The 70,144-nt window shown below is 36.0% G+C and overlaps 7 protein-coding genes across 11 annotated transcripts; 2 read left to right on the forward strand and 5 right to left on the reverse strand.

The window, feature by feature from the left end:
- Positions 1-1,030: 1,030 nt before the first annotated feature.
- Positions 1,031-6,059, reverse strand: LOC110710714 (F-box protein SKIP31-like). Of its 2 annotated transcripts, none has more exons than XM_021889049.1 (9): positions 5,753-6,059; positions 5,040-5,273; positions 4,874-4,947; positions 3,484-3,559; positions 3,245-3,355; positions 2,510-2,623; positions 2,245-2,363; positions 1,534-1,600; positions 1,031-1,448 (listed from the first exon to the last, which is right to left on the reverse strand). In XM_021889049.1, exons 1-8 carry the CDS (start codon positions 5,828-5,830, stop codon positions 1,573-1,575), a joined length of 834 nt encoding a protein of 277 aa, XP_021744741.1. In that variant the 5' UTR covers positions 5,831-6,059; the 3' UTR covers positions 1,031-1,448; positions 1,534-1,572. The 2 variants fall into 2 exon arrangements, with proteins under 2 accessions (XP_021744741.1, XP_021744740.1); XM_021889048.1 differs by having other exon boundaries at positions 2,449-2,623; positions 5,753-6,056.
- Positions 6,060-9,511: 3,452 nt separating this feature from the next.
- On the forward strand, positions 9,512-12,096 carry LOC110710797. The gene is made up of 6 exons (XM_021889138.1): positions 9,512-9,607; positions 9,704-10,087; positions 10,188-10,241; positions 10,802-11,001; positions 11,370-11,685; positions 11,770-12,096. Exons 1-6 carry the CDS (start codon positions 9,512-9,514, stop codon positions 12,094-12,096), a joined length of 1,377 nt encoding a protein of 458 aa, XP_021744830.1.
- A 2,023-nt stretch (positions 12,097-14,119) lies between these two features.
- LOC110710684 (mediator of RNA polymerase II transcription subunit 22a-like) lies at positions 14,120-18,511 on the forward strand. Its single transcript, XM_021889016.1, has 4 exons — positions 14,120-14,259; positions 15,101-15,245; positions 16,201-16,266; positions 17,954-18,511. Exons 2-4 carry the CDS (start codon positions 15,102-15,104, stop codon positions 18,200-18,202), a joined length of 459 nt encoding a protein of 152 aa, XP_021744708.1. The 5' UTR covers positions 14,120-14,259; position 15,101; the 3' UTR covers positions 18,203-18,511.
- A 326-nt stretch (positions 18,512-18,837) lies between these two features.
- LOC110710683 (superoxide dismutase [Fe], chloroplastic-like) lies at positions 18,838-22,650 on the reverse strand. 2 transcript variants are annotated; one of them, XM_021889015.1, is made up of 9 exons: positions 22,365-22,650; positions 22,220-22,272; positions 21,243-21,314; positions 20,895-21,083; positions 20,642-20,813; positions 20,377-20,495; positions 20,200-20,250; positions 19,479-19,622; positions 18,838-19,146 (listed from the first exon to the last, which is right to left on the reverse strand). In XM_021889015.1, the coding sequence occupies exons 1-8, from the start codon at positions 22,423-22,425 to the stop codon at positions 19,497-19,499; spliced, it is 843 nt and encodes a 280-aa protein (XP_021744707.1). In that variant the 5' UTR covers positions 22,426-22,650; the 3' UTR covers positions 18,838-19,146; positions 19,479-19,496. The 2 variants fall into 2 exon arrangements, with proteins under 2 accessions (XP_021744707.1, XP_021744706.1); XM_021889014.1 differs by having other exon boundaries at positions 21,243-21,317; positions 22,365-22,555.
- A 3,967-nt stretch (positions 22,651-26,617) lies between these two features.
- On the reverse strand, positions 26,618-27,869 carry LOC110710781 (glucuronoxylan 4-O-methyltransferase 1-like). The gene has a single exon (XM_021889122.1). The coding sequence runs from the start codon at positions 27,684-27,686 to the stop codon at positions 26,844-26,846; it is 843 nt and encodes a 280-aa protein (XP_021744814.1). The 5' UTR covers positions 27,687-27,869; the 3' UTR covers positions 26,618-26,843.
- Positions 27,870-28,485: 616 nt separating this feature from the next.
- LOC110710717 lies at positions 28,486-33,251 on the reverse strand. The gene is made up of 4 exons (XM_021889051.1): positions 32,731-33,251; positions 31,960-32,013; positions 30,635-30,760; positions 28,486-29,037 (listed from the first exon to the last, which is right to left on the reverse strand). Exons 1-4 carry the CDS (start codon positions 33,127-33,129, stop codon positions 28,858-28,860), a joined length of 759 nt encoding a protein of 252 aa, XP_021744743.1. The 5' UTR covers positions 33,130-33,251; the 3' UTR covers positions 28,486-28,857.
- A 16,492-nt stretch (positions 33,252-49,743) lies between these two features.
- On the reverse strand, positions 49,744-55,556 carry LOC110710711. 3 transcript variants are annotated; one of them, XM_021889044.1, is made up of 9 exons: positions 55,064-55,556; positions 53,475-53,682; positions 52,789-52,866; positions 52,121-52,484; positions 51,800-51,912; positions 51,542-51,706; positions 51,252-51,391; positions 50,410-50,502; positions 49,744-50,097 (listed from the first exon to the last, which is right to left on the reverse strand). In XM_021889044.1, exons 1-9 carry the CDS (start codon positions 55,165-55,167, stop codon positions 49,938-49,940), a joined length of 1,425 nt encoding a protein of 474 aa, XP_021744736.1. In that variant the 5' UTR covers positions 55,168-55,556; the 3' UTR covers positions 49,744-49,937. The 3 variants fall into 3 exon arrangements, with proteins under 3 accessions (XP_021744736.1, XP_021744737.1, XP_021744738.1); XM_021889045.1 differs by lacking the exon at positions 53,475-53,682 and having other exon boundaries at positions 55,064-55,181; XM_021889046.1 differs by lacking the exon at positions 53,475-53,682 and having other exon boundaries at positions 52,742-52,866; positions 55,064-55,181.
- Between the last annotated feature and the right edge of the window lie 14,588 nt (positions 55,557-70,144).

Genomic DNA, 70,144 nt, shown 5'->3' on the forward strand with positions numbered 1-70,144 from the left:
GGGTTGGAAAATATTTGAACTTGATAGTCTTAGACTTTGTTATATATATTCGGGTGTACTGTACACCCAACTAACTCAAATACTTGGGTGTAACATACACTCGGATATATATAATGTCAAAAAGTAATTATAATAAATTGTTGCTAGTGATATTCCCTAATTTGTCAGATATACTTTTGGCTAATTAAGAATATTTAGACAAGAATAACTACCAATTTTATAAACTGACTTTGTATATTTGTTGAATGAGACAAACACAAAGTACTCCGTACTACTACGTATATAGATTACAAGTCCGAAGCATTGGAGGAGAAAGTCAAAGCAAGAGAAAATTAATGGCACAAGCTCTGTAATAACTTCTGATTTTATAATTGATTAAAATGACAGATTCAATGTCTTTGTTCTTAAGATTTTGTTGAATTATTTTACAAGTAAATACTTGAATAATGATCTTGATCATTGGTAAAGTCTAAACAAAGCTTAGGGAATTGGATTTTAGGCCTGTCCTTTTCAGCTCTAATCAATTCAGTTCAGTTCCTAATTTCCATCTATTATAAAATTCAATTCAGTTTAACTCCAATCAATTCAATTCAGTCAATGAGAACAGGCTCTAAGAACCTGGTCTCTTCAGCTTAATTTCAGTTTAGTTCAATTCAGCTTCAATCAGTTAAGTTCCTGAATTCCTTCTCTCATAAACAATTCATTTCAACTTTATTCAGTTCAGTTCAGTTCATTTTAGATCTAATCAGTTCAGTTCAGCTTAGTAAATCAGAACAGACCCTTATTAAAGGACAAATTTATCTCAAAAAAATTAATTTTATAAGGACATCCACAATTAATCAGTCATATTAATATCATAAGTATCACTTGATTTGCGTTCATGTCCAGGCTGCTAGGCAGATCAGCAAATAGCTAGGCCAAAAGTTCACTCAATACTCATCTAACATAAGAGAGCTATACTTTGGACAAACTTATAAGGTAGCAAAGCAGGATAATAAATTGGAAAAGAAAGAAAAGAAACTCACTATCGTTGCAGCTTTTGAAGCCAACAGCAAGCTAGTTGGGACTTGAGCAATCAAAGGTACTGATAATATTCATCTACATCAAGGTATTATTATTACAAGCTTTGAAGTTTTAAGAAAATACATCTCAAATCTAAAGAGGGGATCCTACAATAATACATACATTGATAAAGTAATAGCACCTTGTAACATACAGTTTTAATGATACAAGTATAACCTAACATCATCTCTACAACAGGGCTTCTGAACAACCACTTTGAAGCGTCTTCCAGCATCAAGGTAGAAAGCATAATCTCTCAGGTCTTTACATAATGTAGAAGATAATATAAAAGGTGAGAGTAGGGCATGGCTTAAATCAGCAAAACCTCAAGGCAGCTTCAAGTTCCTTCTCGTCATCACAGTTATATCCCAACAAATAAGCTCGTGCTGAGAAAAAGAAACGGCATAAGATTTGAAAAGAAACTTGCAAGAATGTAACAAGTAAAATTATAGTAAAGGTAAACATTCATACCAAAACGACCAGCTCCCATGAAAGGTTCAGCTTCATCAGCTACAACATCTTGCTGTTGCTCCTGGTCCTGTATTTTTTATAACACATCTTTGATATCAGAATACAACAGTAATGGACAAAGATAGATATATAGACAATGCAAGTCACATTCTGCTTATTCTACAACTAGGTATTTGTCCAATTCCATCGACAAAACTACAAAATAACACAGCAGGAAGAAAAAAGGGATCTGCAACAAAGTACATAAATGGGAAAAAAATGTTGTAGGGTATGTTAAATACACCTCATACAAGATTGCATGTCGAACAAGGTACATAAATGGGAAAAAAAAAATTTGTTGTAGGGGATGCTAGATACAAGACTGCATGTAAAATTATACTTCGTAGCAATTAATCACTCAACCTCATTTCCAGACTCAGCTGGACACAATTGGATAAGGGAGGGGAAGTGAGGTAATATATGGACTTATCTAGGATAACATATACTTCATATTTCTTCTTTTTTTTTCTCTTCTTTTTTTTTTTTTTTTTTTTGGGGGGGGGGGGAGGGGGGGTGGGGGTGGGGGGGGGGGGTTGCACTCTTGCACATGAAAATATAATGAAAATGTCATTTTTTTTTTATTTATTTTTTTTGTTATTCTGAGGTGAGCGGGGTGAAGAGACTCAACCACTACAAACATAAACATAAGAAATACAAAGTATATTTACGTACCCCATCTCCTTCCACTTCAGATGGTGAAAGAAGTCTGTCAAAGCAGCGTCCAGATATAGTACAAACCAAAAGCTCATTTGCAGGATCAGCAATAGCTTCCTTGCATGTATCATCACAGACTGCAATCACAAAAACATAAATTACAAAACTGCAATAAGCTTCTCATATATATGATGCCTTTGCAAAGCCAAACAGGAATATTACCATGAACATTTCCAGTCTTTTCACATATGAAAACATTCCCAATTTGAAAGAAAGAACAAACCTCCCCAGAGCAAGTATGGTCTGTGACCACCTTATCACCGAGGCCTCTACTGTTCTTCCACATAGATACTTGATCGGCAACCGTTTTGTCAAGAATAATAAGATCGTCATTTACCTTGCATTAAAAAAATATATTAGACTGATGCAGAACAGGCGCATAAAGGACTAGGTTTTCCTTGCTCCAAAAGTACACAATACACATGAAACAAATAGATATTAATTTTCACACCATGAATCCCAAACATGATGAGAAGCACAGAAATTGACAGATTTGGAAGTTCAAATATGGGAGCACAAAATCTAAACATTATTAAACTTCCAGAATGATTTGTTTTCATGCCCCTTAATGGAAACAGGACTATCTCAGACTTGGTGCAGCAAATTAACAATGATAATATTGGCTTACATGTTTGTTTGTAAACTTCTAAGGCAGTCAAATATTTGCAATCAGAGATATTTGTTGCTTGAGGTCTGATCCAGTGATCCTCAAGTATCCCACACTTGGCATAGCAAATTAGAAATCACACTCTGATTTATAAAAATATATACAAGTATTTTTTAGTTGAAATTGCTTAAGATCTTATGAAGCAGGAAAAGAGGTTCCGAGGTGATATAAGGCCTTTTTAATTCATTAAAATTGTATATTCTGGTATGGGAACTTCATTGAATATCCAGTTCTGCAAACACATGTGTTCAAGAGATAAAATAGAATGTTTACACCTTATCCAGACATTACCTGAGAAAGAAGTGGAGCTTGACTTCTCTTAGCTGCATACATTTGAAGATAATATTCTTTAAACTCGGGTTGGCAATTTGTCACAGATTGAACCATATCCTCCTCATCACGCTGCAAGAGCAAAAATGGTTAGAGGTGAAAGAGAAACCTTCAAACTTCACCCATCTAGGTAGGTAGAAACAGAAAATTCTCTGATTTACTTTAAAATGACACTATATAATGATGCAATTAAATATTACCTGTATATACAGCTTCTTCCAAGCACAGTCCCGTAAATTTCTTGTTGGTGGCAGCAACCCCCAACGCAAGCAGTACCTGCAGGCATTGTGTAATGTGGGCTATAAATAATCTGGCAACTTCATATGACAAGAAGCAATTCAAGGACAGTTAAACTTAAATGATAAAAAGTGAAAACAAAATCGGCATTGAGATTTAAATTCATGAGCAGGAACAGCTTTCCTTAAGTGTCACTTCTCCTTCCACATCCAAATTATCTTCCTTGTCCTCTCTCATAATGACAAAAAAAAAAAAACTTTCCCATAAGGATGACCTTGGTTGCGTGAGACAAGAATGAAGAGTCTGTCTCTCATGATAATCAACAAAGATCCTCTTTCCTCCACTCACTTCTATCTAGTGCTACATGCTCTCACAAACCAACTTTCTTCATGTCAACCTTAACTCCTCTTATCATAAGTCATCTTTCTATCTAGTGCTACAAGATCTTAAAAATGTCACTTTTGGAAGGTTAGGAGAAGTGCCAAATTTTAAAAAAAAGCTCAAGGCACACTAACGTGAGAGGGATTCTACTGTGCCTAGGCAAACACCTCTTTGAAGTTTATAAACATTTAAAGTTTACCGAAGTGCTGCAGCATGGGTGCTTCTGGTGCTCTACATGCGCCTCAGTGCGTCTCTTTGAATGGGCCTTGCCTAGAACAAAATAAGCCATCTACCCTAATCGCCTAAACTCCTAGGGGCATGTTAGGTGTGCTTTTAATATATTGCAGCTACACCTACTCCACACCCATTAAAAAAAATTATATAGCAAGGGGAAACAGTAGACAAGCAGATGTGAACAGGGGAAAGGGGACAAAGCAGACCGCATCCCATCGCCAGAGAAGAATACCAGCAGGTTTGTGGGTTAGCATCTCATCAAAAACCGCGTATGAAGTTTGTGGCAGGTGATATTGACCCGTGTTAATGGGTAAGGTTGAATAAACATTAACTGCAATAAATATTTACAAAAAGAGCGAAAGCTGTGAAATTCTGCCTGCACTTTAAAAACAACTCAATAATGTTACAAAAAACTTTAAAGAGGTTACAAAAAGGATAGACAAAACATCAAAAGGATCATAGACAGATGCACCTAGCAACATGATAACAAATAAACCAGAATGAAGCTTATGACAATGTCCTTCATATAAAGAGGCAAGTGCATAATTAATGACAATACAAGCAACAAGGGTTTTGATGTAAAGGCTCGATATTTACAATCATTCAGTCAAATTTAAGTAGCAATAACATGATACACCATGTATACCCACAAAACGATACCAGAAAACAAATCAACCAGAAGCAAAGGCCGGAACTTCAATGAATAGGAAAGAAGCAAACAAAATTAAAAATACTCACAAACGACGCCACAAGGATTCTTCTGATGCTGCATGATTCAAAAACTTGCACACTCGTGAGCATGAAATAAGATCCTGCATGTTGCATAAAAAAAGGTAAGTACAAGATATCCTACTTTATAACTAAGAAGAAACATTATTTCAATTAGAAAGTTAGATTCAAATACTTCAGAAGACAGGAACTTGAGAACATGCTGAAATAACTCAGGAGGTATCTTGCTTAATATCCCAGTTTCGATCCTCAAGCCGCCAATTATACCGGCACCAGTGCTACAACTCGAACTCTCAGCCTTCGACCCACTATCTCCATCGATATCACAAGCATCATTTTCAGTCTCTCTGATAATGTCCTCTGTACGAGGCCTCTTCATTGGTCTCTCCGTGTCATTTGTGTCTTCATCCTGTACATCAACACACCCACAATCCAATTCAATCTCATATATAGCATAAATTTCCACATATACATATATGCTTTGGCTTCTCTACCAAACTTTACAAGTAAATTTGTTAGAAGATTCAACATTCACATCCAAAAATTTTCACAATGAAACCGAAAATATATCATGCAACAAAAATATTCACAATCACAATGATTTAATAAAAGCTCTCATACAAATCTTAACTTAGCAAATGACAATTGACAAGTTCCCAGATAAAGAGAGTAGCCAAAAAAAACCCAAATTATGTAACTTTAATATACGATAATCATTAACTTCGAAGATTAAATAATGATAAATTGAAATGTAACGAATAAATAATGATTAAATTAAAATTAGGGTTCATCAGAACAAATTCAGGGGATAAATTTAGGAAAATCAGAACAATTTCAGAAATTTCTACAAATTGAAATCAAAAAACATAAGAGGGGAGAAAACAAAACCTGATCAGAAACTTCCGAGAGAACCTCAGATTCGAGAAATTGAGCAAGATTTTCCTCTTCCTCATCCAAATTCGACATCTTTCTTCAATTTCAAAATTGAAATTGGGATTTCCAAAAACACGAGAAGAAATAAATTAGGGTTTCTGCGGGAAAAAAAAATCCCGACTACAAACTCCGGCGACCGGAGAAACTTCGCCGGCGGTGGAAAAGCGTATATATATGTAACGGAGAAATTCCATTTGATGGTGTGTTTCAATGATGCGAGATATTCGCGTCGGTTGAGTCATTGGGCTGGCAGCCCACTGGACCAATTATTTGGGTTATTTGTGTAGCTTTGTACCAGACTATAATGGTTGTATTTTTTTTTTTTTTTTTTTTTTGGAATAATGGTTGTAATTAGAGGTGAGCAAAAATTTGGGTACCCGGAATTGGAACTAGAATCGGTTTGGAATCCGCGGGTTGGTATTCAGAATTGGACTCGGTGGTTTCAAGTCTGGGTAATAAATTTAGAAACCAGTTTTAATTCCAATTTTCAATTTGTTTGGACCCGGAACTAGTTGAATGCATCTAGTTAATAGTACCTAACATTAATAAAAATAACTTCACGCATATATAAATACAAGTTTTGAAAGTTAAAATTGAAAATGGATCAAAATAGGTATTATAATTTGTATTCAATTTTAACTATTATTTACGTAAGTGAGTACCCAGAATTAGAATTGGTACCCGGTTGTTCCAATCCCAATTTCTAAAGTTTAAGAGTGGTTGAAGTGAATCAAGTTCTCAAAAAAAAAAAAAGGTGGTTCAAATTCCAATCCCGAATTTTAGGACCTGATACTAACTAAATTCGGGTCCCATTCCTAAAATTTTGACCGAATACCTAGTTTGCTCACCCCTAGTTGTGATTTTGTAAACATTCACTTGATGGACAAATTCACCATCACATTTCTTCCAAAAAAAATAAAAAAAAAGCCACCATCACATAATGTAGCATCATGAATTTGACTAGTAGCACACTAGCACAAACTTCTACATCTTTCCACAAAAAAAAAAAAAAAAAAAAAAAAAAAAAAAAAAAGTAAAATAAAAAAACCTTCTACATGAAGTGTGCAACTTGACCCAAAACCCGAAGTTCTATCCAATTTCTGTCGACTCAAACTTAACTCAAAACTTAAAATGACTTGACACAACCTAAAGTCGACCCAAACCTAACTGGATTACATGTTAACCCGAACTTGACTTAACTTGAAAAGAACCCAACCTGTACCCAACTCGAACAAGCCTATTGACATGTCTACAAATGAAATTAGTCTCTTTATTATAGATTAATCTTGCAAATAATTATTCATAATTAATAAAAGTAATTATGTTACCCTTTACAAAAATAATATTAGAGCATGTTCCCTAGCTTTAACTTAATTTTAGTCTAGCTCATAAATGTGAACATACCCTTAATTTGACATTTTGATTCCAATTTAACGAACCAAACAACCTTTAGAATAAAAATTAAAGGAAAATTTGGATTTTGGTACCTCAAAAATGGGGCTAATCGAATTTTGGTACCCATCTAAAATTTTATTTTAAATTAGTACCTCCAAAAACTCAAAACTATAACTTTCAGTACCTCCGTCTACATTCTGTGACCTTTTCCATTAGTGGGTCCCATTTACTAAACTTCCCTCCCTTTTTCCTTTCTCTCTCTTCGATTCTAATTAAACTCCCTCTTTTTACCCTCTCTCTCTCTTTCCCCTGCTCCTCCATAATCAAAGCTCTCAACCATATGCAATTACTCCATTGTCCAAATTCAACCACAATTTCTTTATCTCTCCTCCGTCAATTGTAAGGCTGTATTTTTTTTTTTTTTACTGTACCATCTTCAATTGACTAAATCGTTAGTTCTTTTGACTGGAACCACACATCAGCAACTGAGAAAGGCTGGAGCTTGGACTCGTCATCTCCATTGACAGAAGCAGGAGATTCTTCTGACAATGGCCATGTATGATTCCTTCAACTTTTTGAAGTGGTCCATTAATGGTTTGTTGTGAATTTTTGATGAAATGTGTGGGAATATTTGGAAAATAATTAAGTAAACCCTAGATTAATGTGTATGGATTAAATTATCAATTTAATTGAAATTGATTTATAATTCCTTGTTAATTTGTTATAGAAGCATGTGGTAGGGTATTTGGGTTGTTGCAGTTACTGTATTGTGTGTTTTAGTGTCATGAATTGGTCTTGGTTGTGACATAATGCTTGTTACAGTGGTTGATATTGTTGTTAGTGGTATTGATTACATGATTTATTACTTAATTTGTAGATTACACAAAAGGATCAACTTGATAACACTATTGACAATAAGATAAGACTTTTTGGGGGTTTTGTGTTTAAGAAAAGAAAAAGAAAGGGGAGTGAGTATCAAGTATATGAGGCTGGTTTTGTGTATTGGAGGTTGGGTGTGCCTCTGTCCTTTATAACAGTGGGGTACTTGAGATGGTTATGTGCTAAAGGCTTTAGGGAAAAGGGGTGGGCTGTCCCTTACATTTATGTGTTATGGTACAAAGAGATGGGACAAACATAGATGAATGGGAAAAGGAGATTAGAGGATGATGAGGCTTTAAAGGGGTTTCTTGAGGCTAAACACAAAGATGGGTAATTGGAGTTGTTCTGTACTGTTTCTGAGCAAAACCCTGACCAAACAGATCCAATTCAGACTGAAATCCTAAGTCAAAATCCAACATTAAACCCACCCAAACCCATTGATAGTCTTTCCAAAGTCAACCCACCTCAATGTACAGAAAAAAAAAAAAAATTAACCAAACCCCAAGTTAGAGCAAAAGCCCTGGTAAACACACTCCCAAACAGCCTTGTACTTCTTTAGTACTTAGGAGGATCCCAAGGTGGCAACTGTCCAACCCAGAAAAAGAAACTGGTACTACAGTCAGTGAGCCATTAGTTAGGAGGAGTCCTAGGTTTACTTCAGGAAGTGATAAGAGGGTGGGAATTAATAAAGGTAAAGGGAAGGTCATTGAAGAGGTTGGGTTGGGAAACAGGAGAGCCAAATTAGAGGGGAAAGGAAAGGGTAAGTGTCAAAAGAAGTTGTTCATAGATGATGAGGAGAGTGATTCTGATTCTTCTAGTGAGGATTTGAGTGACATAGATATAAATTGGAATCTAGGAGAGGAGGAAGAGGGTGATCCTGAAGATGAGGGGTTGGATCAGGGTACTGCTAAGATTCTAGGTGAAGTGGAAAGGAGTTTGGCAACAGTGCAGCCTGGTGGTGTTTCAGGTCAGGGCAAAAAGCAGAAGTTGGATCAGCTTGTTAAAGATCTAAGGCAGCTAGAGGTAGAACTTAAGGAAGAAGACAGTGATGATGAGGAGTTCAGAAGTGAGCATGGTTCTGATGAGGAGGTAGATGATAGTCCTTGGTTTAGAGAGGATACAGATTTCAAGAAACATGTTGTGTTGGTGAAGAATCAGAAGTTCGGCAACACTTTGGTGCTTAGGAAAGCCCTAAGAACTCATGCCATTGAAAATAGATATGAGTTCTATTTCCTGCACAAAAACAAAGAGAAGTTAACCACTTTTTGTAGAAAGAGATGTGGTTGTGAATGGGATTCAAAGAGGAGTAAGCTGCCTATTTGACAGTGCAGTGAGGAAGTTAGGAGGTGCAAATATAAGGTAATTGCAAGACCTTTGTTCAAGAGTAGTGCTTGGCAAATACTAGATCTTAGGTTGGAATATAATTGTATGAGGAGCAACATGAATGCAAATGTTACTGCAGAGTACCTAGCTGAGAAATATGTTGAAGAGTGGAGAAGCAATCCTAATTGGAAGATAAACAATTTTAGGGATAAGGTTTTAAGTGACTTGGGCATTAAAATTGGAGACTACAAGGCATGATTAGCTAGGGCAAGGGCAAAATTCATGATTTATGGGTCTGCTTCTGAACAGTATTCTAGAGTATGGGATTATGGGAAGGCAGTGCAAAAATATAGCCCAGGGACTGTAGTGAATGTGGTGGTTGATCAGTTGGATAGGCCAGAGCCACCTTTGTTCTTGAGGATGTATGTGTGCCTTTCTCCATTGGTAAGGGGTTTCTTGAAAGGATGTAGACCACTAATAGGGGTGGATGGATGCCATTTGAAGGGCTCTTACCCTGGTCAGATCTTGGTGGTTGTGGGAAAGGATGGAAATAACAGTATCTATCCCTTTGCATGGGCTACTGTGGAGGTTGAGAACAAAGAAACCTGGTCCTGGTTCTTAGAATGCTTGAAGCAAAGCCTAGATGATTTAGAAATGGGAGGTGGCTTCACTTATATGTCAGATAGGCAGAAGGTTAGTTCAGCATCATTCTAGTTTTATTTTGTGCTAGTTGTTCTAATTTGTATGTGTTTTATTTGTCACTAACAATTATTTGTTTATTTTGTGTGTTAAGGGACTGCTTGAAGCATTTGAGGAGGTGGTCCCTTTTGCTGAGAAGAGGTTTTGTGTGAGGCATATATGGGCCAATTTCAAACTGTAGTTCACAAGGTCCACATTTAAAGAGTTGTTTTGGAATGCTGCTAGAGCCACAACTTGGGTATGAACTGCACTCTTTTTTTTTTGTTGGAAAATAAGGAATTTAATAATATGAACTGCACTTATCATACTCTTACTAATTGTGGTTATGTACTAAGTAGTTACTTTATGGTTTAGCTCCAATTTGTAGTTGTCCTTGTTTATTATCCTGTGACAGTATACATGCATATGTGTAAGTACAGTCATTGTATTCTCTTCAGTTTATGTGCTCAGTTTGTATAGTGTTTATATGCTCAGTTAGCATATAGTACTCAGTTTGTATAGTAATCAGTTTGTTTAGTACTCAGTTAGCATATTAATGAAATTTAGCAGATTAATGAATGCATATAAATGCATTTCATTTTATGTTTGTGTAAGCTTGTTGTCAGTGTATAAATGAATGACATATGGTAGTTTTATGTTCTGTCAGTGTAAGCTTGTTGTCCATGTTCTGTCAGTGAACTTATTTGTATTTGTATTCCAATATTGTAGGCTGATTTTGAAATTGCAATGGAATCCATAAGATTCCTTAGTGAGGATGCATATGAGTATCTAGACAACATCCCTGCCCAACATTGGTCTAGGCATGCCTTTTCCACTAATTGCAAATCTAATATGCTTCTTAACAATATGTGTGAAACCTTCAATGCTTGTATTAGAGAAGCTAGGGATAAACCAATCCTAACCCAAATGTAATGGTTAAGGAGATATGCAGTCAAAAGGCACAATGACAAGTGGGAGGGTGTGAAAAAGATGGAAGGAAAAGTGATGCCTTATGTGAGCAAGCTGTTTGAGATAATGGAGAGGGTGGCTAGGCACTGTATAGTGCAGGTTTCAAGGGATGATAATTATGAGGTCAATCTAAATGCAGACCAAGTGACAATTGATCTTCAAAATAGAACATGCACATGCTACCACTGACAATTAACTGGTCTCCCTTGTGTGCATGGGTTTGCTTGTATATTAGATAAGAGAAGTGACCCAGAAGAGTATGTGGATCACTATTACACAAGGGAGAGATATTTAGAGGCATATGATTTGCCTGTACAACCTATGCCAGTCCCAAGCACTGGGAAAAGATTCAGCTAAGGGAGCCACTGCCACCACCTGTGAGAGTGATGCCTGGCAGACCTAAGTCCAAAAAGAGAAAGAAGGAAAGGGGTAAGGGTGTAGCTGAGGCAGAGGGTACTTCACAAAAAAGGCAAAAGAGGTGCCAAAAATGTGCTCAATTTGGACACTATGCCAAAACTTTTTCCAATGTGCCTGCAGAAGTGAAACAGTCTTCATCCCATCTTAACACAAAGGGCAAGGCTATTGTAAACACAGCATGGGTGGTAAAACAGAGGAGAACCAAAGCAACCAGAGCTTTAAACAAGGTCAATTATGAATTTTTCCCTTTTTCATGTCAGTAAGCTATTTGGTTCTGTTTTTAATTGTTGTACATCACTTTATATGTGCAGACTACTCCTGGGGCTACAACAGGTCCTAACAGAATTGTAAATAAAAAGTTCCCACAAGAGGAGGCCAAGAAGAAAGCTGCAGCTGCTGCAGCAAAAACATCCTCAAAAGCAGTAGCCTCTCAAGGAGCGGAAGCAACATCCAAAGGGGGACTAGAACCATCTGAAGGAACAGGAAGAGCATCTCAGGGAGCAGAAGCATCTTCAGAAGGACCTAATACAAGGTCAAGGAAGTATGCAGGAGCAGAACCATACCTCTGTAGCCAAGCATCAACAACTACTACAGCAAAAAACACCACAGCAACCAGGGCAAGCAAGAAAAAAATATAGTGTTTGTTTATGAACTTTGTTGAACCTGTTCCTTTGACAATTACCAATATGTATTCAGTTTGTTGAACTTATTTAATTAGTAGTCACTTTTTGTACTAAGTCACCTTTACTTGAACATATATATGTATATATATCATGTGAATCTAATTTAGTAAACATATGAAGCATATATTTCAAGGGCCATATTTTGTAGTTTGAACATATGATTAGTCCTAGTACTTACTTTTTCTGCAAAGTCACCTTTTCATGAACATTTATGTACATAAATAACATGTCAATGTAATTCAGTTCACAAAGCAGTCAAGGTTTTCAAATGCAATATTGTTTGAAATTGATAATTTCATTGATTGAGACCAAGTTCACTTGAAAACAAAAGCAACTAACATTAAATACATTACATAACCATACTTGAACAAAATGTCTTGGATTCCCTTAAACTCCCCTAAATCAGTTCAGTTTAATTACTACATTAATTCCTAAAATCATAACAACTACACTAATTGCAACTAATACAACCAAGTAAAATCTATCACAAGTGCCATAGCTGTCTGTCATCTTCTTCCTGTCACTAGACAAGGCCTTGCATTTAGTCTTCAATGTGTCAACTTCATTAAGAAAACACCTCCTTTGCCCAACCAAATCATCAACCTCCCTTTGCAAAGAATTCATCTCAGATTTCATCCAACTTCTTGTCAAGCAGCAACTGGTTGATCACATCCCTTTGCCAATCAGTTTGTTCTGAGTCAACCCATTCGAAACATTTGCATCCCCTTGTCTCAGTGTTTGGATCCCAAAATTTGCAAGTCTTGAACTTGCGCCCTGGATTGTCCTTAGTCTAAGATGTAAGCCTTGAAAGTGGCAATCCACAGTTACACTTCTTCAGTTTAGAGGGAGATTCAATATTCCAGGACATTTTAACTCCTGCAAGTAGCAAAAAAAAAGAGGGGGGGGGGGGGCATTAGACATACCTGTTACCCACACCAAGCTCACACAAACCTTGTCAAACCGGTGGCTGAGCACCATTATAAGGATAGCCAGGGGGTGGCCAATTCCCATTTTGTTTCTGCCTAAACTTCCACATACAGTCTGCCAAGAACCCAGGATCATCAGTGGTGCCAACATGAATGGTGTAGATGTCCTTATTAGGTAGCCTCCTAATCATTTTGAAGACATCACCATCATCTTCTAAATCCCTAAATTTCCCTTTATATATATACTGAAATTTGGGAAACAAGATATCTATAGATCCTTCTACTGGATCATCCATTTCACGCAAACGGTCTTCCCACTCTAAGCATTTATCCATCAAGTTGTCTTTACCTATTTCTACTTCAATGTCAATGACTACCCTCAAGTACTTAAATCTGAATACCACCCTATTCTCAGCCATTCTGCAATAAAATTGAAACAAACATGCAAGAAAAACGCCCAATTTCAAATAAATTACTAACATGCAACATTAAATTCAAAGAAAAAACATTTCCCTAAATTATTCAAATCAAGAACCCTAATTTTTCCAAATCATAAAATTATTACAACAGAATTCAATTAAACACACAATTGGCTATACAAAACACAATTTAATAACATATGAACCACAACTATAACACAATTCAGCTCAATTCAACTTCAAATTTAACATTGTGCGCAAAATTACTGAAAGCTGACCTCTTTTTTTCGCCCACAACAGTGCTTCAAAAACCCCTCTTCAATCTTCGCAAATCCTTCGCAATTCAACAATGACCAAGAAGCCTAAGCTTAATTCAAATCCATTCCAAGATTTTCATTGTTTTCATTCCAAATTTTAAACACAATCAAAAGGGGGAAAAAATATCAACAGAGTCGTTATTTAAAAGGGGAGAATTAACCCACTAGCCGTTACAGTGGGACCCACTAACGGAAATTATGACATAATCTTAATAGAGGTATTGAAAGCTACAGTTTTGAGTTTTTGGAGGTACCAATTTAAAATAAAATTTTAGATGGGTACCAAAATTCAATTAGCCCCATTAGGTACCAAAATCCAAATTTTCCGAAATTAAATTACTGTATAGGATTTGAAAGACAATCCTTGTTTTAGTTGAGTGAGATCACAACACAATACACTTCCTCCATTGAAAGCTGCTTCTAAGCTTTCTCTCCTCCATTGTACCAGTTTCTGAGGTAAGAAATTTTCTCTTTTTATTAAATCACCGAATAGCAATTTCAAAATCTAGGGTTTATGTAAATTTAATTGTTAGTGTAATCCAATTTAGGTTTAGATTATTCAACTATTACTTATAATCACTCATATTCTGAAAGTTTGCTCGTTGCTTAAGGCGAAAAGAATTTGAATAGTTAATTGACTCATATTTGATTGCTAAAGTTGCAGGCTTTTCATCACTTAACCCTTTAATGTTAGAATGGAACTATGAAAATGAACAATTTAGGAGTGTTTAACTTGATTTGAATGTTATGTTATCATCTTTCAACTTAGTATTGGATTTGCTGTGATTGTTTGTGAAAAAAATAGAATTTATGCTCTCTTTTCTATGATTTTGTTAATTTCGTGTTTCGAAAAGAATTGTGCTTTTTTCCTTAGATAATGAGCAGCAATATAAGTATTTGGATTGTCTTTGGTGTATTTATGTTATAATTAATACATTTACCATTGATCAACTACTCCCTTCTTGTTCATTAGATTACAAATTGTGGAAATTAACACAATTATCTCAATTTTTACTTGAGAATTGTAAAGTGACAGAAGAAGTAATAGAAACAGGAGAGAACTTTGATGCAACTTTATGCCTCTTGGATTCTTAGTTGGAATGCTGTATACATTTGCCATATAATGCCAATGTGTTTAGGGAATTGTTGACACTTGCTTTCGGACATAACATTTCCACTTCCTTGCCACATAACAATGGTTTTGCTATCGAAGAAATGTTTTGTTTTTTTTTTGTTTTTTAATTATTCTGTCTAACCTAAGAGTCTAAGACTGTGCCTTGTATTTCCTATTGCCTAGAATGAATAAAGGAGGTGGCGGAGGTGGACCTACAGCCGCCGCTGCTGCTGCAGCCACGCAGAAGCAGAAGGCACTTTTGCAGAGAGTTGAAACTGATGTTTCCAATCTTGTTGACAATTTCACTGTTCTTGTCAATGTTTCCCGGGTTTGTCTTCACCTCCTTTTATGTAGTAAGTTGTGGATTTTATTTAACATATACTGTCGATTTGTTTCGTGATATGCATGCCTAGTTTCAGCTTGAGTAATCTTAGCTGTGTTTGCCTGATTTGGGTGACTGTCAATATTTTGTTTAATTTAAGACATTTTATTTCAAGTGTGAACCAAACATTAAATATAAAAAAATTCAGAGGTTGCTTTAAACACATGAAACTTTAGTATGTAAATTTCAATCTATGCTTCCCTATTTTGGGGTTTTCATTTGATTATGTTGCATTCCAGTTTGTGAACCATAAAGGTTCCCATTGAGGGAGTATTTGGTTCAAGTAACTCAGGTATAAGGGTATGGGTTTAGTATAGGTAAAACCTATACCTTGTGTTTGTTTAACAAAATACCAATCTCCAAACTCATACCTCAAACCCACAAGGTAAGGGTTTAGAAACCCGGGGGGGGGGGGGAGGTGGTATGGATCATAGCATACTTCAGGTATCATATAAAAAAATGTTCAATCCCGAACTAAACCAAACACGCGGTATTAAGTATCACGTTCCAATCCCATACCACTTTATGAATCAAACTGCTGCTGCTTCAGTACTGATTTTTTAGTAATGAATTGTGGTCATTTTTCAGGATGACTGCTTCTGCAGTGGCATAAGTTAGAACCTTTAACACTTTGTAATAGGATAACCCTTTTTTTTCCTCTCTTAATTAGCTTACATCATGCCTGCTGTGTAAAGTTAATCAGGCATAAGTTAGAACCTTTACCACTTTGTAATAGAAGTGCCATGCTTGTTAAAATCATCCAGCATTCACGGTTAAACATGAAAGCTATGCCTAAGTGTCACTTTCCTTTTGAAGTGCTAATGATGTGTCATTAGCTATGTCATGAGTAAGGCACTGTTATTAGTGTCTGTTGAAGTCTCTGAATTTCTTAATCCTGTAGGTAAATGATCCACCCGTCAGAAATCAACAAGAAGCTTTCATGATGGAAGTGCGTGCTGCCAGGATGGTGAGAGCATAATCTTATTATCTTTATTATATGCTCTACAGTATTAAGGCACAAGGCTTCAGCCTACTGTCTGACTCTAAACTCTTGTAAGTTGCATTATAGTCTAGAACTTGTAATTTTTCCATATTTTGCCAGCATTTTCCAAGCTGCATGGCTATTAGTGACTATGTTGCTTTAGATTGGTGTTGCTATGGAATAATGAAAATCTATCCAAGTTATACTTTGCCCCATAGTTCTTCTGTTCCATTTGGGGCCTTGTGGTTTTTTTTTTTTTGCTTTGTTGGGGGGGGGGGGGAAGCTCAAGAGTTAAGAAAGCGGGTATAAGGTGAGAAGACCACAAAACCATTTAAATTACCCAATGGAACTCAAGTCAGTTAGGAACTCAGGAAAATTTAGTAAGGGCGTGTTGGATATTTACATTATGAAAGGAGAGTATTTGTGAAACTTTCTAAAAATAACATCTCAGTAATTTTAGAATGAAGTATAAACTTGTATGATGGCAATCAGCAACTGATTGCTCAAGTTTTTACTTGTACTGAGTTTAACTTATTGTTAAGGTAGCAATTAATCTTCGTCCTCCTTGTTATTTTCTTGCCATTCAAATTTGCACTACTGTTCTGGGGAAAACTAGATTTTTTTCTCTGTTATGTGAAATAAAGGAGGGGATTGTGTGAGAAAAATGATGTCTGACTGAGCAGTCTTTAACCCTTAATTCCTATCTGAGAAAAATGGTTTTTATGCATTTTATATGCCTCAGTGAGTCATGACTTGCCTTTTTCTCCTCTATGTTGATCAATATATTCACCTAGCATAATTTTTATATGCGAATTTGTTGCATTTCTTTATACAATTGCAGTTTTGTTCTTGTTCCTGCTGCTTCAACTTGATGAGAGCGTGACTTTAACATAAGCTGACTTGCATTTGACAAAAAAAAAAAAAAAAAAAAAACTGACTATTTATTGCATAATCCATATTTTGTTAACAATTTGCACTTTTCTACTTAATAATGTGCATGATAATCTTCCTGTTTGAGGTATCGCTCTACTTTGGGGATTTGAGAATGACCTCTTGTTGTGCCTCCTTGTAATCTATATTTTTTACCTGGGAGACTCTGGGACTCAACCACTAGCACCTACTATAATTCATTAACTTTTGGCCTAAGGCATTTGAAAGACTAGTTACAAAGATAGCTGCTGGATGATGCTATTTGTTGCCATATTCGGAGTATATGTATTATTGTCATCATGATTCTAAATCTCAGATGGGGTTTGGGATCACAGAACCACATTCGCAGGCATGTCAGGCAATGCAGATGGTTTGCAGCTTAAAATCTCAGGGACCCAGTCACAGTAAGCACAAAAACCTTTACAATGGGGTCCTGATGCTGTAACGTGGTTGAGATTTAATACCATGATTGTCATTATGCTTTATATCAAATAACCTCGATCCCTAATCACATCTTTTTTTAGGCAAGTACTAGTTCTCTTGACTGGAATTCTCTGTTGTAAGAAACACGGCAAAGAAAGTTGGTCTCTTTCTTCCCCATTTTTTCTTGTCCCTTAACCTCATTGAATTGCCACTCAATTTCTTTCTCTGTATACATGTTTTTTCAGCTACAATGTCTCTGTAATTCTGTATACATGTCAATTCTCTTTATACCACTTGTATGTTTTTGGTTGATTAACAGGTCCAAGCAGCTGACTCATTGTTAAAGTTGGTGTCAGAATTGAAGCAGACTGCTATCTTTTCTGGATTTGCATCGCTCAATGACCATGTAGAACAACGTATTGGCGAATTCAATAAGCTGACAGATAAAACAGACGTTACTTTGGGTAGAGTTGGGGAAGAGGCAGCAGCTAGTCTCAAAGAACTTGAATCTCATTTCTATTCTTCTGCAGAGAAGGCCTGCGCAGCCAGCCAACCTTCATCACCTTGAGGTTGGCATGAAAGTTGCAGTCTAATATATCTGACTGTCAAAAGATGTCTAGAGATGTGTAGTACCTGACTTCTATTATTTGTGTATTTCGGGTGATTAAAGGTACAACACTCCACAGTTAAGGTCGTTTGGGTGGGGGCTATTTGTAATGTAGACTATGTAGCTGCGGATGTCAAGCTAGCAGATACTTAGAGCCCCTTGTTGTGTATATGCTATGACTGAGAACAAGTCTAGGTTTATTTGTAGAAGTGAATTATTTGTTATGTAGGATCTTGCAAAATTCATTCCAAGAGTTGTTTCAGAATACTATTTTGTCTTCGCATTGGAGATTGTGAAAATATAATTTTAGAAATAACCATTGGATTGAAGTATTGAATGACTGAGAGGAGTTTTCAACTACGGAGCAATTTTTTAAAAAAAAAATAAATACAAAATCAAAATATTCAAGGTAGACACTACTCAAATTACTGCTGAATACCCTTCACTCTTAAGAATAAGAAGGTTCCTTGAACAATTGACAAATAGCATTCAGGGTGTAACTGAGCCAATTAAGCATCATAAGCCCTCAATTTGATTCAAGCTAAAGCCAGGCAGCCTAACTTATTGGAGGTAGGCCCGTAGGCTTAGTTCACCTATCAGAAATCATGCAAAGTTTATATAATTAACAGCTTTAATAAAAATTTCTTGATAATAATGCTTAATATCTGGTTTAAGAGCCTCTCCAGAAACATGTTTTCACAGAGAGATGCTCTTTATTTTTACTATTGCTGGCATTACAATCAGAACGGTATAACAAGCTATAAAGCACCCTCATACAACCCGTAGAAGAAACACATAAGCTCAGCTACAACAGCTAGGACTGGTTCTACAAGGCTAAACTCCAGCTTCGATCTGCTGCACCAATGTCTAGCTAACAATCAGAACCACCATTATTCCATTAACACCTATCAAGACAGACAAGTAAACGAAATCAGAACACAATCTATGACAATATGGCCCATCCTCATATATGAGTTACATGACAAAATCTAACTGAAATTGCCAGAAAGTAGCCATATAAATTTATTATGACCACGCTAAGTGCACAATACTAGTTTTAAACCCCTTGCACTCAAAAACATGTCTAACAAGGCTCAGATACTATCATAACCTTTGTCTTATTGCTCAGATAATCAGGACTTGGTCCAAAAAGTGCCCTGAACTTGGTCACTTAAATTCTGAGGCTGAGACATTTGTATCAATATGAAAAATGGATGCCTGTGGTTACACTACTTACTTTCTAACCAAAATCTTCTTAATTCTGCACTGCTTCTTTCCCTCTCTCAGTAGCAAGAGACTTAGCAGCCTCATATCGTGCATTAACAGCATCCCAGGAAACAAGATTTTCCATGAAAATTGAGATGTAATCGGGCCTTCGATTCTGCAAAACAGAGAAATATGGGGTTGGCTTGTGAGTAGGGGTAAGCAAAAATTCAAGGTACCCTAACCAGGAACCGGAACCTGCTCGGAACCGCAGGTTTCAGAACTGGAACCTGTAGATTAGGTTCCGGTTCCTGGTAATAAAAATGGGAAACTGTTGCAACAGGTTCCGGTGCCGGGTAATAAAATTTTGGACCCGGAACCTGAAGGGTACCCTGTTAGTATAAGTTCCCTATAGGATACATGAAACCGGAACCTATCATTTAAGCCCAAGTATAAAAGCCCTATATCAAAATTGAATAAAAGCCGTCACCTACCTCTTTCCCTCCTCTTATTCATTTTTCATCTTACTCTTAATGGTTTAATTAATGGTATTAATATAAGTATTTGTAATTTTGAATTAAATATTCTAGAAAATCAAGTGACTATTAAGCTTACTTTGAAAGACAGGGTACCCTGTTTTGGAATCGGAACCTACAGGTTCCGGTTTTGGTTCCCAATTTTTAGGAACCTGCTGAACATGTTTCGTTTCAGGAAGCATTTGCAAGTATTCAGAGACTTTTGAAAGTTAGCCTAACCTGGAAATCCAAGTAATATGCATGCTCCCAAACGTCGATAGTAAGAAGTGGCTGCAACATAAGACATGCCATACATCAAAATTGAGACTCAAATAAACAAGCTCTTAGCATAGCATTCTTATAATTATCAGCTCACTACAACATTTCTAGGCATGAGCCTAAAGATAAATTACTCACATAATAATCCCAAACAAGAGGGTTCACAGCATTTGGGCTCTTCACAATCACAAGCTTCTTGTCATCTTCAGATGGTCTCGGGTTTACTGCATTTCCAACGTCCAATTTATTTGCTTTGTCTGCGTTCAAATAGAAATTAGTAGATTAGCATACATCAAATACCAGAAGCTGATTATTATTATTTTTCCCTTTTTCTTTATTAAGGTGAAAATGGGTAAGGCCATGCTGTGAAGAAACAAAAGATATTAGTATATGGGGTACTCACAAACAAGCCAAGCCCAGCCAGAACCAAATTGTGTGGCAGCAGCAGTCTTGAATTCATTAGTAAATGCTTCAAAGGAACCAAAATCCTTTTCAATTTGTGCCAAAAGCTCGCCAGAAGGCTTTCCCCCACCACCAGGCTTCATGGACTCCCAGAAGAACTCATGGTTCCAGGCCTAAGTAAAAAATGCAACTGTGAAGATACCGAGATTCTTAAAAATGGTAGTCTGCATTGAAAGAACGTTACAAACGCAGACCTGTGCTGCATTATTAAAGGAAGGAAGCATGTCTCCTTTGTTATATGTGATTCGTACAACTTCTTCAAGTGGCAATCCATCTAATTCTGTTCCAACTATTTGCTTGTTCAAGTTATCCACGTATGCTCTATGATGCTTACCCCAGTGATACTCAAACGTCTGTTTGCTCATGTGCGGCTCCAAGGCATCCTATCAAAAATTAACATAGAGGTGCCAAGAGATTAGCAAACTCGAGATTCAGAGGACACTGCTTTCCATTCATACATCAAGTAGCTTAAGTAACGTCAGGGAGACAAATATTAAGCAAGAATTATCATATAAAGAGCTTTCAAGTAATGTGAATCTTACAAATGGATAAGGTGGGGGCTTCAAGTCAAATTTGGCTGTAACAACACCAGCACCGGCTCTTCTTACTCTTGTCTGCTGCATCATTAAATTGTCAGGGAAAAAAAATGCAAGTATTCTTCACAAAATAGAATCAAATTAGAGGGGTTCAAAATCAAATTCTATACCATTGGTGTTTTAAGAAGATTGAGCTTCATGATGACAATTTACTCTAACCTCTTGAAAGTTTCAAACACCATAATCGATAAGAAGAGGTACATCATGAGTTATAATGACAAACTAGTGTTCCTGTTTAGCAATGCAATTTCACCTAGCAAGGCAAGCTCGCATTTGAAATTTACATGATTAAAGATAAGCTTTTCCGTCCTCTTATGGAAATTTTGTACATTTAGCTTCTGTTACTCATAATGGTTGGTCAGTTGGTCACTTTATCGAAATAATGTAATTCACTTGGCCTTTTATTTGTCAATTTGATCTATCAATCTGTTGCTTAGAGCGTTATTAATTCACTCCATTAAACAAAGTCCGGAAATTTCATATCTTAAGCAATATACAACGCATAAAAATTTCAAAGCTCTATCACTAGCCTCTTGATTGCATATGGCTTTTCGCCAGCTTATAAGATATAACTGGCTTCTTGCTTATTCATGTCATTAATCTCCTCATACAACCAAAAACATATGTTTGGTAAATGACTTTCCAAGCTGAGAATCCTCCCTTTAATTGTTCGGCCTCACAACTAATCTTACCAAACATCTTTATAATCTAATTATCGAATATCAAATTGATGTTATCTGTAATTAGTTAATTACACATAATTTCCAATCCTAGTAATTGCAATAAAAACATGAAAGAATACACTTTTTTTTTTTATCCCACATGTAAATTTATCAAGCAGCTTAAAACCCATTATCAATAAATATATCTCACATAAAATATAGAAAAATATTTAAAAATTAAAAAAAATTAAGAATACCCACTTCCTTAAGCTTCCAAGGTGAGAAGCGGATAGAGTTTAGTCCCCCTTTAAACCCTGCAAAAATCATCAAGTATATATTAAATTAAACAAAATCAATCTAATTTTATTCAAAAAACACAAAGATATGATTCAATGGTCAAACAAACCTTCATGAGTGAAAATTGAGGAAGATGGTGAAATTGAGGAAGTTGCAGCAACTGCAGACATTGTTTCTCTGAGCTACAAATATTCTAAGCAGTTCTAGAAATGTGCCAGACACACTCTTGTATAGCAACGTGGTATATAGATACTTGGGTGTTGTTTTTTTTTAGTTTTCTCTCTTTTTTAGATTTTTTTTTTTTGAAAAAGCTCTCTTTTTTAGATACTTGGATGTTTACTAAAGGACAAAGGGAAATTTCACAATTTGATGAATATTATTGGAGAAAATAAAAGCTAAAATTAATTATTAAAAGAAAAAATTAAAACATTTAAAAAAAGAAAAAATTAAAAAGAATAATTTCACCTTTCGCACTTCTACTCAAAATAGAAAATTATGTATTGAAATAAAAAGTATAAAACATTTAAAAAAAGGAAAAATTGAAAAGAATAATTATTTTCAATTCATGGTGTGAAAAATCTTCAAAATCCTTAAATTTCTTACACCTTTATTGGATAAAATTTAATATTTAGGCCTTGTTTGATTCACTTTAATTTTGCTGAACTGAAATTATTTTTACTGAACTGAACTTAATTTTACTGAACTGAAATTATTTTTTACTGATTTTCTATTATAATTCTTCTTTAAGAAAATTGAATTTTACTAAACTGAACTTATTTTTACTGAATTGAACTTATTTTTACTTAACTGAAATTATTTTTACTTAATATTATTTTTTAAGGTGAGGAAAACAGGGCCTTAGTAGGTAATTGCTTTGATCCTTGCGAAGTGTAACTCATAGGCTGCTTTCTTTTTTTAGGGAGCTTACTAACTACTTCATATATAACTTACTTAGATGGGAAAAGTAATTTTTTAACCGAAGTATAAAGGAAATGATTTTCATTTTAATACTTGTAGTATTCATGGAATCACATAATTTTGTTACAAGTGTAAACATATTGGAAAAATTGCTAAAAATAATACAACTTTTGGCCAATTCTTTTTTTAATAATACAACATTTGAATTATTTTGTAATAATACCACCTTTTGGGGTGTTCATTTTAAACAAGATAAAATCGAATTTTCGATAAACTTTGAGGTTATGAAAGTAGAGGATGAGTTTTTAGTGGTGGGGACGAGGAAGAGTGGAAAATCCCATCCCCTTCACCCACATCAGAATTCACCGAAAATCAATTTTATCTTGTTTAAAATGAATACCCCTAAAGGTTGTATTATTATAAAATTATATAAAAAAAAAATGGGCCGAAAGTTGTACTTGTATTATTTTTAGCAATTTTTCCAAACATATATACTTTAATCACATAATTTTGTTACGAGTGTAAAAATACTAGTAGTTGGTCAAGATATAGTTCTGTTACAAGTGCATACATGATACATAATAGTTGGGCAAGAAGTAATTTAAAGTAATTTTGACAATTATCACCTTCTGTTATGTCCATTTTAGCAATTACCACCTTCTATTTTTTATTTTTGAAAATTACCACTTCTATTTTCAAAAAATCAAAAGTTACCACTTTCTTGCCCCCAACTACCACGTGACGTCATTTTGGGCCCATTCTTTCCCTTCCTTCCATATTTCGCTCACATTTCTCATTCCTATGTGGATTCTCATCTCCCCTTTCACTTTTTTTCCCCCAAAACCACCAATAATTGTTTGTCAATTTTGATTTGGAGAAGTGAATTGAAGTGTTTTTGATTGTTTGGGGGAAAAAAGTGAAAGGGGGGATGAGAATTGAGTTAGGAATGAGAAATGTGAGGGAAATAGCGAGGAAAGGGAAAGAATGAGCCCAAAATGACGTCATGTGGTAGTTGGGAGGCAAGAAGGTGGTAACTTTTGATGTTTTTGAAAATAGAAGGTGGTAATTTTCAAAAAAAAATAGAAGGTGGTAATTGTTAAAATGGACATAACAGAAGGTGGTAATTGTCAAAATTTCTTAAAATTTATGAAAATCTAAGGTTAATACTTGTGAGCATATATACTTCAACACTTCATATACAATTCTATAGTGAACGTTTTCGATTTTTCTGTAAATTTTATATGGTGAAGGATACACCTAAACCTCATTCCCTCACTATGATTGAGACATTTATTTATTTCGGTGGAAATTTTTTGTGACAAGGATAATATGATAATCATCGAAAAAGCCAGAAAGATGGTGACATGATGAGCACATAGGAGGTGTTATATCTAGTACAAATGTAGACTGGAGCTGTGTTTCTTCTAGTACATTGTGTACTGCATATGAAATAAAAATCTTGGTTCATTTTAACCCAGAAATAAGTTTAGAGGATTGGACTAACTAAATTTGGATTTTGTACTTTGTCCTAGATTTATCTTTAAATATAACCATTACTTCATTCGTTTTTTAAAAGTGTTTCAGACCCCACATAACAATCTAACGAGAGTAGCACTGTCAAAACGGTTTGACAGTTCGGTTTCGGTTCGGATTGAAATCGGTTCGGTATTTAATCGGGTTGGTTTGGAATCGGTTTAATTGTCTCACGGGTCGGTTTTGGTTCGGTTTAAATAGTTATCGATTCGATTCGATTTCGGTTTATTCTTAAGCGGTCTTAATTCGGTTCGGGTTGTAAACAGTCCGGGTAGTAAACGGTTCGATGCAGACGGGTTGCGGTTTGTTAACAGTGCGGTGTAAACGGTTTTTATCCCGATTCAAACAGTTTCGGGTTGGAAACAGTTTCGGGTTAGAAACAGTTCGGTTCTTTTTTGGTTCAGTTTATAACTGGTTCAGTTCTTTTTCGGTTCAGTTTTTAACTGGTTCGGTTCTTTTTCGGTTCAGTTTATAACTGGTTCGGTTCTTCGATTGTTTAACCACTTTAACGTTATTCATATCGGTTCCATTTCAAGTTTACTAAATTATAGTTGAATCTGAATTAAAACATAGCCTAATAGTATATTCATGTCACTAGCACACTCCCATCTTTATTTCATTATTACTCACAAAATCAATGTAATCATATGCTTAATAGTCTCTGTGAATTAATTTTATTTATTACGCCTTCAGCCAAGCCTTGGTACTTAATATTACAAGCTTTTTGTTCATTTGGTTTCATCACCTCAAATGTATACATGACTAGAGGCAGTAGTGTTGCTAATAGTTTGAGGCAGGGCCTGAGCCTGCTTGTTTTGCTCCTGTTTGTGAACACTGATTATCCTTAAAACCTTAATGAATGATTTGGCTTGCTATTTAAAAAACAATATTCTAAGATTTCTAATATTTAATCCATTTAATTATATCCCCGTAAAAAAAAATCCATTTAATTATATAAAAAAGTTTGTAAACGGTTCGATTTAGAAGCGGTTTGGTTCATAAATGGTTCGGTTTATAACCAGTTCGGTTTACAATCAGTTCGATTTTTAAATGGTTCGGTGCAAACGGGTAGCAGTTTGCTAACGGTTCGGTGTAAGCGGTTTATTTTGCCAGTTTAAACGGTTTCGGGTTGGAACCGATTTCGGGTTAGATACGGTTCGGTTCTTTTTTGGTTCGGTTTTCTTTCAGTTCGGTTTATATTCGGTTCGGTTTGTTAACGGGTTCGGTTCTTATACGGTTTAACATTATTCGGGTCGATTCGGTTTCGGGTTTACTAAAATACGGTTCGGGTCGGTTTTCGGTTTCAAAAAAATCGGTTTTTAATCGGTTCGGTTCTCATTTAGGTCGCTCGGTTTCGGGCAGTTAAACGGTTTCGGTTTGAAATTTGACTGCACTAAACGAGAGACATGAATTGATAGGTGTTAAAGTAGAGAGATTGTAGGGACCATGTTAACTAATAAGAAATCGAAGCAAACTAAAAAAAAAAAAAAACAAACAAACCATATAGAAATTCAGACAATAGCTATGCAATAGAGGAAGTAATTATATATGGAGCACTGCATATGAAATACAAAGTATTAATTAAGTGGATAGGAGAGTTTATTGTACACCTGTACCAATCAAATTTGATGGAGTTAGTGCACGGGAAACTCCCTTTATAACTTTAAGGTTATAAATTCGAGTCTCACCAACTACATATGCTTGGGAGTAGGGGATTCACTTACCTCTCTCCTCTATTCTCAAGTGTTGATATACATAATGAATGTCTTAACCTGTGAGAGGTGTTTATACTCCACACCGATTGATTTCCTTGATAGTAGGAAATATCAGGTTTGAGAATGAATATGATTGTGGTTTCTCAGTCTACAATGAGAAATAGCTTTTCATACCAATTACGGAGTATAAGACTTGTAAAAATCAAAATGACTACATGTATTATAATAAAAATTGATACCATATCTCAAGTTTTCCATCTCATGTCATCTACTACGTATTATAATAAAAATTGTAAAGCAGAATATTCCATATCTAACATGCATACATGAACCTTTTATGAAGTTTATGATAATTGAAAAATAATGTGTAAAACTCAAGAATTTTTTTTAAAAAAAGAATAGAAATTAAAAAATAAAAAATACTAATTAGGGCAAAATGGCCTCTCTGACCCATCCCTATGACTTGGTATATTGAAATGCCTCAACCTTCCCTCTTGCTTCTTCATATACCCTTCACACAAAAATGCCTTAGAAAATTTATCCTCAACTTCTCTATTCACATCATGAACAAACACATCAGTGTCACCATCCTCCCTATTCCTAGCAATCATCCCGGCAGTGTAAATCGCGGTCATCCTTCCGGGAGCCTCATCGTAGTACCCGGTAGGTGCATCCACCATGATCACATCCCACTTAGTTTCATACACTTCCTTAGGTAAACCCTTCAATGCAAGTTGACACATTGAATGCCTAGCATCACCTATTGAAGTACACTCTTCTCCCTTAGCCATTTCCATCAAAGTATCTGCCTGATTAACCTTACTATCATAGACAACATGATAAGAGTCTAACATAGGAAATCTACGTTTGATTTGTTGAATCCATGACTCGTCTTCTTCTAGGAAAACAGTCCGGCCTCCATAGTTTAACGCGCTCCACATTAGACTGTCATGGCCTAGGCCGAAAACTAGGAAGTTACAAGGGGACTTTTGTTGTAGGACTTTGGCACTAACTGAGATTTCCTTTTGTGTTTGTTGTGGTGTGATGCTTGAGGTTGTGTAGTGAACGAGGGCATGAGATAGCGAAGATGGGAGTTTCGTGCAAGATGATGAACAATCCGAATCTCTACTTCTTACAGTTTGTGAAGTACTTTGATCAGAAGATGATGAAAAATTTGATCTTAAGATGAAGAGGAGGAGAAAAGCAAGGGTAACTCCTAAAATGAGGAGCTTGATATTAAGAGGGCCTTGAGGTTTAGGCCTCATGGTAGTTCTTCAATGAATGTAAAGATCAAATGACTGGTGTTGTTAGCTCTCTAAATTCGAGGATATGATGTTTGGAAGAAGCTAATGTTGGTGTTGCATAGACAAGAAAACGGGTTTTTATGAGATGAGCATATTGGTTATGTGATGAAGACTATTGAGCAACTATTGAGTGAAGATGAAGCAAAACTACACATAATATTTGGTAGCTAAATCGGCATGTTTGGTATGTGATCTTCATTAACATATCTTAGTTTATAATAACATGATTAGTTTAGAGATTAAGTAATTGATTTGATTGTTAATAACCTAGGAAATCAAAGAGATAAGAGTTATGTTTGTCTGTCAAGTAGTAGCTTGAAAGGAACCTAATAAGAAAGCTTCACAAGGGAGCAAATCAAGGGGTCATGATCTATATGAGTTAACTTTTTAGTGGTAGTTCAGTAGTTGTTGAGCTTGTATTTTATTGGTTATCATGCTTTTCGTACAGTTTAAAATTTCTACTTACATAAACAACCAACAAGCTTAATAATAAAAATATGATAAGGAAGTACATCAAATGTTTTTAAAATACTCATGAAATGCCTTATAATTATTGTGAACAAACCTATCCCATTTTAGTAAATTTTCCCCAACCTAGCATTCTATGTGCAACCACCAACAGACAAAAATTACGACTATGCTTTCTGATGAACCAACTCTTAAAAATTGAGCGAAAAGAGATGATCCAACTCTTAAAATTTGAGCAAAATGGTATGAAAAAATAAATAAATAAATAAATAAAAAGCAGCCAAGAAACAGGTAACATCAGAAGATTCGGCACATTATATAAACAATCGGACTTAAACCAAATAATTTACACGAGAGATATGATGAGATTTTTTACTGTACAACGGCAAAGTCAGGGCGCTGAATGCACCAACAGAACAAATTATTACATATCAGCTTTCTAAACATAGAAGCATGATCAAAAAAAGGAGACAGCAGCATTATGCTTCTCAATGTTATTAATCAGACTCAAGATACAGAGTATTACAACATAAGCGTGTTTAGCATCCTAAATAGATACGAAAATTTCTCCTTTCACCAGCTTCTTTGCACTCCCATTTTCACAACTTGTTGGTCCCAAAGTAGTAAACATATCATATCCGAATTGAGTATATATCGGTTTTCATCACTTCTCTTCAAATTCAACGTCTATAATGTCAGGGCTAGAATTTGACCGGGTTCCCTTGTCACCCCCCTTTGAGAAAAAATCACTCTTTGGCTGCCAGACAGTGTTACCACAACCTTGACAGCGTATTACGCTGTTCTTGACACCTATAAATTGTCGTTTGCATGCTGGGCAAGCACCCTGTGAAATAATTTGGTTTAAAACACACAAAGTGCATGAGAACATTTGATGCACGAAGAAGATTGATATATTACACTCAAGCATTTTGCAAGTTATGCGGCAACAAGATCTGGGTTTTTCCAACATATTACAGCAGCTATCAATATTTTTCATTGTTTTTTAATCTGCTAGCATATTGTAGCAACTGACTATATTTTCCATTCTAATTTAAAAGTAGGCAGCTGAAAGGCAAGTTTCCTTTTTCTGTTTCTATTTTACTGGCAATGTTTTGACTTTTACATCAACCACATACTCTACTTTCACTATCCATGATGATTAAAAATTATGGTAAAAAATAGTCATGTGGGATAATGTTAGATTCTTCCCATTATACTTCGTATAATTTCAAAACATCCCTTTTAAATATAAACTCATCAACAATTGCAGCCATTAATAATTGAAATCATGTTGACAAGAGTCTGTAAGTAAAAAAAAAAAAAAAAAAAAAAAAAAAAAAAAAAAAAAAAAAAAAAAAAACCGAAGCAATATTATCCAATATACTTGGCAGTACAGCAACAGACAAGATAACCAAACCCCATTCAGAAGGAGAACAGAAATATTCCAGTAATATACGACATTGTATCCGGGATTATAACAGCCTGCTGTTCATGGAGTTATAACTGAGATCAATTATGCTTCAAATCTATAAATATGGTAACATCATAACTTAATACAGCTTCCTTTTCAAATCATTTATCACCAAAGACTTTTCTTAACCGACCTCACCAAGTCACCAGAGAACAACGATCCACCACAAAAAAAAAAAAAAAAAAAAAAAAAAAAAAAAAAAAAAACCTCTCACCCCACCTATAAATTTCTCATATTTCTCTTACCACACCACAGAGATCCCCCAGTAACTCGAGACTTTACATGACCCGGTATATGAGGACTGATAAAGGATCTAGAGGGGGCAATACAGTTGTAAACAGTTGTTTACATACTTCTCCCTTCTGTTATTTAATCCCCGGCTTCTAAAACCCTTGAGATCAAGCCATCTTATCATCTCCCTATAAATAGTTTTTAAAGGATAAGATCATATGCCACACTACCCACCAAAAAAAGTTCGGTCACATACCTATATTACTTCTATTGACTGCAGTAAACTGTAAGTTCAAATCCAACACACACCAAAAGAAAAGCATTTTTCAACTGGATTACTCAGTCATACAAAGTTCAAGGCACCCTTTCCTTCCACCTATCACCAGACTCACATTAACTCCAAGCTGAACAAAATTGGAAAGTACTCAGACCCCAATACCAGGTTTATCATCAATACTTTTTGGACAAACCATTGGATTCTATGTTCTAACCCTGGTGCAGCTACGTTTATAAAAAACCATTACATATGGTCTCTTCACAGACATACTCGTGGACTTTCATGTTTTGATTAATGGAAAGAACTAGCCAGCCATTAATAAAGGGGACTAAATTCAATATGCTAGAGCTAGACTATTATTAGAACAAGGTGTCTCTTTACTCGCAGACAATGTTCAAGAAAAAATTGAGGTCTTGATCACAAAATATTAGGAAAAAAACTAATGCAAGCAGATGCACTTACCTTTACGGTCATGTTATTAGCAACAGCAGTGATCAGAAGAGGACCAGCAATTGGCAGTACCCAAGTGGCAATTATCAAACACCGAAATAGCCATCCAGATAAAGCAAACCATAAGAAGAAGATTGTCTGAAATGGAAATGAACAAATAAAGTAAGCACAACCAAAACCTAGAGCATTGACCCAATTGATCTATGTCAAATATGGACATGAAAGTAATTAAAAAAAAAATAGTTCTGGAATGAATAGAACTAAAGATCACTAATACAGAAATCGCATGAGTATATTTTCCATGTCTTCATGGTGGAATGATGGATAAACAATGAATCCAACACAAGAGAATGAAGATGAAAGGAACATGGCTTCACATACAGATAAAGGTGACAATAAGAACATGGTAAGACAAGAACGAAATAGAAGTCAAAATGCAGAGACAGAGTCGAGGAACAATACAGACATAGAAAAATTCTCCTGCATTAAAGATCTATTGATACTAATGGCTTCTTGCCAACAGTCACAAGATTTGAAAGCATCTACAGATCTACCATCATTTTGTTAAAATGGCGAAAAAAAAAGGCACCGGAATGTAAGTTATGGCAGAGTAGCCTTTAGATCAAATGAATTACTTTCCTGTCCTGCAAGAATATGTTCATTCTCGTTGTGCAAAGTTTAAGGCGAAGTAATTCGCTTAGCTCTTTAGATATGTTATATTAATAATGACACTCACTTCAATTTTGGAATTTACGTTATCGAGTGAATTTTATAACCTGTGGTGAACTCCTTGTATAGATAAAGGGTATGGAAAGTTTAACAAAATGAAGTTCTCATTTCAGTTTGCAGACGTTAGTCAAGAAGTTCTCCTTTAACGTACAACGGATATCTTCAGGGGGCTGAGGTAGTGAGGGCCTGAGGGGTACTCCTTTAGACATAAAAATAATGTCATCTTGTAATATGTTTGGTAATAATACCTCCCATTCACATTCAAAATGAAAGTCCAGCTAAGGAGGGCTATTAAAAGAAAAATACGCAATTTTACCACACACTTATGTCTCCCATGTTTATCTATGAAGCTATGTGAATCCCAAATGACAACAAGAGCCTACTGAACTAGTCAATTCACCAAATCAGTCTTATTTCTTCACCTTGAGGCTCCATTGACTTGTTATCAACAACTTTAATAAATTTAGTCCAATACCAATAAATAAGAATACTTTGTATGAGTAGTGGTAGCCCACTAAAATGTTAACAAAGCTCAAAGGCACATTGAAAATTAACCACCATAGAGAAGCACAAATGCAAAACGGTGCATAAACTTAGATGATACGTACCGCAGAACTCCTTCCAAGGGGAGTATCCATAAAACTATTGAACTGCTTCCTGTACTGCAAGAGGCATGTAATAAACAACATTAACCATTATGTCAACTTCCACAAAAAAAAAAAAAAAAAAAAAAAAAAAAAAAAAAAAAGAACAAAGAGGTACAATCAAATTACACAACACACGAAAAAGTCATCATCACGTACTTCCAACTAAAATTATCATCTATACTTGCATAGGGTATGATTTTCCAAACAGCACGATATAGCAACATTCAAAGGCAAACAACATCCACAAGTTCCATCGATTATCACAATTTTCATGAACAGGAATTTCAAGTAAAAGAGCCATGTTTGCATTTGTTCTCGTCATCACGAGTCTTAAAAGTTAAAACCCTAATTAAGTCAGCAACTTACTCAAATGCAATGAATAATTTGTTCCCAATTCGATAAATTGAAATTGCAAATTTTAAATCACCCATATCTTCCAATGACTATACCCCCATTCACGAACTGAAATTCTGAGTAAACTCCTAAACGGAACATGTTTGTATTTGTTTTCGTGCCTTAAACCCTAATTTAGTCAGCAACTCACTCATGCAATTGATTAACCGATAAAATATCCCCAATTTTACAAATTGAAATCACAGCACCACCCTACTCCCCAAATTCCATGATTTTAACCAAATTGCAAACAATATAAACAACGAAAAACCCTAAATTCAATCAAATTGCAGAAATAACAAAACAGAATTAGATATAGATAACGCGGGAAATACGAACCCTAGGCAAATTACGAGAGAAATCAAGAGAAAAACTCCGCCATTTTTGCGTGACTTCAAACTCACGGTCCAATTCACGAACACGAACAGAAGCAGCTTCAGCGGCAGAAGAAAGGCGACGGGAGACAGAATAGCGACGGTCGAAGCGCTCAGCGGCCTTCCTAGCGTCGAAAACAAGCTGCTCAAAGCCGTCGTTAGCAGAGTGCCAAACCTCCTTCCAAGCTTCACCGGATAATACGCGCCTTTTTAGGGACTCGAAGTCTCCGCGCTGAAACGCCGCCACGCGCAGCGGAAGACGGCGAGAAGGCGACGGAGGAGAGAGAAAATAGGGGTGTTGATGATGGTGGTTGAGCTTGAGTTTTCCATTGATGGAAGTTGAAGGAAGGAAAGAAATCGCCATTGATGAAGAATTTGAAGCTTTTTGGAGTTAAGTTTGAGTCTCTCTTCTCCTCTCTTCTCTTCTCTTCTCTTGTATTCTATGAGTTGAGCTGTTTCTGTGTTCGAGTTGATTTTGGCTGTTGGCCTGTTGCTGTTGCTAAGCCTCTAGCTTTGCACGTGCATATCACGTGGATTTGATTTTTCGTTTTCCTACTCCCTCCGTCCCGTAATTAGATTTTTTTCCTCTCTCTATTACATGAGGAATAAATGCTAAAATTAGGAATCTAATTAAGGGACGGAAAGAATATATTTTATGATTAACTAGCCTTTTGACCTATTAGATGCACGAGTTGTTCTTAGGTTATTTTCCTTGAAAAGTGTCGGTTTTGTTGTGCAATATAGTTAGGTATATATGCATAGATATTATGAGGTGTGAAATGACATATTTGTTTAAGTTATATTTTAATTTTAGGAGATGAATTGTTTCAAAAAAAAAAAAAAAGGTTTTTGGAGATGAAAAAACTATTTTATTGTTAATGTAATGTGCACTAATTAATTTATGGAAATTATCAATAATACCCTCCAGTTTCTGACTTTTATCAATGATACACATCATTAAACTTTCATTATCAGCGGTACCCATATAACTTTGTCTTAATTGCTACAGTGACTAAAACGTTAAACAAACGTTAATTACACTTAATTGACAGGTTTAAGGGGGTTAAAGGTGAAAATACTGAAATGCCCCCATCATATATATAATCTCCCTCCAAAAATCCCAACAGATTTCCCTCCTTTTTTTTTCTTTATTTAATCTCCCTCTTTCATATATAACCTTCTCCCCTCTTTTTCTTTTCATTACTAATTTCTGATTTCTATTTCTTTCTCCCCTCTTTCATTTCTTTCTCTTTGTAGTTGTTTGTAGGGTTAAGCTTCAATTGCTTCTTCTGGAAGGGGTTCATCTTCAAACAACATGAATGGAGGGGTTGCTTGGTTTAGAGGCATGAATTGCAATTGTGAACCACCTAGAGCTACGGATATTAGGTTTTTAAACTCAATTGCAAATCCTAGAAGGCCATATTAAAGTGTAGGCTATGTGAATTCTTTATGTGAGTAAGTGAGGACCAAATTGCAAGGGAAATAGGTGGGAGGCAAGGAACCATGGCAGAACAGCTGTTTTACATGCATTAAGGGCAGAATTTGCAGAGTTTATGCACAAGACTGATGAATTTGCTGATTTTATGTACATGGTTGTGAAATTAGCTGTAGTGATGTATTTGGGGTTATTGATTGTTGCTTTGAAAAAGTAGTCTTTTAAGATGATGGTTGTAAATAGATGAACTGAGTTTGTAGTTGGTGCTTTACTTTGAAATAAATGGAAGTGGTTTATTTTGGTATTATATTGCAACATGTCACTTTATTTTACTTTTTCAAAGTAAAAAAATGCACAAAATTGGAGAAACGAAACAGAAGCAAAATCATATGTATATATCAATACAACATCATTGTTCTGTTGTAATCACTTACAAAAATCACAGCTAGTACTGCTGCCAAGTCACAGCAAGTACTGCTGCCAAGTCAATCCCCCCCCCCCAAAAAAAAAAAAAAACAAGTTCAGGAGTTCATTTCCCAAATTAATAAGTTCATGCCTATTAATTCCCAAAAAAAAAAGTTCCTGCATCACTTGAAGCTTATAAAACATGTTCAAAAACTACTTAAGAGTATTATAACTTCCAAAAAAACCTAATAAACTACTGTTGCTCCTTGATTGTTGTTGTCAGGGTTTAGATTGGGACAAGTCCTGTGGCTGGCTGTCCAATTGTGAAGATGAGATCTCTGTTGCAGATGCTTCAGCATTTGACTTAGCTTTAGCTTCCTTTGTAGCATTTGATTGATCCTTTGATCTTGGGTTTTTAACAACCATGGCCTTAAGTGACTCCAGCTCCTTTCCCGTCAAACCCCCTTGCAAGTTGCTTTGTTGTGCCAAAAATTCCCACAGTTGCTGCATTTTACTGTCCTAGACCTCTTCCCTGGTTGGTCTTCACCCTCTTCTCTTTTCCAGTTTCTACTTGGCCTACCAACACCTCTCTTCATCTTTGGTGGATGAATGTGTTGGGGGTGGTTAGCATTACACTACAAGAAAATAACCTTTTCGTAGCGATTATTTTAACCTTTAGTATCGATTGTAATTGCAACAAAAAGTTTTCCCAACGAATGGTCATTCGATACAATATCCCCCGTTGCCTTAGCCTTTAGTAGTGGTTTTCAATATCGATGGGGTTGGCCTCAATAATCGATACGAAAAACTACATCCAATCGTGGTGACTATTGTAGCGATTACAATCGCTATAAATGTTTAACTCATTTTCGTCAAAAAACAAAAAAAAAACATGCGTATGATCTTTACAAGATTCGAACATGCAACCTCAAACTCTTATACTAAATGTTTCACCAATAAGGTATGACATATTTTATATATTCTTTGTCAAAAAATATTTTTATATCTAATGTTGAAAAGGCTTTTCGTATCGATTTTTAGGATTTCGTGGCGATTGTAAATGATACGATTTCTCAAAATTATATAAATGTGTAAAAATAGTGTGGATATGTATTATTATGTTTTCCGTATCGATTTTATATGGGTAAACCATGACAATTGTAAAATGATACGACTTCCTTAATTATTTCACAAACATACTTGCATATTGTAGCGAATGTACAATCGCTACGAAAAGGCATTTTTCTTGTAGTGTTAACTGGTGGTCATTGACTTGAATCAAGGATAGGGTGAATAACATGATTATACACTTGCTTGTAGGTCCTAGCAGTATACCATGAGCTTACATAATTGTGAGGATCAACTTTGGCATGAAGCATTGCCCTCACTGCATGTCAGCAACGGATACCAAAGAGTTACCAAGCCCCACATGAACATATTTTTGAGTTGAGACTTAGAGGAAATTAGGAATTCCCCTCATGTATCTCATACTCCCCTGAACTTGACTGAAAAGCTCTGTAGGTGGAGGTAGCTTTGCTGATTTCCCTGACCAATTTTGCAATCTTGGGGCATAAGTCATTGTCCTTCCAAGATTGTGCTTCTCATGCCTTGAAGCAATCCTCACCATACACACTCTTCTAATTCCTGCCATTTATAGATGTTATAAATATTAGTACACAAATTCACTACTGCTTTATGGCCTATAATAAAGAGAAAAATAAATTGTGAGATTTTACCTTCAAGGAGTGTTAAGACAGGTCAGCACCTGTCAACACCTAAGGTTGAGTTAAAACTCTCAACAAAATTGGATGTGTTTGAATCATTGCATACATTTGGATCAAACTTATGTTTGCTCCATTTTGATTAATAATCACCTAAATTAGAAAACCAAACCATCACATCCTTTCCTCCTTCCTTTTGCAATCTCTCCATTGCTTTTCTAAAGGTGAACTTGTTTGTGGCATTGCATGCCCTTCATAATAAGGTATACATCAAAGGACTTGGGAATTCCTTTTTATAGTTCCTGCTCAAGTGTCTGCAACAATATTTCCTCTTTGCATCAGGCCAAACTTCTGTCAGAGCTATATCAACTCCCTGTTTGTAAAAGTTATAAGAATTAGGTTCTAACAACAAATGTACATTCAAGGTAAGTTAATTAAAATGGGTAAGATATATATGTATACCTTTTGTCTGTCAGATATAATGGTCCAATGTTTCCTGTTGGATTGCTTGACTATATTGTGAAGATGCCAGAAGAAGTAAGACCAACTCTCTTTGTCTTCAACACTCACAATAGCTATGCTATTGGATAAATCTCATTGTTGCCATCTAATGTAACTGCAGACAACAAAATACCACCATAATTGCCTTTTAAATGTGCTCCATCAACACCAATCAAAGGCTTGCACCCTGCCAGAAAACCCTTCCATCGTCCAGCAAAACTTATGAACACACTAGTGAACAAATTGACTTTAAGAATGCTCTCACTCGGCTGCCAAGCTACAAAGCCTTTGACTCAGGATTAGTGTGGCAAATCATGTCAGCATACCTTGGCATCAGGGAGTAGGACTCATCATGTCCTCCAAATAGTTCTTGAATGACATACCTCTTGAGCCTATACAATGAAGCTTGTTTCATGTATATCCCAAATCTCTGAAATAAAAGTTCATTCAATGCTTTGTATGGAATATTGGGAGCTACCCTAATATCTTCCATCACTTTTAGAGCAGCCCACTTCACGGTGCAAATAGGGTTATATGTTTCCAAACCCCAACAGTTATGAACATTTGGCCATATTTTTTTTTAATGCCCATGTTTTACCATCAACTAACCTACTGGCATGCAATCTCCACTCACAAACATTTAGCATAACATGTCACAGTGTATCCAATATTGTCTGCAGCAGCAATATGTAAAGCAAAACCTTCTTGTACTGCATAATCTTTCAAATTCTCTCTTAAATGAGCCTTATCTATGAAAAGCATCCAAGGTCAAAGCACAATCTTCAAAAACTTCACATCTTCATACATTTCACCATTCCCATAAAACTGTTTGAACTAGTTATCATCATCATCTATATATCTAGACCAGAAACCCTACTCCCAATTGTCTTCTATGTGGGGAACCTGTTCTATCTCTTCCCTCTCATCTTCTAGTACATCACCTTCAGGGATGACTTCACCATCTGAATCTTCACTCATATCATTAAACCCTCCACCATTGTCATTGACATCCTCATCATTAGTACTGCTCTCACTTAGTCACTAGGATCACCCCCACCAATCATTATCAATATAAAAAAGGACTCTCCTTCTAGCAGTTGGTTGACTGCTTTACCCAACCTCCTTTATCTTACTAGGGACTCTAGCCTTAGCACCAGTCTAAATGCCCTTCCTAATAGTTGTACTTTTAGGAATTTGTCTAGCAAAAAGGGTGGGGTTAGTGGTTGGATTCATACCTATTGTGTTTGGACTAGTTGAGAGTAGAATGGTAGGTAGCTTGGTATTAGTTTGTGCTAGTTAAAACCTAGGGCTTCTCCTCACAGCTAGTGTCTTAAAAACAGTGTGTGGTGAAATGGGAGATGGGGGTAACTTCTCACCACCAAAAATTAATAGCTTTGCCTCACCTTTACCCTTGCCCTTGCCCTTTGAATTTCCCTTTTTCCCTCTTCCCTTTGTTGTAGCACCAGAAGAACCAACTACTTCTTCTCCCTCAGCCTTATCTTGACCCTTACCTTTATCCTTGTCCATATACTTCTCAACCTCCTTTCTACCTGTAGACACCTAAAAATGTCTTCCCGAAACCAAACCCGATGATGAACAACCTTTCACCGCCATTATTGGTCGGTTTGAGAATTTAATCCCGGGAGTGCTTAAAATTCATATTCAATCAAATTCAGTTCATAAAATAGTCAACAGATCACTCCTAATGTTTAGTCAAAGCATAGTCCAATTTTATTTTGGCCCAAACCTTTTTATTCATTTCATATTATTTATTATTTTAGCCCAATTAATAAATAATAAACTAAAATAGCCCGAAATTATGAAACGACACTTAAAAATGCTAAGCGTAATTAGGGTTAAAGTGTATTTGGACGTATATATGGAAATAAATTCCACCGTGTCAGGGAAACAGTTGTCGCGCTAAGGGAAATTTCACCGCGTCACGGCATAATTCCCGTGTCACGGGATAAAATGTCATGACGCGCGCGGGGCTCTTCCATGTTTTCTCCGCGTAAACCCTTCACGCGCTTTTATCTTCTGTAGGTTAATTCTTTCCCGCTCACTCTAGGTTTCCCCGCGTCACACTAAGGTGTACCGTGTCACGGCATGCTTTGCCTTGTCGCGGCATTATTTTTTAGGATATTTATCTTTTTAGGGTTTCATGTGTGCATTCGGAGTTACATCAGGTAAGCTACTTGGCTATGTGATTAGTTCTCGAGGGATTGAAATAGATCCCACAAAAGTCAAGGCAATCATGGTCATGCTGTTGTGCCTAAATTTTTACTACAGGTTCAGATTTCTGCAGGTTGCTAGGTTGCAGGTCACAGGTTGCTAGTTACAGATTGCTACGTGATCAGCTACCTGGTTCCATGTATTAAACGAAATCAAAAAAAGATATTTCCAAGGAATATTCTAAGAGAATCCAAGTTTGAACGAAGTCAAAGTTGTTATAAGCTTTCCTACAATCAAGGAGGAGATATTTCCTACCAGGAATCAGTCAATTGGAAATGTTAAAATGTATCTGCACCACAAATCAGTCCACATTCGTTGAAGACCAAATCAAGGAGTCAAACTACTTCTCCTATTTTCGTGGAGGACACTCCCACTATTCTCCAACTAACCAGCAGCAAAGAACAAGTCAAAAGGCAATGGATAAGCACAAAGAGAACATTGCATGAATCTCGGAGCTGAACCTGGCAGCTAACTCCTGCTTTCAAGGAATCATCAAAGAAGCTGTTACAAGACTTCAAAAGACTCCCCTATTATAAATAGGATGGAAGACCATTGTAAAAACACAAGATATGAGCCCTAGGCATCATATTTCATAGTCATTAGCAATTATTATTAAATTACAGATTCATTTTTAGTCACAAAACAACTTGTATTGTACGTGTAATTCATTCTCAAACTAGTAGATTGGTGGACTCAACGCCACCCGCAGTTTTTACCCTTATTCTTGGGGTTTTCTGCGTCATCATCTTGTGTTTCTTCTTCTCTTTCCCCCTTTGTTCATCTTTCTTAGGTTATTCACCCCCATTATTTGAACCTACACTATCATTCATATCCTTATTAATCTAGCTGTTGACCTATATATAGAACCTGGTCGAATCTAGCGAGCAGATTTTGGCCAAAACACATGCCACCACCCAAGACTGAGAAGGAGATTCAAGGTTTTATTGGAATGTTGCAATATATAAGTAGTTTCATATCCAAACTCACTGCTATATGTGAACCTATATTCAAGAAGCTAAAGAAGAACGTTCCAGTTACATGGGATGATGATTGCCAAAAATCTTTCGACAAAACCAAAGAATACATGGAAAATCCACCTGTGCTAGCACCAATGTAGACACCCAAATGTGTCTCCCCAAAACCAAACCTGGTGATGAGTGCCTTTCACGTCGAATCATAATCGAATGAAGGAAAGTGTGAAAAGTCTAGTGATGAGGATGTTTTTATTAAAATATTTCTTCTTTCTGTTTTTGAAAATATTTCTTTTCTTACCCTATTTTTTAAAAACGTGAATTCCAGTTTAGTTTGGTCCATGATATGTGTCCAATAATAGTGTATTTGGATGGGTCTTGAAAATACCTTTCCAACGATATATTATAAGCCCAATTCCGATGAATAATGAGGAAGTTATGGCCAAAATACTAAACTGGGCTCAAACCGGATTTTACCTACGACCCAATGATCATGTGGAGGGTACAAAGGTTTAATCCTATTACTAAACTAATTAGGATTAATTAGAAGCTTCAATAAGTTTTTAAAAGATCTTAATTATCCTTTTTGAAAAGATAAGTTTAAAGAATTTGAGTTAAATTAAAACTTTCCTTTTTTAAAACTTTCCTTTTTCTTAAATCCTAATTCTATTCGAATTTAAAGATGTTCAAAGACAGTCAGATTTTATTTTCTTGTCTCATAATATTTATCCAAATTTTATATGGTTGGATAGATCTTGAAATTATCTTTCCAATGATATATTATAATATTAAGGGCTTGTTCATATTTACTGAACTGAGCTGAACTAAACTGAACTGATTGGAGCTGAACTGAACTGAACTGAACTGAACTTAACTAAGCTGAAATGAATACTTTATGAGAGAGGGAAATTAAGAGCTGAACTGAACTGAACTGATTGGAACTGAACTGAACTGAACTGAACTGATTGGAGCTGAACTGAACTGAACTAAACTAAACTGAACTGAAAATAAGTAAATATGAACAGGCCCTAAATCCGAGCTATAACGAAAAAGATATGAAACTCTATCCAAAACTGATACCGTCTCACTATTTTGGCCATATCTTTTTAACTAAAAAATATTTTAATCTGATTCTAATTGAACTGGAAAGTAGACTTCAAGAGCTTTCCAATGACATCTACTATTATTAGAGCAGGTTCAATCTCTTTTAGGTTGGATTTGTACCTTCATCCCCAAACTACCAGTCATGGTTCCAGACCTATTGGAGTTGACGATCTTCTGAATCGTTAAGGGGTGTAACCTTCACCTCGTGAACGGTTTACAAGTTCTTAAAACTTGTTGGTGACTCTTTTGCTCTAGCTTCCTTCCCTTTGGACGCCACCGTATTTTAATGTATGATCACAGTGGGGTTCAAGTTTGGGATAATGCTTGAAATATTCCCTACAACCAGCAATACCTGACTTTCCTCTTCGACTCTACCTTACGGTCACAAGGGAAACAATGGGAGCAATGCTAGCACAAGAGATCAAAAGCAAAGAAAATGCAATCTATTATTTGAGTAAGAAGCTTCAAGGTTATGAGACTAGGTACACGCCACTTGAAAAGTTGTGTCTCGCACTCGTGTGGGCCGCACAGAAATTAAGACATTACATGCTCACTTATACAGTTCATGTTGTGTCAAAGATGGATCCTCTCAAGTACCTGTTCGAAAAGGCAACACTCAATGGCAGATTATCAAGATGGATAGTCAACCTTGCTCAGTTTGACTTGAAATTCGTACCACAAAAAGCCATCAAAGGTTCTGTAGTTTCTGACTTCTTAGCAGATTTTCCATTTGAAGAAGCCGAGAAAGAAGAAGAAGAGTATGATTTACCTGATGAGGATCTACTAATGACCGAGGATGAAAGTTGGACGCTCTATTTCGATGGAGCTTCGAACCAAAAGGGTTGTGGTGTAGGATTCTTGCTCGTATCACCCGACGAAGAACACATCCCAATTTCCATGAAGCTCGATTTTGATGTCACCAACAATGCTGCAGAATGTGAAGCATGCATCTTGGGATTAGAAACAGTTGTGGCCCTTGGAATTAAGAAGCTCATAATCTATGACAATTCATCACTAATCATCAACCATATCTCCAAGACATGGAAATTGAGAAGTGAAAGTCTCGCTACTTATCAAGCTCATTTGGAAACTCTCACGGAGCAACTAGATGAAGTGGAATACACATATCTGCCCAGGGAAGAGAATCAGTTTACCAACGCACTAGCTAAGTTGGCATCAATGGTGCGAATTCCAAGAGATATGATTCGAATGTCATTGACCATAGAACGAAGTTATGAGCCGGCTTATGTTCATGCGCTTGATGATGAACAAGAATCACAAGAATAAGATGAAGAGCCATGGTATACAAATATCCTTAACTATGTAACGAAGGGAGAATACCATCCTAACACTGATAAAAGGGCACGCCGTGCTTTGAGGCTCCTAGACTCACAATATGTGCTCATTAGAGGAGAACTCCACAAAAGGATCGCTCAAGGGAGAAATCTCTTATGCATAGCTAAGAAAGAAGCATACAGAACCATGGAAAACCTTCATGCCGGAATATGTGGAACACATATGAATGCTAAGATGTTAGTCCAAAAGATTCAACGACACGGTTATTATTGGACTACCATGGAGAGAGACTGTCATGAATATGTAAAGAAATGTATGGAGTGTCAAGTCTACGCAAATTTGCAACACATTCCACCTTCGCTTCTCTATACATATACTTCTCCATGGCCTTTCTCTACTTGGGGAATCGACATCATTGGGAAGATAACATCCCCAGGACAAGGAGGGCACGAGTTCATCCTTGTAGCAATCGATTACTTCACCTAATGTGTAATCCCCTGTATTTTTAAATATTTTATAAATGAAAGTTTATTTTATTTTATAATATTTATTTTTATTTTTTCGAATTTTATTTTAAAAAAGTTTCAAATTATTTTGGGTGGAAAATTATTTTTATTACATTATGGTTTTTTTTTTATGAACCATCATTCTACAATTCATGTCCAACAAACAAAGCCTAACCCACTTTACTTATTTAATTGGCCCATAATTTGCATGAGGCCCAATAATCCTTCATACCCTATAATTCTCTCTCCTATAAATACTCCATAAATCTCCAAAAATTTTCCCACACTAAAGGTTAGTCTTATTTTCTCTCCTCTTTATTTTTTTTTCTTATTTTCCTTTTATTTTTCTTTTTCCTTTTATTTTCTTTTCTTTCTTCTTCCTCCTCCTTACGTGAGTTTCACTCACACTCACCACCACAACCGTCAGCCACCTCCGGCGCCTCCCTGCCGCCGGCGCGCCACCCCTGCTGGCCGCTGTTCCCTAGTCGCCGACAACCCACGTGGCCCAGCCACACGGCCCAACCACCACCCTATCTCTACTGTCTCTTGTATTACTTATTTAATTTGTTTAATGTTTATGAAATTGTTTTGGGTTTTGATTTTATTGTTTGAAATTAGTTTTATTAGTATGAAAAAATATATTTTGGGTGTTTAAATTGATATTTTCAAATTATTGATGTTGGTATAATTTTTCAGATTTTGTAATTATTAAACCTAGGGTTTCAATTTGTTTAAATTGGGATTTTAGGGTTCTTATGATCAATTAATTTGGGGCTTTTGTTCCTATTGTATTTCTAATAATTAATTAAGCATAAAAACATGTTTTTAATGAAGTTTTAAGGAGTTTTAATCTGAATTATATTGCTGGAAATTTGGTTAAGTATTAATTTATTGTTGTTGCTTGTTTTCTAGAAAGTGATTATTTCTTAGGAGACTTTTAAGTGATTAAAAGTGGCACAAAGGATTGTTTACACGAGGTACGTACATGTCTACTTCTTTGTAAGTAGTATCATGTTTAGGTACCAAAGAAAAGAACTTAGTTTCATGATTAGAGAACACTTGGATGAAAATTGTCTGGTTATACATTTAATTAATTCATGTGCTTATGTTTATGAGACATGTTTTTGTGAATTGATTATGTTTGTATGGAATTATGGATGCAAACATGTTGAATTATATTGGATTAATTGTTTGTATGGAATGTTGATACAAGCATAATTTTATTGGATTGGTTTGTTAACCACATTTGGATTATTAAAGGATTGGAATTGAATGGTTTAAGTGGAATGAATTTATTAATTATTCCACAAGGTTGTTATTTATTTTATTTATTACTCAAGCATGACTTGTTAGTATGTTGAGTAAAAGTGGATTAAGCCGAAATGGCTAGGTGGGTTGACTATGTTCAACAATTTGGATAATTTGGAAGTTTAATGAAATTAAAGGTCAATTTGTGATGTGATCACCATTGTCCTAAATAAGATTAAAAGTAAATTGATGTATGATTTGTATGTATGGTCTATTTGATTGAGTCGGCTATTAATTAAAATTGTAATCACGTAAAGTGAAACATGGATGAGCAATAAAACTCTAGAAAGCGTGCACTTCTAGAGTATTGACAATTATGAGTTGGGGTACACGGTGGTAGCCCGTGGCTTTCCGAGACTTGTTTGATCAACATGTCCTCTTTTCTTTTGGTATTTACATTTTATTTTATAATGAAAGTTAGATGGGATCCTAGACTAACTTTGTGAGAATGGAGGCGCGCCCATTCTTGCATCGCGGTAAACTTTTATTTTAAATGGTCATTTGGGACCAAAATGATTTGGTGGATTGGACAACCTCGTCTATTTCTTACTCCAAACCAAATTAATTAAATTAAATGTAAAGAGTCAAGTGTTTGGAATTTGTTAGTAAGTATGTTGAGTCAATTAAATTGTTAAAGTGTAGAGTCTTGATTAATGAATTTGTGTGGTATGTTTATTTACTTTAATTAGTTGAGCATGCTAGGTTTTGTGCGTTGTAGCTTGTATGTACCCAGCTTTGCTGATTGCGTGCTTTTGTGTGTTTTCTGTTGGTCATGGCCTTCGCCTTTCAATGACCCTGTGATGATCCAATTATTACACTTGTACTATTGGGGAGCAGTATACACAGGTTAGCTTGATGATGTGAAGTTCAGGGATTTGACATACGCATTGCCAAGGGATTGGTGTGATTGAGAGTATTCGTTCTTTGTGTTGAATTATTTATGTTTTACTATCCTAATTATGTTTTGGGATTTTGATTATTGGTTTGGTTTTAAATAAGGGCCTTTATGGTTCCAATTTGTAAGCTTTGACTTATTGATTTTCTAAATTATATTATTTTAAGATTTATGTTGGATTTCCGCTGCAATACTTTGATAAAGCCTTAACGTTTTAACACGTGGCGGTAACATGCCAATGGTTCTCCTCTATTTTTATTTAAAGTAAGTGGTTTGGAAAAGGGAGAATTATTGGGGTGTTACATAATGGGTCGAGGCAGCTTCATATGCTAAACTCACAGCAAAATATGTAGCTTAATTCATCGAGAAAAACATTATATGCCGCTATATATGGTGTACCACACGAAATGATCAGTGATAATGGGACGCATTTCCAAGCCGAGTGCGCAGAATTATTACAAAAATACCATATCAAACATCACAGATCATCACCCTATAGACCACAAATAAATGGTGTGGTTGAATCGGCCAATAAGAATGTGAAAACTATCATAGAAAAGATGACGGAAAATTACAAAGATTAGTCGAGCAAGCTACATTTCGCTCTTTGGGGCTATCGAACTTCTGTTCGTACATCAACAGGGGTTACCCCTTTCTCTTTGGTCTATGGAGTTGAAGCTGTGCAACCAATAGAGCTCGAAATCCCTTCTCTACGAATCGCATTGGAAAGCCAACTGGATGAAGTCAACTGGATTAGAGCGAGATATGATGAACTAGTCTTACTTGACGAAAAACGCTTGGAAGCTTTGCATCATGTCCAAATATACCAACAACGTATGGCACGACACTTCAATAAGAAAGTCAAGACTAGGAATATTAAAGAAGGCGATTTAGTGCTTAAGACACTTCGCAAAAATGTGTTAGATCTAAGAGGAAAATTTAGACCAAACTAGTCAGGTCCATACATTGTCAAGTCCATTTTTTCTGGTGGAGCGGCACAATTAGTAGACATGGATGGCAACGATTTCCACAATTTAACCAATTTGGATCAACTGAAGAAATTTATGCCTAGTTTCAAGGGTTCAAGACCCGTTAGAGCTACGTTTGGCCTGATTCCTTTTAAGGATACGTAGGCAACCCCTTAAGGGGGCCCGACCACTTAAAAAAAATCCTTTCTTCGTCAACATACCTACAGCCACCGTGTCACGTTAAGAAAATACTGCGACACGGCAGAAAATAAGGCAAAGTGAAAATAGCAAGGGCACCGTGCCGCGGCAGCATACGCCGCGACACGGAAAAATACACCGGCTATGGCAAAAATTGTCGCGTCACAACAAAATTTCGACAAAAAAATACACTGCAGAAGCGTCGTGTCACGGTAAAAGGTACCGCGACGCGGCAAAAATTACCTTGACACGGCAGTTTTCCAGGATTTTTATTAAATTGTTTTGTTCGATTCTTCCATTGCATCCGACTTCTTGACTCAGATTAAAAAAAATTATAAAAAAAAAAGTCATTGTAATTTTTAATTAAGGCAAAAATAAATATGGTATTATTATTGAAATAAATGTGACTACAATTATTGGCATCATACGCCTTATTTAAAAATTAAAACTTAAATCATAAAAGCAAATCAATATTGGTCTAATCCTTCTTCACTTTCGAAGCTTCTTTCTTCTTTTCAACTAGGTCGCCCTTCACCATTAATGTGTCTTTTATAGCCCGAACCGTCACACCTCTAGTTGAACTTTCACCCCTTTCACCCCTTTTATAGTTCTTAGGTTTCTCCTCCCTATAAACCATCTTTTCCTTACCCTTTCCTTTTATATAACTTTCTTTTCAGGCATTATAGGAGTCTTAAATTCAATCCCTTCTGTAGTCGGACCTAGACAATCTTTAAGAGGCGCCTTCTTACTTCTAAGTTGTCCCTTCACATCAAACTTACGTGATCCGACTCGCTCCCTCCTACTTCAAGGATTCAACCACGCCTTGTATGCTCAAGACAAGGAGGGAGGAGCTTGGTTGCTCGCAGAAATAGTCCACATAGGCCTTCCAATCCAATAGGTCTCATACTTGTGAACATTACTTTCATGCAATGGTACTTCATGAGGACTGCCATTATAGCGTAGAACTACTTGTTCAAGTCCATATTGTCGCATCAATTGGGAAGGGCAATAAAAAGTCAACTTTGACATAATAGGAACACGACAATATGGTGTATCATTCGTCCCAACCATCCTAGTGAGCCTCCACCAAGGCACCACCCATCGAATAGAAAATTCCCTCTTTGCAAAGAACACCTTCCAATCATCATATGACATGTTTGCAGAGTAATTTTTCTTCCTACAAACGAGATCATTGGAACCATATTTTTCAATATCGTCGGGGGCTTTAAAAAGTTTCAAACGCTCCATCAACCAAATCTGCCAAAAAAAGCGAAGATGGTCAGTTGCGTAACAAAAAGGCAGAGGAGCACCGTGACACGGCACAAAGCACCATGTCACGGCAAACATTACCGTGACGCGGTGCCTGCCACGTGTCATGGCGGTTAACCAGAATGCGTTTTTACCTGCAACAGTACTAGAGAGCCCTTCTTGATGGCTTTCCGGTCAGATTTTGCTTCGTCGAGACCACGCAAAGTTTCTCCAAAGCAAGTAGGCATAGGGGATCTTCCAGATTCAACATGTTCAAGCACAAACACTAAACAAGCATGTCCTACTCTACCGTTTGCAAATAAAAGCTTTCTAAACATGCAAAAAATATAAGCCATTCGACGATATACATGATATGACTTAGAGACAGGACGATTAAAATATAAATTTGCAAGCTTTTCTAGATCTACTTCATTACCACACACAATTCTATTTTAATCTAGATATGTCAGATTTAGAGTCAAATTTAGATGACGTTCAAAACGAGATTTCTAGCAGGGAAGCCAAAGATAGCACCAAATTCCTCCGGCAGAAAACAGATTTCATCATAATCGAACTTGAAACAATGAGTTTCCGGACTCCAATAATCTAAGGCTGTTCTCAGAAAATCATGTTCAATTGCTACATGCCTTAATGCTCATAAACCTCTAACATGAAACAATTCTAGCTTTCTTTTATCTGCATTAGTCAAAGAATATGACCAGTCACGCTGTATTTTCAAAATTTTGAGACATTATTATTGAAATATGAAATTCTAGCTGTTTTATATTTCGTAAGTATGCATATCACGAATTAATTGGTCATAATTTATAGCCAAAAGAGTTCAGAAACGCGAAAAATCTATCCAATTACACGCGCAAAACACACCGCTGCAATATTTGCGCGCCGTGACACGGGAAATTCCACCTTGTCACGGGACAGAATGCCGTGGCGCGGGAATATTTACCGTGACGCAGTATATTTTGACGTGTCATTGTGGTCACGCGCTTTTTAATTTTTATCTTGAACTATTTTTCCGGATTTTTGTTGTATTTTCCTCCATCGTTTATCTTTCAATCTCGTTTTCGAGAGTTTTATTCCTAATAAAATTCCCCTTTATTTTATTTTTATTTTTTATTTATTTTTATTTTCTTTTTCTCTTGGGAAAGTTGTAAAACTTGTCCCATTTTTATTTTTATTTTTATTTTCTTTTGGGGAAGTTGTAAAACTTGTCCCATTTAATACATTTTAATACATTATGGATATTTAAAATAATTCAAAATAAATATAAAAATACTAAATATGGGCCAATCACATTTTGCCATATCAGCAAATTGTGGTGTCATTTTTAATGAATGACATTGTAGAATTTTCACATACCCCAAATGATGTCCAATACCTTATATTTATAGGTGATGTATAGAGGTGGAAAAACACACAAGCTCTTCAAATTGTCCACATAAATCTAGAACTTTCATGAGCATTCATTGCTTCTAGATTCTTCCACCATTCTCCATCAATTTCTCGATTATGTTAGAATTTTTTAGAAACTTTGAGAAACCTTGACATGTAATGAGTTATGCTATGGAATTTGAGTCACACTAACCCAACAAACACGATCCTTCTTGTTACGATTGATGTTGTGAAGATTAAATTTTATCATTTTAAGTGTACATTTCTAAATCCTTCCTCCATTCCTCAAATATTTCAAGGATGAAATTACGCATTTCAAAACATATTTTACATATTAAATATGTATAATTATATAAGAGTAATATTATAAAAGTTGATATTGTAAAAGTATTTTACGAGACGAATCTAACAAGATCTTACAGGACTATATTTTATTTTACATATAAATTATAATATGTGATCAAACAAGCTTTATAAATTGTACAAAAGTCCTCTTGTTGCAATATTACTAGAGCGGAGGAAGTATACAGTATTTAGAATATTCACAGTAGGAATAACAATGGAGCTCTGTCTGATCCATTCTAATATGATACGAGCATATGGCACGATTAGATCTAATCAACCACCACCATCAAATTTGAGGAATAACGGTGCAACAGACTACAAGGAGATTTCGTTTAATATGATTGTCCTTCCATTCTAGCTTCAGAAATCAGCTCCAAACGACTAACCGAACAATTCCATAAAAATGCAATTGAAAAAACGATCACGTTAATGACGTAGACATGAATATAACATATCATCTTCGCACTTATCCACTGAATCAATTCTACTTGATACATCTAAAATGGTCATATGGGGTGAATAGGTGAACTCGTACACTTGAGCTGTAGACTTGATCGCTCCTAATTTTCGTTTTATGCTCCAATAGTGAAGAGTCCAAGGAGACTAACAGTTATATATATGTACACAAATCAAAGGGCAGTCAATTGACCTGCGTGTCCCAAAGATTTCCAGGATGACTCTAGACGCATAAGGTGAAGTCTCTCGACAAATGGTTCCAAGAGAGCTGCCTCTTCCTCTGGTGCAAAGGCCATACAAATACTCAACTCTTGGACTGCTTTTCCATATTGCCTGCCAATTGAAGTCAGTATTATGAATCTTGCATAATAAGTATTAGAGATATTCTAGATACTCTAGGATATTATTGTGATATTATTGTGATTTATTTATGTAAACATATCTTACGAAAAGATATGATAGTATTTTGTTAAGTTGTTAGGTTGTTATCCTAGCCTTATATAAACTTGTATATGGAGCTAATGAAGCTAATGAGAATACAGAGAATATTAACATAATTTCCTCTGATTTAACATGGTATCAAGAGCCTTGCTCTGATTTAACAATAAGTGACAAATTTAACGCAACATAAATTATAAGCAGTACCTATTATAGTACAACATCAGCCCATGGTCTCTTCTTAAAGACCAGTTATGAGGTTGTAAGATCAATAGCCTTTCTGAAGCCGCAATTGCCAACCTGCCGAAAAAGATGGTGTTAGTAATGGAGAAAAAATGGTGGGATCGGGAAGAAAAAGAACAATTTTGGAGAAGGTAAAACTGCTGAATCAATTAAAACAGAACCATATAACAAGAACGAAAAACGAGATAAAAGTTTAGAATGACACAAATAAGTCTTGCACAATATTGCAACAATCTTCTTGACATAGACCTCACCGCAGCCAAGTAATGAGTGTGAGATGATCAGTATTGATCATCAAAGGTTATGTGAATGCGTATTGCAATTTGAAAAAAAGGATGTAGATAAAAGTATAAAACGATAGCTGGCATGAGACTTTATAAAGCCATATTAAACCAACTTCAAGCAACTCTAAGTTGCTCAACAGGCAGAGAAAGATTCCAGTATTCAGATATATAGACTAAACTGGTCAGAAACAACTGCATCAGCAGATCAAGTCCATAGAGGAACAGCACCACCCGCAAAAGTTTCATAGTTAAAGTCAAGTTAGGAGTAACTATTCAGAAGGGTTAATGCCTGAACGGTGCCAAGAACCTCTATGGCATTATCCAGAAGTCTAATTCTAATTGAGCACGGTAATGCCAAGGATAGAATATCCCGAACACATAAATTGGTATTGCAAGCCGTGCAACATGGAAAGGACCAAGGCATCCAGAGTTCAGCAAGTTACGATGCTTATCTATTATCAACAACAAACTACAGTAACAGCTAATAATATTATGAAATCAAGAATTCAAGATGGTATAAACCTCAAATCTCGAGGACGCAACAACGGATGATTTGATCCATCTATCTTCTCAAACCTCCTGTCAGCATCATGAACAAGCCTTAAAGCTGATGTTAGCATCAACCCATGACTTGATCTTGAAGCACGTTTCCAATGCAGCCTCTGCACCCAACAATGTTTCCAGATTAAACATCATGGACAAGACAACAAGTGTATGTCAAATAAGAAATGTTTCCTTAGAAAAGACTTCAATAAGAATAAAATTTTCCAATTGTAACATTACAAATCAGATGTTTTGGAAATTTTGCTTACAATCAAATTTGCCAAAGCAATCCCAATAACGTCGCGGTTCGTAACAACATCAAGACTTAGAAGTGAATTGCTGTTTAGGTCTGAGGCCATTGATCTTGGATCTTCCACACACCTCCCATTAACTATGGCAAACAAACTATGCCCTGAAGTTACTTTGAAGAGCTCCTGTTCAGAAAATATATCAAGACAACTTGAACAACTGACCTAAAGATAATAAACAAAAAAAAGAGTAGATGAGGCACAATATTAATAACATACCTCTGGGTTTTCGGTTTGGGGCCATATCAAAAAGTCCTCTCCGACACGAGATCCCAACATGGTCAAACCAAGTCTCTTACAGACTTCTATGTATATAATGCTCAGCAATATAGCTGTTCATAGAAAAATTCATATCCTAAGTATCACTGAACATCAGCTCAAAATATAAGGGATAAAGAGATATATACTGACTCCTGAGACTCTAGGATGAATGCAGAGACAAAATGGCATCTCAGTACCTCGCTTTTAAGGGAAAAAGTATTGCAAAAACTAAAGAGAAGAGGACAGATTTGGATGGGGAAATGAAATGAAAAGCTATACCACTGCCATCTCCAGAACTCAGAACCCCATGCAAGTAAGAACACTTTGGCTCCACAGCTATTGATACCCTCTTGAAGCATCTAGATTCAAACAGGACTACATTTACAGCCTCTATAAATTCAACCAAATGGCAGCCTATATCTCTTGAAACTAACTCGGCCTCAACTTCTCTAGAAATAGCATCCAATTCATTCAGCCACTCTGTTATACTCTTTCCAGCAAGAGGCATAAGCTCCAAACAATCCCCTTCATGATCGTTGGTTGCTATAGGAACATCTTTCCTTTCATTTAAAACAGAACGAGCATCCATCTCTCTGTTAAAGGCCATAAAAGCTTCATCTTCAGCAGCAACATACAGAAGAGCCTGTAGATTGTTGACAACACAAAGACGCACGTCTAAATTACTTATGATACTATACGTGATGGAAAAAAACAAAGCACAAAACAGAGAATAACTAGAATTTTGAGCTTGCTAATCCAAGGGAAAAACATGAGAATATAGCTTTCAATTGATAAACTAATATAGGCATTGGTTTACATAGCAACCCCATTAAGCAGAGAAAGGTAGAAAGTACTCTACTTGGGAAAATATCTATGGCATCTATACTATCAGCTTCTCACCTCAAAGGATGAGCAGCGAGTAAGCCAAATTGCTCATCAGAATTTACCTTTGCAAGGGAGATATCTTTGTCCTTTGACTGAAAAGATATATCCTCAGTAAACTTCTCTCTTGCAGCCTTGAGAGCCTGGAAATTACAATTGCAGTTAGACCATGCACTCAAAAAGCTGATATGAGTAAACCTGACTACTACTAGATATGCATGTTCATCAGAAACACGTGGTTTCTGGAAGTACACATAACCACACAAATCACAAGATTAAGGTCAGACACAACTGTCTCAAGCACAAACACAGTAGGAAAGAAACATAATGCTTCACACAATCATCTTCAGATTATTTCAATCATCAGCACCATTTTTCCAATAAAAATTATAATAAACAAATTAAAAAAAAACACACACACACACACACACACACACACACCTTTTTGGCTGTACTAGTACTCGAGTAAAAATGAGAGTAAATAACTATATAATGATGAATTAGTTAAACCAGGGACTCTGGGACTAACAGTAACTCAATAGTTTCAATACATTACAGGGGTGTTATAGGGGAAATTCATTAAATGGGAGTATGGGACTAGCACATCAATGCAGAAGAGAGACCAGGAAGGTTATTATTCACCATAATTAGATCAGAACTTATAAAGTTTGGCAATATGCCATTATGACTGTATTGCAGCATGGAAGTTGAATTCCATAAAGTCATACTGCCAAAAGAGAGAATTACATACATCCTTATAAAAATTAGGGCCATAAGAATCGCTCGTCACTTGACCACTGAAAAGTGGAGAAGCCGAAGCAGCTGCTATGGTATTAGGACAATTGGTGCTAAACCTCCTGTTCCTTGGGTGCCGGGCTGTTGCCATCATCAGTGATTTCAAGAATGATATCTTCATCCCATTTACATTCGAAAGATAGCCAGCCTTATCATCAGAGCACCTAATCATAATTTTGAGTACTTAAAACAAGCATCCTAAACAGGTATGTTATATAAACTACCAGCTACCAACTCAGTATAGCTACAGCTAAAATTATGCCACTCAAATAGTAAACACAAGTATGCCCCTCCTATCTAGAACATCTTTAACATTGTACAACTTTATTTCTATATGCAACCACTATCTTATCGACGCCTTGTTCCTCTAATTTTTCTGATGCAAGGAACTCAGAAAAATCAAGCAATCACTGAACTTCATGTCACAATTTAATGCATTCATTATCAAATCCTCAACAGTCAGCACCCATTCTTAACCTAACGTTTAGGACTTAATCGTGTTATCTAGTCCATATTTTTATATGAAATACTATCTATGATAATTAACACAAGTAATAGAAATCAATGGACTAACAAACAAAATTATTACTTCTATCTCAAAATATAGGCTCCAATTTGACTACTTCAATAAATTTGACATAATTTGTTGGGGTCAATTTTAATACAAATAGTGGTAGAAATATATTGTCAATTATTAATCCAATCCAAAAGTCAGCTGTAAACCACTTTTTAATGATTTAAAAGAGTGATTAATAAACAAATAATTATCCTCTCCAGAAAGCAAACAATCTTTTATAATTTCCTTAAGTCATTACCAATAATCCTATTCCAATTGTTGTATTTCATCCTTTCCTTATATAATTTTTTAAGCATAGACCATTAAAAGTGTTAATCAAATGTTTTCTTATAACGTGTTACAACTTACAAGTATTGTTCAGTGCATCACACCGGTTTAAAAGCTAGTACAACTAATACTCGTAAAACTAAGTTAGATGTGACAAATTAAGAAGATCTTTCAGGAGATTGGCCATAAAATGGTCTAAAAAGTGAGTGATCCATTTTAATTGATAATTTAACATGAAATGTGGAATAATTGAGCACAAATAAGCATCAAATGAACAAAAAAAATCACAAAAAAGTGAATGATCCATTTTTATTAATAATTTAACATAAAATGTGGAATAATTTAGCACAAATAAGCATCAAGATGAAAAAAAAAATCACAAAAAAAGTAACTGATCCATTTAATTAATAATTTAACATAAAATGTGGTATGATTGAGCACAAATAAGCATAAAAAAGAACAAAAATCACAAACACATCATTAAATAGGACAAAAAGTGAGTGATTTATTAAAATCAATAATTACTTATAAAATGAAGAATAATTGAGGACAAATATAAAGAATTAAAAAAAAATCAAAAACACTTAAACACATCATCGAATTCAAATTTCAAAGCGATATACTGACAAAAATTAAGAAAATCAACCAAAAGTTACTTACAAATTATGAAATTAAAGTAAGAGAAATAATCAGAAAATTACCTAAAATTCCAAAAATCATTGAAACAACTCCTTGATGAAATCGCAGCCATGGAAGATGAGACAGTAGCAGCAGTAAACAACGGCAAAGATGCACTCATCATCATTTCTACTGATTTTGTTATTTTTTGAATTATTAGTACAATTAATCCCCCGATTTACAGGAAAAAATTTTAAAAAAACAAAAAAAAAATCACATTAATTTTCAGTCATCAATTATTAGTTACAGAATCACGCAATTTCTGCGAAGATTCTGGAATTAAGGAAGAAGAAGAGTGAGAAATTCTAGGAAAAGAATCAGCTACAGAAAACAAAGAGTTTGAACAATTTACAAAAAAATCAGGCGATGAAAAGCTGAATTCCATTATACAATCAAATCAACTCGATAACATTCAAAAATTTAGGAGAGAGAAAGTGTGTGAGTGAGAAAGAGAGAGGATTTGTTATGGCGAGTGGAAGCTTTCTCTCTCTAAAAATATGGTGACACTGGTTTTAGAGAGAGAGTGAGATAATGATGATGATGATGATAGTTGTAGACTAGAGCAAGAAGAGAGGAGAGAGAGAATTTATAGAGGATGATGAGAGTATTAAATTTTCTTCTCCGAATTTCGTTTTGTTGCTAATAAAAACAAAATCTGTATTATAATAATTGCAATAGTTTGATCGATATAATAATTGCAATAGTTTGATCGACACACATGACACATGTAATGTATAACTTTGAACTACAAAATTGTTGAAGTATAAAGTTTGATGTAATGAAAATACGTAGTATAATTTTAAAATATTTACGGAGTGTTAAACTACTAAGCAATAAAACAGAAATTACTTATCTCTTGATGCGTGAACCAAAGTGACAATAGCCGCGTCGTGGAGAACCACTGACCTAAAAGACGATTCTGCGCTACCTCCCGGTGTAGTAGACTAGAAGCGGTCGCCCTCCAGGATAAGCACGGCGCCGGAGTTTATGTGCACTCACAAACCCGACTGGAACTCAGAACACTTGCCCAGAAAACAGAACATAAAGAACTCGTGTTTAGATAGTTTTAGAGAAGAGAGATAACTGATTGTGCTGTGTGTTTTTGACTGGGAAAAGCAACGAGTATATATAGGCAGTAGAAGGGAGACATGAAACGTAAAACGAGGGGCGAATCTGGCTAAGAAAACGACCAGATTCATTCAACCAGTCAACAACGGAAGCAAGAAACAAGGAATTAATCAGTCAACTACAATCAAGGGATTAATGACTAACTTAATTCCGTAATCCTAACAGTCAGAAAAGAATATTCCCAACAGACAAAGAAGAATATTCTGTTTGGCCCGACCCGGCTCGGCGCACGCGTGTGTGTGGAGTATTTACCTCCCACTCACTCAACTAAGTAGTGTTAAGACACTACAATATAAAAACAAGGAAAAACCTTTCCCCCCAACCAATGTGGGATTTTCCCCTTTCATTTGTTTTTCTCTCTCTCTTGTTTTTCCCCAACTCTCTTATTTTATATCAAGAACTTCCAACAATCCCCCACAGGTTCGAAGATATGAAAAAGAAAGGAAGGAAAAGATGAATTCTGGGCAAAACAAAACAATTACATAAGTGTCAATGTCTCGCGACTTGAATTAACACATAGTGGACATCAAGCTATGATCCCTCACCTACCAAGTGACTTTCGTCTTGAACTCAATAGGGAGTTAGGGACCCGTCACTTTGAGCCACACAATTGAACATGTATAATATTCTGAAATTCCGCGAATAAAGATGACGCATTATACTGGCCATACGTCCAGCCTGGATGCTCATAGGTGCTCTAGAGTATAAACCCACGAAATACTCATAGGAAGCGGCCACACTTCCACACCTAAGTAGGTGAACTCCATCAAGTGTGAGCTACAACACACCTCCAAAAATATGGATATGGGTTCATTAAAAGCCATATGCTCAACCTCCTTCTCATTTGTAGCTAAGCACAACAAACATCTAGAGATGGTCCAATAAAAATAAAAATGTGCTTCCGAATTATTATATAATGTTCCCCTTTGAACTCATGGTGAGTAGGAGTTCACTATTTCACAATTCATACAACGGGCTTTAACCCCATCTCTTCCGATGTTTCCAAAACTAGTTTTTTACATAGGCCTTTAGTTAATGGATCCGCAATGTTATTTTCGGACTTAACATAGTCCAGTGATATCACCCCTTCAGACAACAAATTTCTGACAGCTTTATGCCTCAGACGAATGTGTCTCTTCTTCCCATTATAGGCATGGTTGTGTGCAACAGCAATAGCAACTTGCGAATCACAATGAAGTGCAACTGAAGGAGCTGGCTTCCCCCACAGCGGAATATATGCAAGCATGTTCCTTAACCATTCTGCCTCATGACCTGCCAATTCAAGAGCAATAAACTCAGATTCCATAGTAGACATAGCAGTACAAGATTGCTTACAAGATTTCCAGGATACAGCTCCACCACCAAGGGTGAAGACATAGCCACTAGTGGAGTTAACTTCATCATTATCGGATACCCAGTTGGCATCACAAAAACCCTCTAAAACTCCAGGAAATTTGGAATAGTGCTAACCCCAATCCATAGTACCCTTAAGGTACCTAAGCAACCTCCTTTGAGCAATCTAATGATCACTGCTTGGATTATGAGTGTACCTGCTCAACCTACTAACAGAATAAGCAATGTCAGGTATAGTGTAGTTCATAAGAAACATAACACTACCAATAATTCTAGCATATTCGGACTGATTAACTGGATCACCATTATTTTTCTTTAGGTGGAAACTCAGGTCATATGGAGTCTTAACTGGATCGACATTAAATGAGTCAAACTTTTTAAGAAGATTTTCAACATAGTGTGATTGATTAAGACAGATGCCTTTTGGAGTCCTTTTGATTTTTACTCCCAAAATCGCATCTGCCTCACCCATGTCTTTCATTTCAAAATTCGAACTCAAAAACTGTTTTATCTCATTTACTCGATCCAAGTCAGTCCCAAAAATCAACATATCATCCACATAAAGACAAATAATTACACAACCATGACTATCATGCTTAAAATAAACACAAGAGTCACCTTCATTAACATGAAAACCATTACCAGTCATAGTCTTATCAAATTTGTCATGCCATTGCTTTGGAGCTTGCTTGAGCCCATACAATGACTTGACTAACTTACAAACCTTGTTCTCTTGGCCTGGAACAACAAACCCTTTAGGTTGGACCATATAAATCTCCTCATCCAAGTCACCATTCAAAAACGCAGTTTTGACATCCATTTGATGAACAAAAAGATCAAAAATGCAAGCAAGAGCAATTAAAGTCCTAATGGTTGCGATTTTAGTAACAGGGGAGTAAGTATCAAAATAATCAATGCCAAACTTTTGAGTAAAACCCCTCACTACTATCCTTGCCTTATACTTGTCTATGGATTCATCGACCTTTAATTTTTTCTGAAAGATCCATTTACAAGTAATGGGCTTACAACCTCTAGGAAGTTCAACCAATTCCCAAGTGTTATTATTGAGAATTAATTGTAATTCACTATTAATTGCTTCTTTCCAAAAAACAGCATCAACTGACCTCATTGCCTCATCATAGGTTCTTGGATCATCTTCCAAAACAAATATATATATGCACAAAATCATCATCAATTAAAGAAGATTCAGATAAATAGGAAGTAATAAAATCAGGACCAAAACTGTTTTCCTTTCTTGCCCTTTTGCTTCTCCTTGGCTCCAAAACAGAATCACCGTTAGTAATAGGAGCATTGGCAATAGGTAAACTAACAGAACTACTAGCATGTAATCCACTATCATTAGAAGGAGACATTTTCAAAGGAAAAATGTTCTCAAAGAACTCAGCATCTCTCGCTTCAATGATATGGCCACCTGCATAAGAGTCGTTAGCACCTTTAACAAAGAAACGATAAGCTGCACTTTGATAAGCATAGCCAATAAAAATAGCATCAACAGTTTTGGGACCAATTTTATCCCTCTTGAAACTAGGTATGCCTACTTTTGCTAGGCACCCCCACACTTTCAAGTATTTTAGATTTGGCGCTCGACCCTTCCATATTTCGTATGGAGTCTTGTCAAGCTTCTTGTGAGGAACCCTGTTCAAAACATGACAAGCAGAAAGAATAGCCTCCCCCCCACATGTTATTAGGAAGCCCATAACTAATAAGCATAGAATTCATCATATTCTTTAAAGTTCTATTTTTCCTTTCAGTTATACCGTTTTGTTCGGGTGAATAGGGAGTTGTTGTCTCATGAACAATGCCAAGTTGCTCACAAAATGCCTTAAGAGTGTCAGGGCTGTACTCACCACCCCTGTCACTCCTAACCCTCTTAATCTTTTTGTCCAATTAGTTTTCTACCTCAGCTTTATATTTGAGGAACATTTCCTCAGCTTCGTCCTTAGACCTGAGAAGATAACCCATACAAAAACGTGAGCAATCATCAACAAAAGTAATGTAACACTTTTTACCCCCTCTACTTTCGTGATTGTTAAAATCACCCAAGTCACTATGAACAAGCTCTAGTACTTCAGTCTGTCTATCTACTGATTTAAATGGCTTCTTTGTAAATTTGGCTTCAACACAAGTTTGGCATTTTGAAAAATCAGTGTTAGAAAAACTTGGAATCAAATTTAAGTTTTTAAGCCTTTTAATAGAATCAATATTAACGTGACCTAATCTAGCATGCCATAAATCAATAGACTCAGCAATATAAGCAGAAGAAGTACTAGCATTCTTATTCATAGTGTCAATTTTAACATCAAGAGTAAAAAGCCCCCCATTACAAAAGCCCTTTCCCACAAATTCCCCATTGCGAGTAAGAATTAATCTATCAGAATCAAAAGAGAGCTTCAGTCCAGCTTTCATGAGTAAACTGCCATAAATTAAATTCCTGCGCATTTCTGGAACATGCAAAACATTAGTCAGAGTAAGCAATTTTCCAGAAGTGAGAGTGAGAATGATCTTCCCTTTGCCTTGGATAGAAGCAGAAGCTGAGTTGCCCATGAAAACATTTTCACCTTCAACCTTGTCATAGGTAGTGAACATGTCCTTGTTGGCGCAGATGTGCCTGGTAGCTCCAGTGTCAACAATCCACTCAGCAGCATTACCTGTAAAGTTAGCTTCTAAAACAACAGCAACAACGTCAGAATCCTCAATAAGATTTGCTTGACTTTGCCCATTGTTCTTCTTCTTGACCCTGCAATCCTTAGCCTTGTGACCAGTCAAACCACAATCAAAACAAGTACCCTTAAACTTGTACTTCTGAACCTTCCCTTTAGGCTTAAGAGAACTGTTATTGGCTTTGGACTAGTTGTTGTGTTTGGGTTCAACAAGATTGGCTTTGGCTGAGGAAGAGGAAGGAAAAACAGAAGGGGTTTTGTCTTTGATACGGTTTTCCTCCTCAATTTTGAGGTGAGCAACAAGTTCCTCTAGGTCTTTCTTTTTGTGCATGAGTTGGTTACGAAAATCCTTCCAAGAGGGAGGGAGTTTCTCAATCAGAACAATAGCAAGGGTAGTATCACAAATAGATAGACCTTCAGCAGCCATATTAATACAAACACTCTCATAAGCATGAATCTGAGCAATAATAGGCTTATCATCAACAACTTGAAAACTTAACCACTTACTAACACAAAAACGTTTAGTACCAGCATCATCAGTCCCATATTTTTTCTCTAAAGCATCCCAAATATCCTTAGCATGATAAAAGCCCATATAAATATCCAACAGACTATTTGACATATAATGCAACAACATGCCCTTACAGGTTCTATCATCCTTAGCAAACTTAACATCAGTTTCAGACAAATTATCCTTATCATCAGGTTCAACAATATCATCAAGAACATATGCAACATCAATTTGCTCCAAATAAAAACTAACGCATCCTAACAGCCCAACGTTTATAATTCTTTCCATCAAGAGGTTCTAACTTAGACATATCAGGAATCAGAAACTTGGAAGCCATAATCGTCTTTTAGATTGTTAAACTACTAAGCAATAAAACAAAAATTACTTATCTCTTGATACGTGAACCAAAGTGACAATAGCCGCGTCGTGGAGAACCACTGACCTAAAAGACGATTCCGCGCTACCTCCCGGTGCAGTAGACTAGAAGCGGTCGCCCTCCAGGATAAGCACGGCACCGGAGTTTATGTGCACTCACAAACCCGTCTGGAACTCAGAACACTTGCCTAGAAAACATAACAGAAAGAACTCGTGTTTAGATAGAAGAGAGATAATTGATTGTGTTGTGTGTTTTTGACTAGGTAAAGCAACGAGTATATATAGGTAGTATAAGGGAGACATGAAACGTAAAACGAGGGACGAATCTGACTAAGAAAACGACCAGATTCATTCAACCAGTCAACAACGGAAGCAAGAAACAAGGAATTAATTAGTCAGCTAAAAGGAAATCAAATTTCTCCAAAAAGATAACAAGGACCCACGCCCGCGCATCGCATTCCCCAAGTCCCGAGGCCCGAGGCCTGAGCCCGACCCGACCCGGCCCAGCTCGGCTCGGCACGCGCGTGTGTGTGGAGTAACACTTACCTCCCACTCACTCAACTAAGTAGTGTTAAGACACTATAATATAAAAACAAGGAAAAACCTTTCCCCCCAACCAATGTGGGATTTTCCCCTTTCATTTGTTTTTCTCTCTCTCTTGTTTTTCCCTAACTCTCTTATTTTATATCAAGAACTTCTAACACGGAGTACATGATAATATATTTTTAATATATATTTTAAAAAAACTAAATTTAACGAATGTATAGTAAACTAGTTTTGTGCCCGTGCGATGCTCGGATTGTTTATTGAAATTTAAGATAAATTAATAATCTATATGTCAAAATTTAAAATATTTCATTGATACAAAATTAGTTACAAAATGTTCGATTTAATACAATAAAAAAATAAATTAGCAAAAAATAAATAAAATAAAATAAATGTTCCAAACACGTTGGGTTAACCCGAACCCAAAACTTTAGGCAAAGGTTTAACATTTCTTTATTTGTAACCTGAAATTACCCAATCCGAGATGACTCATGACCCGACCCTAATTGACAGGTTTACATAGTAATAAAATTTTATCCAAATAGAATTCTAAGCTAACTTTTTTTATCTTATGAAATCTATTTAAATCTATCCAACGTGGCGCGACACTTGGCAAAAAGTTAAAACGCCAAGTGTCGCTGTCTCGAAACTTGGCTAAAAGTTTAGCTTTATATATTAGTTATATGATTTGTACCTCTGAAATATTGGTATTTTTAAAAACTCTCCACTAACAATTTTATCCTAAAATTCTATCCAAATATAATTCTAAACTAATTTTTTATCTTATGAAGTCTATTTAAATCTATCCAACGTGGCACGACACTTGGCGAAAAGTTGGAACGCCAAGTGTCGCTATCTCGTGACCTGGCTAAAAGTTTAGCTTTATATATTAGTTATATGAAAAGTCAAAGTATTGCAATTATTAAGCAACGGAAGTAGTACTCCGACAAGATGAGAGTAATCTAACTTTAAATAATTTTTGCAATTTAAAGTTATTCGAAACAATACATTAGATCAAATACCAAACTAAGTTTGGTCTAATGAGAAAGATTATAGTCATTATACCTTACAACCTTGAAGTTAAGGGTTCAATCTTCATTAGAGAGACCCTTGGAGAACAAATCTTTTAATTTGTCTAACTTATACAAGATTGTCTAAGGTTCTGTTCACATTTACTGAACTGAACTGATTGGAGTTGAACTGGATTGAATTGAATAGAGCTGAAATGAATATTTTATGAGAGAAAGAAATAAGAGCTAAACTGAACTTTATAGAAATTAAGCTGAAAAAATTCCTTAAATGGACATTGTTAAAAGATTGCATGGATTGATTTTAAAAAATTTGCTTGCAACCCCACTTGTTTTTCTATCACTATTCACTTGAAAATTTTAATGTACAGGCGGTTTTATCATGTTTAATACCGACAAAACACGCGGAAAAAATATGTAATTGTTTTGTAAAGTACATATAGCTGTTTTGTAAAGAACATCCAATTTTATGTTTTTTTTTTTTAAAATATCTAATAAAAAATCTGTAATATTAATAAAGAACACAATAATATTATGTTATAAAACTTATTTATATATATCCACCATAATTGGAAAAAAAATTCAAAGAACATTTTACAATAAGCAATGAATATTATGTCATAAATAAAAGTACATTATACTGTCTTTAAAATAAAAGTACATACAATTAAGGAACATGGACATATGTTTTTATAACTCTTTTTTGGTTTCACTCTTTTTTAGTGCAAATATATTTTTTTCACTCTAGGTATATATTCATTACATTTTAATAGTATATTATTTTCACTCTAGGTATGTGTTCTTTATATTTTAATAAAATGTTCTTTTCACCATAGCTATAAGTTCATTACCTTTCTACATTATATTCTTTCTTACAAAATATTTGTACCATGCACCATACAGGTGCCTGCAACTCTACGAAGACCAGCGATTGTTCACTACCCCATTAATAATCAGCCCGAATTTTTTTAAAAATAATTTCAGAAATTAAAGAACGGAGATTGAAAGTGAAACTTCTACCAAGTACTACTCTCTGTTACGAATTATTGGGAGATTGTGCTAAAAAAAATAATACAAAAGAAACAAAATAAATTATTGGAGGATTTTGTTCAAAAAAATAAAATAAAATAAAAGGGAGATTATATAATTGTATTGGATGAAGCATGACAATGATGAGTGATGACGACAAAAGAGGGAGTGAGAAAAAACGGGGTGGAGATAAGTTGGAGATTAGGTCCGGCAACTTGGAAAATGGAAATTGGGTGATGTAAGATGTTACTTATTGGAATATGCTCACGTTATTTTGTGGAAATCGAGTTATATACACTTCTAGGTACTAAACTTTGACAAATGTATCAGAGAAGGTACTGAACTTGCAATTGTATCAATTCGAGTACTATAACCTTCACTGTAGGTAACATTTCCGTTTCGTATCTAATATTGTCGATTAACTTGGTTTAAAAAAATCATTTTTTTTTGTCAGCAAAAGGTCTTGTAAAACGAAATATCATCATTCTTGTTTTTCTCTCTCATCTCCTTCCTTAATCTTTCTCTTTCCTTCTTTTATGGTTGAAAGTTGGAAGACCTTATGAACACTTCCATGACCATAGTCTCACAACCACAATGAACATCCCCCATTGTTTTTCCTTTCTTTTTCTGTCAAAAACGACTCCTAAATGGGACTAAATCTGACCTTAACAACGAGAGAAAAACTAAAAATATTTAATTAAGAGGTAAACGAAGCTAGATCATTCTAATTACCCGAAAATGGGTATTAATACTCTGTATTAAGCTAGGAAAAATGAATAAAAGATGGAGATAAAATAAATCAAGTAAGAAATTGTGGAAAAAAGTTTTAAAAGATAAAGAAAAAGAATAATAAAAATTAGGAAATTTTGTTTTTTACCACCTTGCAAAAGCACTAAAATCTGTATTACCACCTCCCAAAAAAAAGTATTACTTTACCACCTTATAAAAATAATAAATATAGGTTTTACCACCTCCACCTGACTCCGGTGACGGAAAGTTGTTGTGGGTCCCACCATTTAACATTTCCCTCCACATTTAAGACGAAAAATACGATTTCCCTCTCTCTCTTCCTTTTCTCACCTTCCCCTTTGAATTCTCATCAATTCTCACCTCTCTCCATCAATTTCTCATCAATTTTTCTCTGAAATTCAACCTTTCACTCTCTCTCCTCTCATTTCGTGATCTTTCTCAAAATGTAAACCCTAAGTCGCACAGTTCTTCACTCAGCAAGAGTAGTTGGGACCATAATTTCGAAGCCACTCAGCGAGGTATCTTTCATCTTCAACGCGTAAAGGTCCAAAAGCTTGAGTCTTTGCTGACAAAGAATCTCGAATTCTGACAAAACAGGTATTTTTTATCTCCTTACTATACTTTGTGTGGGTAATTGGGAGTAATTTGGGGTAAAATTTGCTGTTTTTGGGAATGTGAATTAAACAATTATAAACCCTAATTATGCGAATCTTTGACTTGATTAAACTGTGTTATTGTTAATTAATTATAATCTTTGACTTGATTAAACCCTAATATATATGTTAATTGCAAATTAAGTGCACAGTGTAGCCTAATTGGTCTTGCATGTTGTAATTTGTGAGTAGCTGTAAATTGGATTGATTGATTAATTTTTCAATTAAATACTGAGATTGTGCATTGTTGTGTTTGTTTTGTTGTTGTTGGACCTGTTACAGTTAGGATGGATAAAGTGAACCTTAAAATGACATTGGGGGGTGCATTTATACCCTCATTAGTTGGTAAAAATAGAAGGGTGTTAAATTGGGATGGTGGTTGGGTGTATGTGAGGAAAAATGTTCCTGTTTCTAGCATAGATGTACACTACTTGAGGGAGTCAGCTATACATGGTTTTGTGTATGCTACTGTTAGGGTGCCTAAGGGATTTAGTTGTTGGTATAAACAGAAAGGGAAGTCTTGGGTAACTAGTAAAAGGGAGTTGAATAGTGATGATGAGGTAAAGGGGTTCCTTGAGACAGTGAATAAATATGGGGAAATAGAGATGTATGTGACTAGCCATGAGCAAATTCAAGCAAATGATAAAACACCATTTAATCTTATAGATGGTAATGAGTTGACTTCAAAAGAGAGGAGCAGACTTAAAAAGAAATTTGGTGGGCCTAGAATACTTAAGACAGGCCCAAAGGATACTATCTTAGAAGTAAGGAGAAGCCCAAGGTTAAAAGGGATTGAGATTCATGACAAAGAGGCCGAGGACAGGGGTGAAAGGGTGCATACAGCTATAGATAGAGAGACAACAAAAGATAAGGGAAAGGGAAAGTTAGGTGAGGGAGCTTCTGGGAAGTTTACTGCAGCTGAAAAGGGTAAGGGAAAGGTTCTTGAGGGAGCTGTTGGTGCTAGATCTAGGGGTGAAGAATCTAGGAAGCAAGGTGCAGGCAAGAACAAGCAAGGTGTAGGGAAGAAGTTGGTGTTTGAAGATGAGTACAGTGATAGGGAGGGAGGAACTGAGTCTTTTGATTCTGAGCACAGTGATCTAGGACTGGACTGGGAGGAGGGAGAAGAGGATATTTATGATGATGAAGAGTGGTTGAGGCAAAACCTAGATCTGCTTAGAACTGAGGTGGAGGGCAGCTTGAAAGGTGTAGGTGAAGAAGAAGAGGAGCCTAAGGATCCTAGGGTTGACATTGACAGACATCTGAAATCACTTGAAGTGAGGGTTGAAGAAGAAGCTGATGATGATTCTGAGGAACTTAGGAGCTTAGATGGTGAGTCTGATGATGACAATGGTGGTTGTACTTGGTTTAATGCTGAAACAGATTTCTCCAAGCCTATCCAATTTGAAGTGGGTTTAAAGTTCAGCAATGTTCAAGTGGTGAGGAAAGCTTTTGAGGCAACATGCAATTGAGAATAGGTATGAGTACTACCTATTGCATAATGACAGCAAAAGGATAACTGCTTACTGTAGAATAAGGTGTGTTTGTCAGTACAACAAGAAAAGTTGTAGGTTGGTTCAGTGTACTCGTGTGAAAGGGAGGAAGTGTAGATTTAAGTTCTATGCTTCTAGGTTAGTGAAATCAGATGCTTGGCAGATAAAGTCTTTAGTGTTGAAGCATAGGTGTGTTAGGACAAAGATGAACAAGAAGTTGACAGCTGAATATCTGGCAGACAGGTACTTAGAGGAGTTTAGGAGTAACCCAGGGTGGAAGATAAGACAGATTCAAGAGAGGGCATTGAATGATTTGGGGATAAAGGTTGGGTATTACAAGGCCTGGTTGGCAAGGAGCAGAGCCAAATTGGTAATTTATGGGAGTGCAGCTGAGCAATATGCTAGGGTATGGGACTATGGGAAAGCTTTCCTAAAGTACAACCCAGGCAGCAGTTGCAATGTGGTTGTGGATACAATGGATCAGATACAGAGGCCAATCTTCATGAGAATGTACATCTACCTTGCTCCACTGAGTTTTGGGTTTGTCTCTGGTTGCAGACCCATCATTGGGGTGGATGGTTGCCACCTTAAAGGAGCATATCCTGGGCAAATATTGGTGGCTGTAGGTAAAGATGGAAATAACAACATATTTCCAATAGCCTGGGCAACATGTGAAATTGAGAATAAGGAGACCTGGGTGTGGTTTCTTCAAAGTCTAATGGAGTCACTAGGCTGCTTTGATAAAGGACATGGCTTGACTTTCATGTCTGATAGGCAGAAAGTAAGTATCTTCTTTCTGGTTTTTGAATTTTTTTTTGTTTGCATTTATATGGTTTAACTTTTGTGTCTTTTGTAATATGCTAGGGTTTGATTGAAGCATTTGCTGAAGTTGTCCCAAAGGCAGAGCTGAGGTTCTGTGTGAGACACATTTGGGCAAATTTCAAATTGCAATTTCATGGGGCCACTTTCAAGGAGCTTTTTTGGGCAGCAGCTAGGGCAAGCACAGTGGTATGTGCCTTCACTTTAATTTCATGTGTTTGCATGTGTGTGTTTTTACTGTTTATTATTTGTACAGTCTAGGATATTTGTGTTTGCATATGTGTGTTTGTGTGTGTGTGTACAACTTGGAGTATTGAATTTGGCATTGCTGTATATCATAACTTTGGCATTGCTGTACAATTTGGAGTATTGAATCTATGCTGTGTGTCTTTGTGTGTGTGTGTCAGTTTGAATTTGAGGTGGCTATGGAGTCAATTCACTTCCTGAATGATGAAGCTTATGAGTACCTTGAAAACATCCCCTCCCCCCACCAATGGTCTAGGCATGCTTTGTCAACTACATGCAAGTCTAACATGTTGTTAAACAACATGTGTGAGACATTTAATGCTGCGATTAGGGAAGCTAGGGATAAACCCATTCTTACCCAAATGGAATGGTTAAGAAGGTACATGATGAAGAGAAGTAATGATAAGTGGGAGGCTGCCTCTAACTGGGAGGGTTTATTAACACCATATGCGAACAAGTTGTTTGATAGCATTGAGAAGTATGCTAGGGCATGTACTGTGGTGGCTTCTAGGGGAGAGACCTATGAGGTTCTGTATAAAGATGACCAGTGCGTTATTGACTTGTCAAATAGGACATGCACTTGCTATAGGTGGGAGTTGACAGGGATACCCTGTACCCATGCTTATGCTTGCATTTTGGACAAGAGGGAGGACCCAGAGTTGTATGTGCATGTTCACTATTATAGGGTCACTTACCTAGATGCATATGAGTCTCCCATAGCTGCAATGCCTGGTTCAAAGCATTGGGAAAGGGTCCAGCTTAGAGAGCCTTTGCCACCTGTGATAAAGGTTCAGCCAGGCAGACCAAAAGCAAAAAAAGGGAAGCTTGAACAAGGTGAAGGGTCTTCTGCTGCTACTTCTCAGGGAAAAAACAAAAGATCAAAAAGCAATGTAGCAACTGTGGTGGGTTTGGACATTATGCTAAAACCTGTAAGCAAGGTCCTGCACCAGAGAAACCACAACTGGCTGCACCAAATCCCAAAGGGAGAAGGCCACAGCTGCAGACAGCTTGGATGAAAGAGCAAAGGATGAAAAGTGAGGCTAAAGCTGCAAAACAGGTATATACATGTAATTTTGCATTCATTGTATGTGTGTTAGGTTGAGTAACAATCAGCAATTGATGACTTCTGTTCTTTTTGAAATGCAGGCTGCATTGACAATGCCAAAACCACAGACTACTACTGTAGCAGCATCATCCCAGCCTACAACAACTGCCCCAGCATCATCAGCACCCTATCAATCTCTGATTCAACACACCACCAGAGGCAGAAAAAAGAGCTCAAGTCAACCCCAACCATATGAGTCTTCATCTCAGCCAGCCCAAGCAACAGAAGCAAGGCCCAAGCTGCCAGTTACCAGGAGCAGGACAAAGAATTTGAACAGCTTGTAATAGTTTAGAGAATTTGTACTTCATGAACATCTTAGTTTTTTAAGTAATTTCATGTGTGTAGTTGGACAACTTAGTTTTTTAAGGTGAACTTATGTAGTGCTCTTTTGCTGCAAAACTTTCTCAACATTTTGTATGCATATGTGAATATGCCTTTTGCTACTAAAATGAATGGGAATGACTAAATTAAGCACTACAAGTTAGAGCAAACTTTTCAATACATTTCATTTCATTTGATTAGCCCTTGCCTAAGAACCTTTTGAATTCGCTGTACGGAAGGTTTGGAATTAACCCTAAAAGCACGATAACCTTGATCTGCGATGACAATAAATAGAACATATTTTTAAAGAAGGATTCATTTATAGACGGTCATAAGCTTAAAGAAAACAATTGGGTGTTATGGTACCATAACAATATGGAGGAAGCATCTTCGTTTAGTGCAAATATTCAAATACATAACATGAAATGGCAACCCTAACAAAAGCCATAAAACCTTGCCTAAATTTCCAAATGTTCACACTAATCCTAAGATCTAGCAAAATACAAGGCCATAACCAAACCTAGGAAACAAAATACAATAACACCCATAAACATAGCCAAATTCTTTGATGATCCTTCATTTCCATGAGTCTCCATGCTCATCTTCTTCCTGTCAGAATTCAATGCCTTACACTTGATCTTCAAGGAATTAATCTCATTCAACAAGCATCTCCTCTGCCCACTAACATCATCTACTTCCCTCTTCAAGTCATTAATCTCACCCTTCATCAATTTCTTGTCAAGTATTAAGTTGTTAATCACCTCTGTTTGCCATGGTGTTCCATCTGGCTGATCCACCCACTCAAAGGCTTTACAACCCCTTGTCTCTGTCACAGGGTCATAGAACTTGCAGGACCTGAACTTGCGTCCCGATTTCTCCCTAGTCCAGGAAGTAAGCCTTGCCATGGGTAATCCGCATTGACATTTTTTTTCTTTTGATGGTGAATAACTTATGGAAGACATTTCCTACAATAATTGGCAAGCACCATCATCAACATTACTCCCAATTGAACAAAATTACCATTGCCATACCCTAATTACAATAATCAATTCAAATTTAAAAAACCCCA

Source organism: Chenopodium quinoa, unplaced genomic scaffold (assembly GCF_001683475.1).
Source record: "Chenopodium quinoa cultivar QQ74 unplaced genomic scaffold, ASM168347v1, whole genome shotgun sequence".
Taxonomy (NCBI): Eukaryota; Viridiplantae; Streptophyta; class Magnoliopsida; order Caryophyllales; family Amaranthaceae; genus Chenopodium; species Chenopodium quinoa.

What these genes read in the sequence shown, in the direction of transcription:
- LOC110710714 (XM_021889048.1), bottom strand. Translation starts at nt 5,830, where the DNA reads ATGTCGAATTTGGATGAGGAAGAGGAAAATCTTGCTCAATTTCTCGAA. An exon ending in GAATCCTTGTGGCGTCGTTT is followed by an intron (nt 3,560 to 4,873) that starts GTGAGTATTTTT and finishes CAATGCCTGCAG; the next exon opens with GTACTGCTTGCGTTGGGGGT. An exon ending in CTGAAGTGGAAGGAGATGGG is followed by an intron (nt 1,601 to 2,244) that starts GTACGTAAATAT and finishes TAAAAAATACAG; the next exon opens with GACCAGGAGCAACAGCAAGA.
- LOC110710797 (XM_021889138.1), top strand. Translation starts at nt 9,512, where the DNA reads ATGAATGCAAATGTTACTGCAGAGTACCTAGCTGAGAAATATGTTGAA. An exon ending in AAACCAATCCTAACCCAAAT is followed by an intron (nt 11,002 to 11,369) that starts GTAATGGTTAAG and finishes AACCTATGCCAG; the next exon opens with TCCCAAGCACTGGGAAAAGA. An exon ending in CAACCAGAGCTTTAAACAAG is followed by an intron (nt 11,686 to 11,769) that starts GTCAATTATGAA and finishes TTATATGTGCAG; the next exon opens with ACTACTCCTGGGGCTACAAC.
- LOC110710684 (XM_021889016.1), top strand. Translation starts at nt 15,102, where the DNA reads ATGAATAAAGGAGGTGGCGGAGGTGGACCTACAGCCGCCGCTGCTGCT. An exon ending in TTCTTGTCAATGTTTCCCGG is followed by an intron (nt 15,246 to 16,200) that starts GTTTGTCTTCAC and finishes TTAATCCTGTAG; the next exon opens with GTAAATGATCCACCCGTCAG. An exon ending in AAGTGCGTGCTGCCAGGATG is followed by an intron (nt 16,267 to 17,953) that starts GTGAGAGCATAA and finishes GTTGATTAACAG; the next exon opens with GTCCAAGCAGCTGACTCATT.
- LOC110710683 (XM_021889014.1), bottom strand. Translation starts at nt 22,425, where the DNA reads ATGTCTGCAGTTGCTGCAACTTCCTCAATTTCACCATCTTCCTCAATT. An exon ending in CACCTTGGAAGCTTAAGGAA is followed by an intron (nt 21,318 to 22,219) that starts GTGGGTATTCTT and finishes TTAATGATGCAG; the next exon opens with CAGACAAGAGTAAGAAGAGC. An exon ending in TGGCTGGGCTTGGCTTGTTT is followed by an intron (nt 20,496 to 20,641) that starts GTGAGTACCCCA and finishes ATTTGAACGCAG; the next exon opens with ACAAAGCAAATAAATTGGAC.
- LOC110710781 (XM_021889122.1), bottom strand. Translation starts at nt 27,686, where the DNA reads ATGAGGCCTAAACCTCAAGGCCCTCTTAATATCAAGCTCCTCATTTTA.
- LOC110710717 (XM_021889051.1), bottom strand. Translation starts at nt 33,129, where the DNA reads ATGGCGATTTCTTTCCTTCCTTCAACTTCCATCAATGGAAAACTCAAG. An exon ending in TCTCTCGTAATTTGCCTAGG is followed by an intron (nt 32,014 to 32,730) that starts GTTCGTATTTCC and finishes TGCCTCTTGCAG; the next exon opens with TACAGGAAGCAGTTCAATAG. An exon ending in CCCTTGGAAGGAGTTCTGCG is followed by an intron (nt 30,761 to 31,959) that starts GTACGTATCATC and finishes TTTCCATTTCAG; the next exon opens with ACAATCTTCTTCTTATGGTT.
- LOC110710711 (XM_021889044.1), bottom strand. Translation starts at nt 55,167, where the DNA reads ATGATGATGAGTGCATCTTTGCCGTTGTTTACTGCTGCTACTGTCTCA. An exon ending in AATGATTTTTGGAATTTTAG is followed by an intron (nt 53,683 to 55,063) that starts GTAATTTTCTGA and finishes AATTATGATTAG; the next exon opens with GTGCTCTGATGATAAGGCTG. An exon ending in CCCAAACCGAAAACCCAGAG is followed by an intron (nt 51,707 to 51,799) that starts GTATGTTATTAA and finishes TTTTCTGAACAG; the next exon opens with GAGCTCTTCAAAGTAACTTC.